The sequence below is a fragment of the Phyllostomus hastatus genome, unplaced genomic scaffold (genome assembly GCF_019186645.2).
Source record: "Phyllostomus hastatus isolate PE091 unplaced genomic scaffold, TTU_PhHast_1.1 phas_scaffold_501, whole genome shotgun sequence".
Taxonomy (NCBI): Eukaryota; Metazoa; Chordata; class Mammalia; order Chiroptera; family Phyllostomidae; genus Phyllostomus; species Phyllostomus hastatus.
Window position 1 is genome coordinate 46,388,236 of NW_025334033.1, and position 71,403 is coordinate 46,459,638.

Consider the following 71,403-nt stretch of genomic DNA (forward strand, 5'->3'; position numbering starts at 1 on the left):
CTCGTGCATGAGCCGCTGAGCAGTCAGTTAAAAACACACAAGCGAAGCTTCACGCCTGAGCCCCAGGTCCTAAATGTCTTTTGATCATCTTCCTCCCTGAAGGCTAGGTCGATTTGTAGGGAAAGGGCTTTGATAATTAATTTCGGAGACCATTGGAAGGAGTAGGTTATAAAACCATGAGGACCAAAATCCAGAAGAAATTTCATGGAAGGAGGTCTGGACTTAGACATCACTCCCCAGTCCGCGTGTCTGCCAAGACGTGGCCGACTGAGGGCTGACAGAGGAGGAAAGGAGCGTGCCCTTGAGGGTTACCTGATAGGTTGTGTTTCACCCTCCCTATGTTTTGGGAAGTACCGGGGTATGCAGTGATCTGGGTTGTAGGCTTGGCTTCCCTCCAAAAAGACCACCACCCATCTCCCTTTACATGCAGAGACTCACTTCAAAAATTCAAGGATCTGAAAACAAGTCACTTCAGATCCTTCCATATGAGGACCCAGCTTATGGTCTTCTGTTTCAAGACCTTTGTGCAACTGCTTCCAAACCTCGAAACTCCCCCGGTGCCCCCAACCAGCCAACCCACAGAGATGCAGGCCCCGCCAGAGTGAGCTGAAGGAGGGACCTCTTCCCTTGGCCCTGGAGCTTCTCAGACAATGAACCAAGGCTGCTCAGAGATTTCTTTGATTCCTGCAGCTCAAGGACTCCAGCAGGACCCCTCGATCAGAGGCAGGACACCAGCCCGGGCTGCTCTCTGACTGCGCCCTGGGAGCCAGGCCAGGGCTCTGTGTTTGAGGGGAGCATTGCCAGATTGTGCAAATAAGCACAGAGAGCATCCATTACAATTTGAACTTCAGATAAGCAGTAGATAGTTTTGTTTAAGTATGTTCCATAAAATATTTGGGACATACTTATGCTGAAAAATTACTCCTCGCTTGTCTGAAATTCCAACTGTATCATGTGTTCCGTGTTTTATCGGGTAACCCTATTTGCACAGTTCAAACACACCAGCAACTCCCAAATCAGAGCAGCCTCTTGCCTTAGTCATCCCGAGGCCTCTCCCGACCCCACTATCCCAGGATAAAACAGGGCCTGGGCTCCAGCACCCTCTCATTAGCCCTTTAGATTTATCCCCTGCTCTCCTTCAGTCCCTGCAGGGTTCTGGACGGCGGTGGACATGGACACCTTCTGGACAGTTGTTGGCATGGTGGAAACCATATTCAGGAGGCCCTGCTGCTCTGCCCCATGTCCTCGCCTCCTGCTCACAGACCAGCCGGGTTTGGCCAGAATACAGTGATCAGCACATGTTGGTCTCCCAGGGTTCGAAGCCCACTGCAGCCTTGTACTAGCTGTGTGACCTTGACATCCTTAGCGCCCTACCCCTCAGTTTCCTGGGAGGCTCTAAGAACAGTGGCCAGCATGGGAAGACACTGTCATACGCACGTGTGGGTTGTCTCCCGCCCCGCTGCCCCGCTGAGTGGCTCCCTCAGTCCCCCCCACTGATTTTGTTCAGGGGTCTGGGCAAGAACACAGTGGTAGCCAACTTCTAGATGCATAAATATTTGAAAGTTATAAGTTAAGCTAACAAATTATTAAATATAACAAGTTCTCTCTTCTTACCTCAATGGATATACCTGCATGACATCCTGAAGGCCAAGTTTAAATTTTTGGCAGAGGCCTTGGCGTTCCACACTGGAACATGGCCGGCTACAGAGCCAGGTCTGGCCTGGCTTCATACCCAGCTCCATCCTGTGCTAGGCAGGGCCTTGCGCACACACGTGTGGACACTCAGCCCACATGTTCAAGCTGCACATCCACACCACCCCCCAAATGTCACCTCTTGCTCACCCTTAAGGCCCACAAATATGCACATTGTAACACAGTTCACCCTTGTTGGCAGGATAGACTTGAGCGAGAGACCTGCTCCAGTCTTTGGGTTAAGCTCAGGAAACTGGGCAGGGAACTCCAGTACCCAGAGCAAGGTCTAGCAGTGTGGTACCTGTGGGCTCTTGGTGGACATGGCCTTTTAACCCACAGATGCCTGGCCCATGGCTTCTGGGCTGTGGCTGAAGGAGAGCCAGAGCAGACCCCTAATGTAGGGGCCAGTGCCCGGTGGGAGTGAGGGTAGCTGATGAAAATGGGAAGGAGGAGCTTTGGAGGTTTCCTAGAAGAGTCTTCAGGATGCCCAAGCTCCTCCCTGTCCCGGCTGGGTGTCTGCCCAACGCCTCGTGCCTCAGGGTCATTCAGGTGCCACAGTCTCACGCTCCTGACACAGGAGGGAGCTTGTTTCCCTCCTCTCACACTCCCTGACTCTGCTCCCCACCAGCCTGTGCCACTTGGCTGGCCTCCTTGGCAGAAAGGTGACAAAGGACCTGTCTCTGGAGAGTTAAATCCCTCGGCCAGAACCCAAAGCTCCTCCGGACCACATGAGGCAACGGCAGAGGTCCTGGCTTCCAGTCACTGACCTGGTTTCCTCTCACTTCTCACTGCTGGGGTGTTGGTGGAAGTCATTCAAAGCAGGTCCATTGCTCCTCAGAGAAGCAGGTGCTATTACACTGCTTGGAGCATGCCTCTCCTCTCCTCTTCTCTCCTCACGCTCCGCCCCCCCGCCCCCCCGAGTGCACCAGCCTTCTCAACTGGAATGTACCTTCCAGTGTCCCGACGTCTGTCTCAGCTCCAGCCAGCTCACCTCCTCCCCGGGCTTCTCCCTGCTCCTAACATCTGCTCACCTGCTCATCTACTCCTGACTCAACTTTCTCTGTATTTCTGTCCAAATCCCTTTCATCTTTCAAGGCTCATTTTAAGCTTCACCTCCATGATACTCCTAGTACTCCCATTAACCCTTCCCCTGGTTTATCACCTGTATTGTTTCCCACCTGGACCCCACATTTGGCCTGTGAGTTATATCCATGGTGGCACTTTTACCATGTGGCATTATTATTCTCTCCTTGTTACATAAAAATCAAAGGACTGAAAGAGATCTTAAAGACCACCTAGTCCAATCCTCATTTTTTGAAGATGAAACTGAGGAAGAGAAAGGTTTCATACCTTAGCCAGACTGAACCTGCTGGAATTACACTTAAATCACATTCAACCCTCTTGAGCCAATCCAGGAATTCCCTGTATCACCCTGAGATCTGTGTCACCCACGGGATGGGGTGGTCGTGAAGGGCAATCATGTGCTCTAGTCATTGACTGGCCAAGGGTGCCTGCTTGTTAACTGGCAGGAAAGAGCCCACAGTGGCAGCCCATGTCTGTATACCCCATTTTTCCAGGTGTTTTGCTATCCATTTGAATAGCCACCTGGCCAAAAAAAAAAAAAAAAGTGATTACCAAAGGTCACCCAGAGTCTATCAGACCAGCCCAGTTCGCTGCCGTCTGCCAGTTTCTTCAGAAAGGATAACCCAATTCCTGCCCCACCGTGGCAGGCGCCAACCCCTCCTGCTGCAGGTCACCATCAGCCTTTGCATGTTCATTTTGGAAGCCTAGAAGGCATCTTAGCAATTGTCCCCTCCAAGTTTCCCAGGGGCTGATGCGAAGCCCCAGGCAGAAGGTTGGTGGCCACTGTGGGAAGGGGGCCATGTGAGCAGCCGAGGAGTCAGGAGCGGAGGGTCCAGGTTGGACCCCCGCTCTGTCAGCGGGTGGGAGCAAGGAAAACAGAGTGGGAGTGGAAGAGCCGGGAGCGCAGGGGACAGGGCGACCTGCCCAAAGTAAGTAAGACCCCTGGACCACAAGGAAACTCCCCACTTCAAAATCAGCCAGAATAGGGCAACACAAACATTTTTCTTTTCTCCCTCCCTCTCCGGTCACCCTGCTCACTCCAAGGAAGAAAAATAGAATAATGAGCCACGTCGGAGAGTGTCGCCCGAGCAGCTCCGGAAGGACGTGGGCAGACGCCTGGCTGGGCGGCTGACTTTCTCTGTTTCTGGTGGAGATTTTATAAATACTCAGGGAGTTTGATCTGAGGCTGGTGGCGGGGAGGCCAGGGGAGCCGCAGAGGGGGGAGATAACTCAGCCCATGGGGGTTCTTGGACCTCTCCCAGGCCTGCTTTTCATTAGTGTCGCCAAGGCAACTGCTCATCTGCTGCAGATCCCATCACGCCCTGCAAAGCATCCACAGCACGTTGCTCTTTTCCTTTAATAGTAAATCTGCTGCCATCAGCTTTCCTCTGAACTCCCTCCCCTCGCCCGGCACCTTGTAGCCTGGGGAAGAGAAGATAATTAAGAAGAGAAGAGCTACAGTCCAGCTCTCTACGGCTGGTCTGCCGAGGCAGAGCTGCCATCGTCCCTGTCCAAGGCAGCAATTGGCCGGGGACCGCCGGAGGCTGGAGGCTAAGGAGCCTTGCGGAACCAGCCTGCATCAGCACTCCAGTTCCAGTCCCCCCTCTGTTCTGCACACACAGCCTTGACTCTTATCTGCTCCCTGTCTGACCTGACCTTTCCCCTCTGCACGCACCTTTATTCTTAACCCAGGCAAACATTTGCAGAGTTTCCAAGGGACGATCTTGCCAATCCTCGTTCTGATAAGTTCCAGATGCCCACTGAAGTGCACCCCGTGCCTGTCTCTGGTTTTCACCTAGGTGTCCAGTAGGTTCTACAAGGGTAGTGTCAGGGGAGGTAGAGCGTGGTCAGGGCAGAAAGGAAGACCCACATTTGCCAGGCAGTGTGAAAGGGGGTGCATGGAGCCAAAGAGGGGATGGTTGCACTTTGGAGAAGAGACAGCCAGGCTGCATGATCGACACAGCTGGGCAGGGAATGTGCACCCAGAGCCTGTACCCCCCGTATCGCCGCCACTCGCCTTCTCAGCACTAACCCACGGAACTCCTCTGGTCTGTTTCAAGTCAGCTCCCTCTAGCTGGGAGCTCCATGGAGCCTCGGCCAGGGAGTCCTGGTCTCCGATACACGCCAACGTCCGCACAGCCCTGTGCGTGGGAGGCTGTCAGCAATGTCTCTTGAAAAGAGAGACAAAGGAGGGCCATTGTCTGCGGGATGCAGGGCCTGGGTTTTCAGGGTTGTCTCTGGGCTCCTGAGCAAACCTAAGCCCCAGCCTCTTCCAGCCCCTCCTTGCTGTGGATCGTAGGTCTCCTGAAAGATCTGCGCTCAGAGCCCCTGAGCCAGCCCAGGGAGGTGCAGATGAAAAACCAGAGAAGACCCTCTCAGCTACACACGGAGCAGAACCAGGACCCTGAGTCGCCTTCTTGCCTTTTGCTCCTTTTCCCACTGAGACGGGCCCTGGAGGAGCGAACCCAGAGACCCTCCGCTGGTCTGAGCAGGAAATTCCAGAGAGGCCAACAGTGCAGTGGGGAGCTGGGAGGTGCGGAGCAAGGGAGCAATTTCATCTCATCCATTCACCCCCCAGAGGCACAGAATATATCAAAGCCTTACCCTGGGCCTGGAGGAGCAGGACCTCTGCCACCATCCACACCATACCACCACCGCAGGCCGCCGCCAGCCTTTCTCACCCAAAGCCGATGCTGAGTTTTTTAGCACTCAGTCAAGGAACAGGGAGGAGTGAGACAATTAGCGATAATTAGGTGCATCGTGTAGCCAAACAGGCTGCACAGATGGTTTTTGGTCCCTTGAAGAGGCAGAGAAGTGCCAGCCCCCATAGCACAGGCGAGCACGGGTAACGCAGCCTTGCTGCTCCCTGCGTGGTCCTGGGGCCTGCAGCATGACCATCATCTGGAAGCTGGTTACAGATGCAGGGTCCCAGGCCCCTTCTGAATCAGGGGATGCATTTTAATAAGATGGCCAGCTGATCGGAAGCACATTGGCGGGTGAGAACTGGAGCCCAGGGAGGAACACACACGGGTGCTTCCATCTCCGACCTCGTAGATTCCAATTCCAACTCTGTCGCTCAGTAACTGTGACGTTAGGTCAGGGAAGCACCCTCTACGAGCCTCAGCTTCCTCACCTTTAGAGCAGAGGTGATGTCACCTACCATACAGGGTTGAGGCAAGGCAGGGGCCCGGCACCGGTAGACTCCAGCTCTAGTCATTGTTAGCAGCACAGAGCTGGTGGCTAGGGGAACAGTCAGATCATTTGCTTCCCCCAAGTCAGCCACCCAGGAGTTGGGTTTTGGCCAGCCCTCTTGCTATGCCACTTTTATATTTTCTGGGGCCATTTATAGACTCCTGACCATGAACCCTGAAGCCTTTCATCTCCAGTCACACCGCCCCCCCACGTGAAATAAGAGCCTGAGTGCCCTTGTGGGGAGGATGGATAGCTATGGGTGAAGGAACTTCGTGAATGTGGGTAGGCCAGGTCATGAGGAAGAGGAGACACAGCGTCTGACTTTGGTAATGGAGCCTTATAAACGGCATGGTAGCTGTTTCCTACAAGTGAGCAGTATAGAGTCTGGATTTCATTTCTTTTACCATCCCTGCATTTTCTTGAGAGACGATAGGGTTCCGTCCTCATGGGGCTGAGGTACTAAGCCACTTCCCTTTGTTTTGTGTTGGTGCGTTCTGTAGCTATAGTTCCCTGCACTTTCCCGGCTAATGTAACAGGAGCGCTGGAGAGACAAGCCACAGGGGCCTGCTGGGACCTCGAGGTCTCCGTGAATCCTGGGCTCATTTTGCAGAGCTGCTTTCCCAACAGAGCTTGGCTGAAGCTGCTTTTCAAATTAGTTTGTGGGGAGGGGGGTCAGGGGAGAAGAGAGAGGGACAGCCCCTGGGTGTTCTGTGGAATGTGCTGGCTGGTGACCTGGCCAGCTGGGTGGGTCATTTAAATTCGCTAAGCCTCAGTTTCCTCCTAGGATAACAATGCTAATAGGAGAACCTCCCTGAAGTTGCCATGCAAGTCCTAACCTATTCCGGGGAAAACGGGATTTCTGGAGGATTAAATGGGGCGATACTTACAAAGAAGCTGGAACAGAGAGAGGCATACAATCAATCCGTGTTAGCTGCTGTTTCTGTTCGAAGAGGTGGGCCTTGGACAGCTGGCCTAGGTAGAAAATCACAAGTAAGAGAGTGATTTCCATTTGCAAACAGAAAGCCCAGCTCCTCACTCTGTACAAGTCAGCAACTGACCATCCCTTCCCCCACCTTCATTTTTTCTTTCCTTGGCTGCCAGAGTTGAGACATGTGGCTCACCAGGCTGCCCCGGTGAGTTTAAAGCTTTAAATAAATACATGCTCAAGATTGCTGTCACATCCCTGCCCCCACAACTGCTGCAGGCCCCTCCTGACCTGGGGATGGCTCTCCCTCCCTTCCCTCTCGCTTCCTCTCCTGCTGGAAGCCAGGCCCAGGCGGAGCCCTGAAGAAGGTATCTCCTCCACACACGTAAGCTGGTCCCAGGGGCCCTGCACAGGGTGGGCCAGGCTCGTCCTGATCCAGCACAGACTCTCCTCTTCCTGGGTTTGTTAGAAGCCTGAACAGGCCCCTAGTCTTATGACTTCAACAGATGTTTCTGCTTAAGCAGCCCTGGCATCTTTACGGCCTGTTTTTTCCATTCTTGCTTCTCTTCCTCTGTCCCAGCAGCCCTGAACGCAATTTGGACTTCATTTTCTTTCTAATGATTACAGGGATAGAGAGAACGTTTTTTTTTTCTCCACCCCCCCCCTTTTTCCTTAGTTCTTCAAGTCTCACACACACACACACACACACACACACTCCACATACATGCAGATCTATGCTCATGGCGTGTGTTTGCTAGTGTTCACTGACATTCAGTTTCACTTTAGACTCAGCCCTGTCTCACAGCCTGCCTCCCCGCCTCCACCCACACGTCACATTCAGCCCCCACATGCCCCCACACGTGTCACCCCAGGGCAACCGATTGGTGTGTCCTCCCAGTTGCTGATTCTGAAACCTCGGACTGGCCTCGGAGCTCCTGCCTGTCCCTCCAGTGAGGCAGGAAGAGCCTTGCTGTCCATCAGGCTCCGTGGGTTGGGGAAGGTTTCGGTTGATTGATGGAGTGAGAGCTGAGACGCAATCTCCACGCATCTCATCAAACTGCCCGGCCAGCCAGGCTACCCAGACTCAGGTGGGGCCAAGTTGACAGCCGTGGAAAAATGGAACCAGTTTTGCACGTCCAGGTGACAAGCTTAAAACCAGTCTGGCCACTCTTCACATCAACACCCACATTCACCCAGCTTGCTGGCATGGGGAGGTGTTCCCCTTTGCCTGCCCTGCAGGGTTTGGGGTCACCTGTCTCAGAGTTTGGTTCCCACAGCAAAGAAAGCCTGAAAACCTCAGGCGTTCACCTGAAGGTCTGTCCATGATGTAGGCACCTGGAGCTCAGAACCCCTTACTGCCTCCAAGACTGAGGAGTGGACCTGGATTTATCCTCTGGGCTCCCACCGGGGCTGTGAGTGCATCTACCTGGACTGCTAAATGTCGACACCATCTGCTGCCTTACCTGGGGTTAGCCCATTGCCTTGAGGAACATCGGTCTTAATTTCTCCACGTCTCTGCAATATTTCTGCCTGAGCGTCTAATGACACAGGCTCACCTCGCGGGGTATGTTCAGGATTGAGCTAACAACTATCAATGACTACAGACTATCCCGTTGCTGACCGTGGAGGAGGGTGGAGCCTTCAGAATGTCCCATCTTCAACACTCTCACCATGAGGGCCCTTTCCAGGCGAGCAGTGGAGGGGTGGCTGAGCTGAGCCCATGGAGCCCACACAGGGTGACTGCCCCACCCGAGAAGGGCCCGGCAGCCTCTGCCAGCCCTCTCCGCTTTGTGGTAGCGATGCATGAGCATCTCACCATAACGTTTTTCCTTCCTCCTTCCTACTGAAACAAGTTAAAACCCCGGTTCTAGTCCGTTAGTGTTTTGGGCACTGAGTTGTGACACCTTCCCCGCGGTGGATTGAGGGAGGCTGCTCGGAGCAGTCAGCAACAGTGAAATGACCCTGGGTTCCAGGAGTGTGGGGACACACTCAAGGATGGGGGAAGTGGAGGCTGAAAGAAGACCCAGAAGTAGGAGCCAGGAGAGTGACAGTCCGCCACACCGGGATCCACGGGGGAAGGGGGACGTGCCGAAGAGCAGCCACACTCCTGGAGCGGAGTCTTGAGGACACCCCCTTCTGTTTGCTCCCCTTGCCACACATTCGCCCACAAAAGGAAGAGGGGAGCTCTCTCCTGGTCTTCTCCCTCCGTGAGTCCCTCCAGAATTCCCCTCTGGCATGTATGCTTCCCCAGCAACAACCAGAGATCCCTCTGAAGGTTGAAATCACCTCAACACCAATAGCCCCACTGCTCAGGCACTCACCTTTCCCCAGCGTTCTGCCTCGGCTGTGCCAAGCCCTCCTCGTGTAAATGCTGGTGGGGGAGCTGTGGGAGAGATGGGGACTGCTTGTTGCATTTTTGCTGCTCCGCGGGGTTCCCCACACAAGTATTTGCCACAGCGCCTTCCCACTTGTCAGAAGGCGTGCTGCTTGTAAGCCTGAGCCCTGGAGATGTGGGACTGACTGTCCAGCCACCCAGATGCCCAACAGTCCTCCTCTCACTCCCCTTGTTTCCTGTCACTGCTGGATCCTGCTGGAGGAGTGGAGCCCTGAGAAACTGCCTGCCACCCTAGCACTGTGTGGAACCAGGCAGACACGGGTGGCAAGTAGCTTTCGTACGATCAAAGGGATGCTCACTCTCTCTGTTCACCGAAGGCCCTGTGCCCTGAGGGACCTGGCCAAGGCCTTCCCTCCAGATGGCTGTGATGCTGTGTCCCTCTGCACCAGGAGTGAGGAAATGGATGCTCTCGGGACTCCCAGAGCCAAATCCCCTCCCTGTATCAGAAGGACCTGCTTCCGTGGGCCGAGAGGGGGCCTTCCAAATCCCAGCGATCTTAAGTTCACTGTAAATGTGAGGGTGGAGGTACACTGGGCGGGGGGGGCGTGTTCAGTGGGGAGAGTGGGAGGGTGTGCTGCATGGTTGTGAGGGTGTGAGGGGTTGTGTGTGTGTGTGTGTGTGTGTGTGTGTGTGTGCGTGTGTGTGCGTGCGCATTCAAGGGAAAGGAGAGAGGAACGGAGCAGGTGGTTGCTGACTCTCGAAGGCGGGAATCTGTCCCAAGACAACAACTGAGTGGCCTAAAATGCTTTAAACATATGCGTCCCAGTTTTTACATAATCACAAGAGTAATAGTAATAATTTTTGGCTATTATTTAATGAAATCTTTCTCTGTGTCAAGCACTTAGTGCACACACGAGATACAAGTATTATTATGTAATTTTTCACGTGGGAAAATAAGCATTGCAAAGTTGGGTCAGTTGCATATAATCATAGATGTGAGAAGTGGCAGAGCCAGGGTTAGAACCCTGGTTTCTGACCCAGAACCCAAAGTCTTCCACGTATCTATAGTGATGACAATGATAACTACAGGAGGTGGCAATAATAACCGTCCACACCAGAGTACACCTGTCATGCGCCAGACACTGTTGTGAGTGCCTTACACAGATTTACTTAACTTATTTTTGCGAAACTCTACTTACCATGATCTCCTTGTACAGATGAGGAAACTGAAGCACAAAGTATTTTGGCCTTGATTTCCTTCCATGTAACACCTTTCAACACCTCTTGTGTGTTAGAGGCTTTGTGTGGGGCCCAGAGTTAAGTAAGACATCGATCTTATTTTCTGGGACCTATCAGCAAGCCCAATGCTGCGACCATCCATCAGAATGGGCTCAGGGTGGGATCTCAGGACTTGAAATGGGGCATATAAGAATGGGCATCCTGCCCTGGCTGACATAGCTCAATGGATTGAGCGCAGGCTGCAAACCAAAGTGTCGCAGGTTTGATTCCCAGTCAGGGCACATGCCTGGGTTGCAGGCCATGACCCCCAGCAACCACACATTGATATTTCTCTCTCTCTCTCTCTGTCTCCCTCCCTTCCCTCTCTAAAAATAAATAAAATCTTAAAAAAAAAAAAAAAGAAAAAAGAATGGGCATCCTAGCATATCCTGGACAGATGAGCAGGCCAGAAGGCCTCCGGAGCAGGAGCCCAAGCAGAGGAGCAAGACAGCATGCCGTCCTCAGACCGAGGCCCGAGCAGCGGGACAGGCAGAACCGAAGCCCTTTTATTCCGCCTGCACTGTGGCTGTAAGGGCAGGACTCCGGAGCCGAGCTGCTGGGTTCACATGCTCACTCTGCCCATCCTTAGCAGTGTGCCTGGGGCAAGTTAAGGAACTCCTTTGGGCCTCAGTATCCTCATCTGGAAAATGGGAATAATAACAGCACCCACCTCACAGAGTTGTGTGGGAACTAAATGAGTGAATACAAGATGACCTTAGAACAGGGCCCAGACCATGGGTGGCTATCTGGGTCACCTTCCACGCTCTCATCAGCCTGGGGTCACATTGGCTTTCTGAGGCTGAGGCAGGCAGAGGCTGCAGGTAGAGGCCAAGCTGAACCGGTGGTAGAGAGATGAAAACTATGGAGGGCACCAGTGAGGACCTGTCCCTGTCAGCTTCAAGGGGAGGGAGAGAGGAGATCTTGTGGGATGGAAAAGGAATTCACACCCTTGGTATAGCAGGTGGGCAAACGGGCATGGGATTCTTCCTTCTTAATTGCCAGAAGCCAAGAGGCAGGTGCCTGGTCCCTGGGCTGGTTGGAAATGAAGAATTTCTCTGGGCTGGCATTTTCTGTGGTGCCACTGTTGTCCAATTATGGGCATGAAGAGAGGTTCCCGCTGCATTTACGCAGCTTCTCAATCACACAGGACAGGAATATTGGTCTCTCTCCGGCATCCCCTCTATAAAATTCCCCAACCTCTGTCTCCAGCTTGGAAGAAAGACAGAGGTGGCTGGGGGAAGTGGCGGAAGGCAGCTGTGTTCTGTGACAGTAAATCTTTCCCAGAAGCCCTGCTTGCTTTACTAGGAAAGGAGACAGCTGAGCTCATCCGCCAGGGCTGGATCAGCCTGGAAAGAATCCTTCCTAACCCCCAGAAGACCCCTCAGAAGCTTGAGAAAGGAATGGCTCGCTGGGGCGCTTTATTTGGGGACACGGGACTGTCAGGCTGGGCAAGGGTGTCTGATGACATATGAGAGCAACTGAGAGTGGAGGTCGGCCTTTTGAAAGCAGGACAAACATGTTCGCCTGAGAGGAATCTCGTGATTGCTCCGGCTCCTCACCCCGACACTGTTCAGAGAGCGTCCCCTAGGACTCTCCTCCGTGTGCCTCGGGAACCACAATTTCCTCTCCCAGAAATCCCATTAAACCGTGAGAGTGTGCGCGCCCCTATTCCTTCCCCACCTATTTTTAATTTCTCACACTTCTTTGCACATTTCAACCCTAGTATGCATCCCCACAACATTCTCCTTGAACTCATTCTCTCTCCACGAGGTCTTTCTCTACCAGCCACTCTCTGAAGCCACCAGGTCTCTGAGGATAACAAGGGGGTCTGGACTTTGGAAAGAGAACTCCTTCCTTCGAGATCTCAGCATCCCACAACGGCTGAAGATGGAGGCATGGTCACTGGGATGAGACGCTGGCCATGGCTTGGGAGGCGGCCTGCGCGTCTGGCCCACCCACACCCAGCCTCACAGGGGTACAGCACCTGCCCCTCACCTCACAGCGTGTTTCCTCCGTGGCCTCCTGCTGGGCTTAAGTGCCAATAATATGGAAACAGGGGGTGTCTAAGGTACACCCCATGTGGCAGCTTGAGTTTCTTGGAACTGAGCTGAACTAGGAACTGATGGCCTGGATTTTCCCTCAGACTCTAAACTGAGAATTTTCTCAGTGCCCATCTTCCCCCTCTGCCCGGGCCTACCACAGTCTTTCGGGAAACTCCTGGGCACGCATGGAGCCCCAGACCTTTTTTCCGTTCCACTCGTGGTTGTCCACGCTGATGGAGCAGAACGCTGACACCGAAATACTGCACGTGGAAGGCGATTCAAAATGACGCATGATTCATCCAGAATGCATGCTTCCAGTTACCTCTACTGACTTACCTTGCTAATTATAAGCTTCCTCTACTATGACAATGAGCTTGCTCCCATTGTCAAAAAATGACCCAGGCCCTGGCTAGTGTGGCTCAGTTGGCTGGACTGTTGTCCCGTAATCAAAAGGTTGTGGGTTTGATTCTCAGTCAGGGCACATACATAGGTTGCAGGTTCAATCCTTGGTCACGGAGGATACAATCCCAGGCCCGGCACATACAAGAGGCAACTGATCGATGCTTCTTTCTCACATTGATGTTTCTTTCTCACATTGATATTTCTCTTTCCCTTCCTCTCTCCCTTCCTCTCTCTCTAAAAGCAATGAAAAAATGTCCTTGGGTAAGAATTTTTTTAAATGACCTAGGGTCAAAGGGGAACCAGTCAAGGCACCCTGTTTTGTCTGAAGTAATGCATCTATGAATAAGTGTGTTGAGTACAACTGCCTTTTCCCATGGGTGGCTATGTCTGTGGTATTAAAGAGATCTTTCAGGGCTACCACCAGCTTGGGTAGATTAAGTTTGTGCTTATGTCCTGAGCAAGGGCTGTGAAGTCAGCTGTGATGTAGTTTCTCTGGCCCGCAAAATGACAAATGGCTTTTGAGGAATTACTAAGTGACTTATGACCAGAACAATGGAGCAGCCTGAGTCAGTCTCCCCAGTGCGTACATTATGTTATTTACAATAGCGAGAAATAGGCACAACCTTGCTGTTCACCCACAGGGTATTATTAGCTGAATGAACATCCGTATGATGGAATCCTAGGCAGTCATTAGAATTATGTGCTAGAAGAAGGCTTAATTTCATGGGAAACTGTTCACAACCTACCTTTAAAGGGGAAAAGACAGACTATAGAGCAGTATGCACAGACTATAGGGGTCTTGTGAGAAAAAAAAACATTGTGTACGGTTTTTAACTAAAAGAATATGTATAAGAACATTAACCGTGCTATCTCTAGGTAATAAAATTTGGCTTGACTTTTATTTTCGTTTTTGGGGGTTTGTCTACATTTCTCAAATTGTCTCCCATGAATGTTTATTATTACAAAATCAAGGAAAAGTTGGGTTATAAAAAGACGATCCGAGGGATCAGCAGATGTGCTTCCCGCTCCTTACCCCGAGTCTGCTCTCCACGGTGTGCTGCAGGCTCAAATTGCTCGGCCCTCCCCACCACAGACGCTAGTGGAGCATGAGGCCTGGAGCGGCCGGGGTCCTGGGCAGCGTCGCCAGGGAGAATTCCTGCCTGATAGTAACAGCTTTGGAAAGGTTTTGTTCTCACCTAGCACTGGGAATTAATCATACCAAAACTGTTATTTCTTTCCTAATTGGGAATGAGCTTCTCCAAGAGATCGTAAATAAGTGGATAGGGGCTCACGGAGGGCAATTATAAACGTCGACAGCTGCTCCATGGGTTTTCAAACACGAGTGTGATTCAGCCCTGCTCCTTGGCCTTTCTACGGCGTTCTGTCCCTTGGGCGTTTGAAAATTTGCTGTCACAGTGAGAGGGGAAGGGGTTGGGAGAACCATGGTCCTTCTCCTTGCACAGAAGGACGATGAAGGACACTGGAGAGAACTAAACGCAGGGACTAAGACAATTCGGCTTTGTTTGTCCGGGTCATGGATGGTGGTCTCCATCAAGCAGCGCCAGAGTGTGGACAAAAGGAGCAGTGAATGAGCTCTGAGGAGGGAACAGGCGGGCTGCTGCCGCCGCAGAACAGAGGCTGGCCTCGGTGCACACCATTTCCGGCAAAGATCTAAAGAACCTATGTAGCTTTTAGCTGCTCTCATCACCACCTTCTTCCAAAGCAGAAGGGTCAAGGTCATCTTACTTCTCACCATAGGAAATGACACGGCAAGTGTTCTGCCTATCCTGAAGTCACCATTCCCACCTTGGCGATGCACCTAGAATGTATTGGGGAACCCTGCTGTCCCCCCAGTCCACTGTTCTGGCCCATCAACTCTGCCACTCCAGGGGTGCTGCATTACCTAGCTCTGGTGCTTGGTCAGATGATGGCTTTTGTCAGTCACCCTGTCCTTGGAAAATTCATTTCCCTCTTGTATTGGAGAATTCCCCTTGTGCTTGTCATTGAGCCAATCAGGAGACCAAGGTTTCCATTTTCTCAGAAGTAATTAACCAGCTGTTGCCACTGAGAAGCCTGTTCCTGGAATATTTCACTCATCCTTTTACAGCTGTACTGCAACCCCAGGAGACGAAGGCTGAGGCAGGGGCCCAAGTTCTCCCCAAGCAGAGAAGAAATGAGCTGCGGCTAGGCCGGGCTGTGCACCGAGTACAGGGCCCATGCCCACTCCACCTGCCACTGAAAGCATTTTGTGTCATCCACTCTTGATTGCCTGGGGACACCTGAGGGTGGCCGAGTGCAGAGTGGGAAGGAGGGGCCAGCTAAAGAGCATGTCCTCTGTAGAATAATAGAATAAGGCTCCTACCACCTAGCCCTTGATAAGACTCCTCAAAAAAAAAAGAGAGAGAGAGAGAGACAGCAGACAGACATAGATAGACAGAAGGAAGTCTACCCTACTACATCCATCCAGACCAGCTTTGCCCAGTGGCAGTATTGTAGCCAGTGAGGTTTATCCAAGGTATGATCATTGCTAATTGAAAACTATGTCCTTTCAGCTCAAAAGAGGGAAAGATGCCACTTTTCAGGCAGTTGACCCAGAAATGTAAAGAACTGTATTTCAGGGGGTGCAAACTACACAGATTTAATGGAGGACCCTAGTAGAGTGTCACTTTGGGCTCAATCTGATTTTAAATCTAAATTCTCTAGGGCGAGTAGTTTCTAGGGAAGAGATAACTGCTTATGCACTAAGTGGTGCTCCCAGAAGGAAATCCTTCGGCCCTACCATCTTCTTACAGAAGATGATGAAGGTGAAGCTTTCAGCTGATATTCTTGTTAGACTATGGAAAGCACATTAACTCCAACCTCATTCATTCACTCACATGTCTGTTTAACAAATGTCTAGAATACCTTATATGTGCATGAACCAAATGCTGTGCATGGCCTGCCACCCCCTCCAGGAGTTCGCAGCCTGGGAGGAGGGCACTCAGGGAAACTGAAATTATAACGGATTGTGTGAGAGCCCAAAGCCAAGTGAGAAGGGGCCACAGAGCACAAAGGCAAGTGAGTGACAGCTTAGGCTGCCCACAGCTTCTGGGGGCGGCTCACAGGCAAGGAGACTTGAAAGTGGGAGCTGACGATGAGAAGGAGTTTTCCAGGCAACTGAACTGTTCTGTAGATATGGGTGTGTTACACTCCACGTCTGAGTTCCAGGGAGTGACAGGGACACCACCGCCATGTCAGGAGCATGGCTGTGTTCCTCAGCAGTGATCCCCGGCGCTCAGTGGCCCAAAGCAAGCCTTGATGTGTGGTGCAGCCAGGAGGCATCTCAGACCAGAGTCCTGAGGCCAGTGGCATAGTCATCCAGGGGTGGCGCCTTCTCAGAAAAATGAGGCTCCAGCTCTATTTAAGCATGTAGGCAAAAGTGCCTAGACAGAGATGCGATAGGGCCTGCACAAGGGTGGGTCGGGACTGGCCATAGGCCCCAGTCCTTTGATTATGCCCCTCACTCCCTCCGCCTGCCCTATCTACTCCGCTCTCACCCAAGCATCTACTGAATAGCTACTCATGGTTCAAGACTCAGCTCAGAAGCTGCCCCCTCCAACAAGATTTTCCCAACATTCCAGGTTCAGACAGCCATCCCCTTTCCTACCCCATTCCCACCTTTGGCACCTGTCCCCTCCTACCTGTCTCAGAAATCACTGCATGAATTTATTTACGCACCTGTCTCCCTGAGGGCAGGAGGTGGGTATTTTTCTTCTCTGTGAGCCAGGTGCCTACCTACCTGTCTGGCAAACTCGACTCCATTGGATGCAGGCTGCACGTGAGCTCTTAGCACACCTTGGAGTCTTCTAACACAGCAGAAGTTATTTTATTGCAAAGTCCTTCCCGATAAAATCGAAGAGTGTCTAATACCCCTGTTTCACATATAAAGAAACTCAAGTGTGAAGGGAGGCAACTCCAGAATTGAGTGTGTGGCGGCGGATCCAGGAGTGTCAATCCCAACCAGGGCTGCGCTGAGACCAAAATTCCTCAGAGCCCAGGCCACCCCAAATCAGGTGAGATGCCAAACAGACCAGAATCTTGCCGAGTGGTTTCACAGTGCTGGTCTCCAGCGTGTTCTGGAAGGTTCTCCTGGGCGGCGCCTCCAGAAGGTGGGGGCCGGGAGAAGACCCCCAGGCCCAGGGCAGCATCAGGTTCCCCCTTTTCTGTCAGCAGGCATGGAAGGTCCTTTAAGAAAATGGAGTATTATTATTTGTTTGTTTTCACAGTGACTCATCTGTGGTAACTGGGTTAAAGTCCACTTAGAGAAAAGGAGAACAAAAGACCTCCTGTTAGTGCTGGAAGTTTGCCTCTTAAGATATCACTGAGAGGAACTGGGAAGAAAAAAAAAAAAAAACGCAGCAGGGCAGAGGAAGCTGCAGGCCGTCGGGAACACAGCGGCCCTTTGGAAAGGCAAACACGGCGGCTTTCATCTCCCGCGCCCTATCTGGCTGGCCTCTCCCTCCGCCGCTGCTTTATGACCCTCGGCAGTGCTGGCCGCCACACACGGGCCAGCGCCCTGTTCCCACACTCCGTGGGCACGGGGAGGCTGCCGCTGCCGGGGCAGCGTCGACGCATCTCCGTGTCCAACCAACTCGGCATGATGATGGTGACGGACCGACACACAGGACTCACCGTGGGCCGGAGGCTGTTTTGACACAGCGTCATCACTGGTTTCATAAACCCCCAGGAGGCTCACAGGCTACCCACCTATCCAGCGGCGGCAGAAGGGAGGGGCCGGGAGGCAGGAATCTGCCCCACCCTCTCTGGGAAACCCGGGGCCTCGGTGCAGGTAGAGGAACCGAGGGGCTCGCAGGCCCCACACCAAGTGGGACCACATTTCCGAGGGGCATGTCCCAGGGAGCAGACTCGGGCCATCTGACTCTAAAACCCGAGCACTCTCTTCAGATGAAGGAAGACGGAGAAAGCCCAGATTTCCCAGCTTTCTTCTCACAGCCTGCCTGCCATCCCATCAGCCCACCTGTGTTACACTGGTGCCCGTGGCCTTTCTCAGCCAGCTCTGTGGAGACGGCATTCTCAGCCTTGGCCACCAGACATGAGGCGGGCTGCACGGGGATTGCCCACCCCCCACCCCCCACCTGCGCTGTAGGAAGCTGGGAATTCTTTGCTGCCAGGCTGTGGAGGAAGGGGCACAAGGGGAAGACAAGTCCCTGAAAGTCCCAGACCCTCCCTCCTTTCAGAGACACTTCCCACCCCTCCTCTTCCTTCCCAGGGGTCTGCGGGACCCCAGAGATTAGGCCTGGCTTGTGGGTCCCAGGCCTCTGCCCTGCTGGATGGCTGGGCCTTCTGGGCCTCCCGATTCAAATAGTCAGCCCCAGTAATTCCATTTCCTGGACAAGACCTATTTTTGGTAATTTCCCACCAAGCACCAGGTATCCTTAAACAGAAACCTTAAGATGAAAGTGTTACTGTGCTAATCTAGCCCCTCTTCCTTCATGGATCTCCAGGTTCCACAGCTCGCAGGTGTGGGGAACGGCCTCCACCTGCTGTGATAGGCGCAATAGGTGAGCGGCTCCGGTGCGGGGTGGGTCCTCTGCTTTTCTGCAGGCTGCCCTGTGACGGTGAGGAGATTGCTCGCACTAATGAGCAAGGAAGGCCTCTGCCAACAATGGGTTGAGGGGAAGACTCAAAAGCCCATCCCGGGCTTCTCCCTTTGGCTGGCCTCGCGGGGATCAGGCCCCCGGTGGAATCACGGGAGATTTAGGGCTTAATTAAACCCTGGCTTTGGGCCAACATGCCGGTGGCCCCTTGAATTTCCCAGGTCCACCCAATTGGCGTAAACACTGGACTGGGAACGAGAGCCGTTTAGCTGATCCCACGAGAGCCGGTCCTCATTAGCGAAGAGCCTGCTCTCAGGGCTCGGCAGGTGCGGGCAGCCCCCACCCTGGACGCACAGAGTGACTCTAAGTTAGTGGTCCCCACCTCTGCACTCTCCGGAGCCACAGCGGGGGGCTGTGTGGACCATCTCCACATTGGGACCCTATGTAAAAGGGATCCCTTACATTTCTTGGCCTGATAACGCCCAAGCTCACCACCCAATGTGAGCAAGTCCTCTTCCTAGTGAGTTGTCCTTGATTATTCTTTGCATTTAGAGATGATTTTGCTTCTGAGTGAATGCCTGGACCTTGCACAGCCTGAAGCATAAGGGTTGGGGCTACCCCCCTACTTGAGGTCACACTAGTGAATCGCTTGTGCGAGGCCACCCATGAAGCAGATGGAACAACTGCCAGCTTTCCTGAGTTTGGCGATTTGGTTGTTGCTTACGTTCAGCGTTTGTCTGCAACCCTTGAGGACTCAGCAGAGCACGCTGCTTAGGTTTCCTTGTGGCCCGGGACTGACCATCCAAAAGATTTATTCCCTGACCCCTCACAGTTTGCTCTCCAGGGATCCCTCTGGAATTATCCTGCAGCCGCCACCTGAAGCATTGGACCCTGGAGTCGGTCTCATGGCCAAGGCTTGCCAGTAACGTGGGGGTCCTGGCAAGATGTAAGGGACAGAGGAACGATCTAGCAGCAGGAGGAGGAGAGCCAGGAACACCTCCCACCCCGACTGGCTCTGTGACCTTGGTTGTTGGCATCACTCTCATCTGGGCCACGGTTTCCGTGCTTACAAACATAACGATGATACCTGCCACCGACTTCTCCCCGAAGGAGAACGGGAGAGTGAAATAATTACTGTTTATTGAGCACTTGGAGTTCTTTGGAGAAAGGCCTTCATAAATATCAGGCGTGATTAAAGGATAACAGTTTGCTAACTCTTAGAGGAAGTACTTAATGGGATCAGGGCTGAATATCTTGATGACTGAGTTTCATTCTTTACTGGGATGTGCATGGAGCTCCCGTCACTCAGCTCTGCTGTCCACTCGTGTTATTATCCGGGTGTCGCTGTCGTGTTCATTTTAATGTAATAGCAGGTCCAACAGATGGTACCCTCCTACCACGCTTGCCCATTGCCTCTGCCCTCACAGCAGCTCCCATCCCCTCCACTCAGGTCACCAAGGCCCCCTCATTGTCAAGCCCAGTGGCTTTTTCTTATTCCTCACTCTCCCTGTCTTTTCTGGAGCATGACACTGGTCAGTACCCCCTCCTCATCTTTGGAAGTTTTATTCTGTGGTTTCCTCAACCCCAACAGGTCGAAGCTGAAATCGTCATCATCCCTACCCTGACCACCCTGTTTCTCTTCACAGCCTCGGGGGGCCCAACCTCCAGATTTCCCTCTCCATCGCCACCCCTCCATGCAGGCCCTTACTCTCCCAGCCTGCTTGGTCCTTGCCAAATCCTTCCGCTGGCTCGAGAAACCCCCAGACTCGAGGCAGGTGTGACATGGGTGTGGCCCTGAGTGCCACACAGCCCTCTCTGCACCACTTTGACCTCTGGCCATCCTGTTCCCCAAGCCCACCCAGGTGTCTCCCGCCCCCTCCCTGTTGGCCACTCCTGCTCCATACACCTCAGGACCTCCTTTCCTGCCTGTCCACCTCCTGGTCTGGTTCCCAAACCCAGTTCCCGCACTTGCTCCCAGCAAGCTCATGGAACTGACTGAAAATCTAGCAAGAGAGGTCATTTCCTAGGGCACCATGACCAACTCATCCCCTGCCTACGTCCTCCCCAACAGACAGACAGACAGACACACATATCCACTTGTGCAGCTACAGACACACACAGAAGCATAAAAACACACAGAAAGACAGATTGACACACAGATATACAGACTCATACACAGATGTGCACATACAAACTTGTACACATGTATGCACATGCAAGCTCATATGTACTACATGTGTATAGGTGTACACAAACACACAGACACTCCTATACATAGACACAGGCATACACACTTATGTAGACACATAACACATACCTCCACACACACATTCTTCTGCCCTTCCAGTGTCCTGACTGGCTGAAACCAGTTTCCCTCTGCTCCTCCGAGTAGCCTCTTCTCCGTGCTCCTGCCTTTCTCCTTTCCCATCCGTATTAGTCAGGAAAACCCAACCAGGGAAGCAGAACCAGGAGCAGACACGCAGAGTGAGGCAAAAGTAGGTTTTCAGTTGTTCATATGGAAAACAATACACTCGTACATAATAATACAAGAATACACCATGTTTCATGTACTCACAACTGCAAACCTACTTTGGCCCCACCTTGTATGTACACGTACACACATGCACACACACAAACATATACATACATATTTACATACACCGAGAGAGAGAGATTTTAAGGAATCACTCACACAGTTGTGGGGCGGGCAAGTCTGAACTTCACAAGGCGGGCTGGCAAGCTGGAGACCTGGGGAAGAGCTGGTGTTGGAACTCCAGCCCAAAGGCAGTGTGGAGACGGAGTTTCTTTCTCTCGGGGGACTCCAGTCTTTTCTCTGAGGGACTTCAACTGATTGCTCGAGGCCCACCCACACTACGGAGGGTCATCCGATCTACTCAAAGTCTACTGATTTAAATGTTAATCACATCTGAAAAGTACCTTCACAGCAACGTCCAGATGGGAATTTTATCAGATATAAGGGTGCCATGACCTAGCCAAACTGACACACATAATTAACCATGACACCATCATCTGGTAAGCTAGAGTTCATATAAATCCCCCGTGTCCTCACTCTCATCGTGATGGTTCCCTGCTCTAAAACCTAAAGTGCCTTCACCCCAGGCTCCTGACAGGCATGCGGTAAGTAACTGTTGAGTGAGTGTGCAATGCAGACAGAGCCTTTGTGATGGGCACCAGTCAGCTCAACACAGCAAATCATTTTGAGGGCCCAATGGTGAGCTGAGTTAGAAGATGAGGATACAAATATCAGCGTGTGCTTTCTGTCTTTTCCCAGCCCCCTTCCTGAGGCAGGGCCATGCTGCAAACGTCTCTAATCCCCCACAGTACCCGAGGGAATGCTGTTTACAAAGCAGGCCCTCAATTACCTGTGGATCACCCTATTTTTCGGACTATAAGACGCACCCCCCCCAACGAAATTTGGGAGGAATAATGGTTGTTAATGCTGCTGTTGAGTTCTGTTTACATTTATATTGGTGAAATATTATGTTATTTATGTCATTAACTATTTTACCACATTTTTTGCTTCAAAATTTTTTTCCTATTTTCCTCTAAAACCTAGATGCATCATATGGTCCAGAAATACAGTAATTAATTTGAGTCTTTTTGCTGGTCCCTTTATCAAATTTACCTGAAGTGTAAGATTTGGGGGCCTTATTTATGAAATTATGAATTGTAGCGCCACAATCTGTTCCCACTTTGATGTTAAGAGACGTGTTCACACTCAGAAAGAGTACATGTCCCCAGGACAGTCACAGCTGTCTCTAGGGGCAGAGTTGCTGGTGTCTTCTACCTGATTTTTTAGTCTTTTCTGTGTCTTCCAAATTGTCCTCTATGGCCATGGGTTAACTTTTGTAAAGTTAAAAAAAAGGTCATATTTTTTCTTTTCTTATCATTTACGAGTATGAGGAGATTCGAGATTCCATGCTCCGTTCTTCCCAGGGCCCCCAGTGCACCTCTTGACTTCTCTATGAAAAGATGGTGACCTGGGACATCCTTGAAAAACCTGTGAGGTCATAAAAGGTAAAGGTGACTACAAATGGCTGTTCTGTTTTAATTATGTTCTGCTAGGAACAGGCAGCCGGGTCACCTGCATCTCTGCTTGCGCCTCTCCTCCAGTCTGCAGGCTCCTCGCGCTCCCGGGCTCCCGGGCTCCCGGGCCCCATCTGCATGCGCGGGCTGCGTCTCTGCTGGAGGAACAACACCCCGCCACGGTGGAAGAGACTGTTCCTTGAACTTCACTTCAGACCCAGCCTGCCGGGGTCTCCGGAGGGAAGTGTTCACCTCTGGCCCAAAGGAAACGGAGCTTCAGAAAAACCACAGCAGAGGCCGCAGCGGCCTCAGGCCCTGAACTTCGTATTTCTTCTACTGCCAGAACCACTGCCTGCCAAGCGCCACGGAATTCCCAAAAATGTGCAGGGGAAACCGAAGAGCCGGAGGAATGCACATATCTGTGGCTGGGGAGTCTGTCTCAAGGGTCACTGGGACGGGGCAGCCAGGTGTGCTGGGAGTGGCTGCGGCCGTGGGAGAGGGTAGCTGAATCGGACCAAGGGAGCCAGGTCTACTCTGAAGCTGAATTCCAAGAAACTTACCCTGCACAAGGCCAAGTCTGTGAAATCCCCCTCGTCCTGGAAACGAGGTCCTAGCAAATTGCTGGGCTTTCCAGTGTGATATTTGATAAGTGCAAATGGGCTGAAAATATTCTTGAGATTTTTTGGTCTTGTACAATTTGTGGCGGCCGCCACGGCCTGTCTCACCGCCTACAGCGTCCCACCAGTGGCTGCACTGGCCAGGCGGGGCCCAAGTTTGCCTTCGACTGCCTTGGCCCTCCAGTGAAGCCTGCTTTGTCACCTCTGCCCACAGAGGGAAGCAGGGGTCCCACTCTGCACCATCATGGGCACGGGTCTCCTGCAGCCCTCGCTTGGCCCTGTTCAGGGACAAACAGCAGCAGCCCCCAAAAATGCCCGGTAGCAGTGTGCTGGCCCCCAGCCAGGCCAGACTTCTTGCTCCTGTCCAGTCACAGGATGTCTGACCTGGTAGAAATCTTTAGTGCTCATTGGCCCATCCTCCTCTCTCAAGAGCCGATCTCTGCCTCCATCATCCCATGGTGTTCCTCCTGTGTATCTCGTCTCTTATGAAGACGACAGTCATATTGGATTAGGGGCCAACCTATTGTCTTAACCAATTACATCTGCAATGACCCCATTTCCAAATAGGGTCATCTTCTGAGATGCCAAGAAAGACATGAGGGTGGGGGGCACTGTCCAACCCGGTAGTCTTCCTGCCCCGCCCAGCAAAGGTGTCTTATTCTTCACCTCCCCCGACCTCCCAGCCCTTTCCTCCAGTTGGGGGTGAGGGTTCTGCCCACCGGCCTAAGCAGTAGTTGGGAGGCAGAGGGTAAGAAGTTGTCTGTCGGCCACTGTTTCCCCTCCTGGACATGGGCACTGTGGGGCTCCCTGCACTCCAGGACTGAATGGTAAGTCAGTATACGCAGCCCACACTGCATATCAGAATCACCCAGGGAGCTTCGGAACACATGGAGCCCTAACCACACTCCCAGGAATTCTGCTTCTCTTGGCCAGGGTGGAAACTGGCATGGGCATGTCTTAAAAGCTTCTCAGGTGATTCTAACATAAAGCCTGGAATGAGAAAAACTGTGCCAGATGCTGTGAAAACACGTCTCTCTTCAGGAAAGGGAATGCAGCCCTCTCACTACCCGGCCCTTCACCAGGAATATGGGTTTCTGCACCCCGAATGCCCATTGGAAACATGCCTACCTCATCCTAGGCTGCAGGAAGGAGTGTGTGCATACTCGGGGGGACCTGACACAGCAGCAGGCACGAACTGTCCTTGAAGTATTTTCTGTTCGACTTCAAAACATGAATTTTGCATCTTCTTCTGTAGCACAGCCATCTTGTTCTATAATTTTTTTTTAAAAAAAGCTGGCTCTGTTCCCTTCAGAAATATCCCAGTACAGACATGAGGCCCAGAAAGATGTGCCACGTTTAAACTGCGGCTCTGTATGCTCCTTGACATACCATTAGGTCCCCCTGAGTTTTCTGACTTTCAGAAGCCAAGCCACAGACAGTTAGAGGGGGCGGCAGCCGATCTGTTTAAACTCTGGAGGGAACTGCGCCTTACAGAGGACAGCTTGTGCTCACCGAGAGGTAAAATAAGTCACCCAAGATCACACAGTGTGCCGTTAACTGAGCCGGCGCTGGGCCTCAGGCCCCACCTTTCCCACAGTGCTCATTGACCTAGGCCAGCTGCTGATCTGCTGTGTGACGTTGGCTAGGACCCTTCACCTCTCTGTGTCACTTCTCCTGCCCATCAAATGCTGAGGGTATCTATTCCACCTCAGAGGAGCTGTGTGGAAGCACTTTAAAATCATATGTAAAGGCCATGCACTCTAATTGTGGTCATCACAGCATGATACTTCCAGGTGAGGCACGGCAAATCCAGCAAGAGTGCCCCCTCCAGGGGTCCAGCTGGACCACCCCCACCCCCGCGAAGTCCTAGGGAAGGCGAAAGTCTTGGGAGTTCACACCCAGCACCCTGCCCTTCACTACTCCCAGCTTTTATCTGCCCAGCCCAAGCCCCAGGAACAGGCAGAGAAAGCACTTCCACCCGAAAAACCTTCCAGTCCCAATCCTGACAGTGTCTTTTCAAAAGAGTAAGGCCTGGAAAAGTGAATGACAAACAACAGCAGTGCCAGCATCTTCTTGCTCCTTTCACAAGGCCGCAGAGACCTTCCCTGCAACCCATCCCGTCCAGAGGAAGTGGGCGGCCAGCCTGCCCCAGACCCCTCCCTCCCTGGCCGGCCCAGGCCCAGGCCCAGGCCCAGGCCCAGGCCCAGGCCGAGTGAGGCTCCTCCGCCCACGTCCATCCGCCCTGCTCTGTTTACACTGGGAGATGAGCTTCTGCTGAGCTTAAGTGCAGTTCTGGCCCTTTTGTTTGTTTTTAAGTCAAGTTACAACTCTGCTCCTGGATTTATTGCAAATTCCATTTATCTTCTTCTGCCCAGGGTCTCCACATAAATCCTTCAGAGCTTTCCTTCCCCTCTGTGGACAAACAACCAGGGGCACAGGGAAGGGGTGAGGAGCACAGGGACAGACAGACGACAGGACAGACGTGGGGGAGGCACACATTGGGAAGGGCCAGAGGCTGTCTGAGGTGGTGCTGGAAACAAAGAGAGGGGATGGCTCCACAGGACCAGCTGTAGAGACGGTCCCAGAGAATTGTCCAGGGACAACGAGGCCGGGGAAGGCCAGCCACCCTGCCTGCTGCCTCTTTCTTGCAAAGACCTCCCTCCATAGGCAGGAAGAGCAGGGCTGAAAGTCACAGAAATCTCCAGCCTTAGCACAGAGAATAAAGAAAGGAGGGTTGTGATTTGAAGGGAAGCGGCCGATGGTGGTTTCTGCGAGGGGATGGTATGAGGTCAGCGGTCCCCAGAGACCTGGAAAGGACACTGCAAGGGGCGGTCTGACAAGGGCTGCAGGTCTGAGGGCTGGGCGTGGGCATCGTCCATGGAGGCCACCCCGAGCATGGCTGGGCACCAGCACAGCATCTGAGAGTTCCCTCTCTTCTTTCCTCCCCAGACACCAGCATTTCCATAAACTGCTGATGAAGAGCAAACAACTCCAAACTGGGGCTCACCAGGGAGAGAAAGAGAATCAAACTGAGCTGAACAAACTGAGAGCGGGATGTCCAGCCGTGCTCTTGGCTTATCCTCTGGAGGCAGGAAGTGCCCATGGCCAGTTCTCCTTCCCTAGCAGAGCTCCCTGGCTCAGGGGTGTGCAGGGCACACTCCCCTGCTTCAAAACGGGCCTTGCACTTGGGGGCTAGGGATGAGGGGCGGGGGTCCCAGGAGCTGGGAAAGTGGGAACTGCTGGAATCTCAGCGCCTAAGCGCTTGATCTCAGAATGGAGTTTTAACCTTCCCTGACCCGGGAGAGCAGCTGCAGGTAGCTGGCTGGGGTGACCACAGAGTGATCCTGAGCAGGCTGCGGGGTGGTGGGTCTGCAGCTAACGGAGTCACCTGTCATCACGCCCTCCTCTCCATGTCGTAGTCCAAAGGCATGAAACAGCCACAGCGTCGCAGCCCAAGACCTCCCTCAAGGAGCCTCAAGAAGTGGGGGTTGAGTGAAGGAGAACAGGGCCGGCCCCCTCTGCCTCTGGGAGTCATCCTGGCTTCCAACAGGTGTTGTGGCTAATGAGTAGAAGCACATTCCACAACAATTTTCCCAGCCAGGCCTTGGGCTCCACCTCTTCTGGTGCTGCTGGGCCCCGGTCCCTCCCCGGTCACTCATCACCTTGCCGGGAGACCAGCCCTCCCTTTCATGCTGGGACCCCTCCTCGACCCTCCACTCTGCTCTGTCTCCTCAGACACCTCCAGTGGCCCTCCTCCCCTCACTTCCTTTCTGCGGCCCTCCCGCCTCCCGTGCCCAAACCCCGCCCACACCCCGCCCCACCTCCCTTCAGGAGCTTCCCTATCAACCAAGCTCACATGGGCACCCTCTGGCCCCTCAGCCCCTGATGGACCCTACTGCCCACTGGCTCTGCAGCACCCAGGCCCTGCAGGGGCACAGCCACCACACTGGCTACACAACTCACCTGGGTTCCTCTCTCCCCTTGGGCCAGCAAGTCAGCTGGACCATTGTCCCTGTGGCTTCCACTCTCCCCCAAACCCCCAGCTTCCCGCTTCCCTTCTGTCTGCAGGTCCCTCACCACTCACCTGACTGAGAGGGTCCAGACCTTCCCATAGGACTCCTTTATGTCTCCTTCCCCCACCAAGTGGATCCTTCACATCACCCCTTTATTTCCTTTCTCTCGGTCTGAGAGCTGCTGACATCTCCCGCCCCCCACCCCTTTGCAAACCTCCCTGACTTACCTGGGTCCAACATGGCATCATCGGTGCCTGTCTCTCCCACACCATCTCGTCCCCACCCTCACTGCTGGACGAGAGCTGCTGTTAACAGGGTTCAGGGCAATCTGAATGTGCATCACATTGCAGAAGTGAGGCCCCAGCGTGTGGCCACGTCACGCTTATCCTAAAATGGCTTCTGATGGCCCTGCCTTCTCTCAGGTCCCCATCTTTCTCTTCTCATTGTCTTTATTGCAAACTCCTTTATAAGGTCCCTTACACCTGCGTCTTTTATTCCCGCTCCTCAGACCCTTGCCTCTGGCTGCTGCTTTAGGGCATTTTCTCAGGCCTCCCTCGGGAGCCAACCCCACACGGCCTCCTCACGTGGCTCGGCCCGTACCCACCGCTCAGACTCCTTCCTTGGGCTCCCCTAGGTACTTCCTGCCAGGCTTAAGTTTTCCTCTCCAAGTGGTCTTCACCTGCTCCTCTGCCGGGCCAGCCTCTCCTCTCACCTCATCCCCTCCCCCTCATCCACGTTCGCGTCCTCAACCATGAACCCCAAATCTCCAGCTACAGAAATTGCCACAGTTCCACCCGCCTGCTAGCCGTCTCTGCACAGACACCCTGCAGATGTCCCCAAGTCTTCCTGCACAAAATTAAATTGATCATATCCTCTCCAAACCCATCTCTCTTTCTGAGCTTGCCTGTCTCTGTTCATGAATTTCCACCCGCCCCATTGCCCAGGTCCCCAAAGCCCTGCAAACTGCGGTTATCTCCATCTTCTCCCACTCCAGCCACATCTGATTGGCCTCTGGAAGCCTGCAGAATTTTCTTTAGCACTATGTTCTAAATTCCTCCTCATTTCAATGTTGCTATCTAAGTTCAAGCTCTGGTCATCCCTCCCCTAGATGCATTCTCTCGGCTGTGGGCCACACGTCCCTGGACACAGATGCGATCGTAGTGGTCTGTCTCCCATCTGGACTCGGCACAGCTGTGGCTTCCAGTCAGGGAGAAGCCCTGCCTGTCCTTCCAGCCCAGTCCTCGCTGCAGCCATCACCGCTCAGCAGATGTTGACTGTGGACCTACTGTGTGACGTGTACGTGTGCCCGGATTGTCATCTCCTACTTTCTACTCCCAGAACTTGCCACCCTGCATTCACCCAGGGTGCCAGTTCTTCATTTTGGTCAGCTGTTTTATCTGCCAGAGGCGCCTCTTCTTCTTTGCTCCCATATCCCTCTCAGCACCTGATCCAACCTCACAGCCTAGTTCCTGGCCCGCCTCCTCCAAGAAACCTACAGGACTGCAAAGGCAGCATTGACCTCTCCCCTTCCCCATTCTCCCTGACAGCAGTGTTTTTTTTTCCTATTACAACTGCATCCAAATGTACATTGGGGTGTGTGTGTGTGTGTGTGTGTGTGTGTGTGTGTGAGATCTCCCTGGTTGTGTGATCCTACCAAGCCAAAGAATAGTTTTTAGCCAAATTTTTAGCCTACACATTGTTGAAAGAGTTTGTTACATTTGAATCAGGTCCCATTCCCTCATTTTACAGATGAGCAAACTGTGGCCAGAGTGGTCCAATGTCTTATAATGCCAGTCAGCGGCAGAATTGCATCCCAGCCCTTGTCTCCTGGTTTCCTGGTACAGTACTCAGAAAATAAGGAATTTCAGGCTCAGTTGCCAAGGTCTGATTACACGTGTCCTCCACGACGTACCCAAGGTCCTCAACCGGGCAGGCTAGAATCAGAGCAGAAAGACCTCAGATGAGCAGCCGGGAGACACTGGCCTTTATTTCTAATACTACCCCCACCTCCCAACCTGCCAACCGCCCCCCCCGTCCCCCCCCCCCGCCCCGCCAGTCTATCCACACTGAATATCCAACAGTCTAATTCTGTTTTTTGAACCTCCAGGGAAATTGCTTCCTCACCTTTTTCAGCAAAGGATGTTACCGCATTACAATGTCTCCAGTGAAAACCCTCTCTTTCCTCTTCCCTATTTGGCCTCCCAGCTCCCCACTTGTCAGCCCTGCGATACATCTCCCTTCCCCCAGCTGGCCCCTCCGCAGAGGTGCGAAGGGCTTCTCCTGCCCTCCTTGCAGCGTTGCTCTATTATAGGAGGACTTCTGAAGTGTGGTAAAGCTTATAGCTCCTAGGGGAAAATGTACCGTATAAAAGCAAACTAGTGTGTTTTTTTGTAAAAATCCAATAGGACACCGCCTGTCTCTCTTACTGTCCGCACTGGATAATCAGTAATCACACACGAGGTTCTGTAGGGCAACTGGAGAAAACATCTTTTTCACTTGGCGAAGGTTTTCACAGTCCTTGTGCCTGGGCGCCCACACACAGAACGCACTCAACCCTCCCCCACCGTCCTGGCCTGGACCTCACAGAGCCCGTTAGATCCACCTTCACTTTCGGGTCTCCTTGCTCCATTCCAGTCTAGCTGGGGCCTTCCCTCCAATACAGGGAAGGATTCTCCCTTTCATCACTTTCAGTAATAAGGAATGGTTCATTCCACCTCACAAAAACCGGTGGAAGGGTCCTGCAGGAGACTCAGATCCTTGCCATGAAATTCAAGTAACTGAGTAAACACAGTTGTTCGGGCCAGACCGAGGTGGCATACATTGCCTCCACTGCTGCTCGCAGCAGCAATGAGCATTTTGAAAATGCTCCACACCACATTCTGTGGAACCTGGGAGAGAGGAACAGGCGTGACTCTGAAGGAGCCTGTGCTCTCCCTCACGGGTAAGCCGGCACAGGCTGACCTGGGAAAGGGCGCTTGCAATTGAATGCTTCGGCTTGCGTGGGAAGTCCAGCTGTCTCGCTGGGGCCCAGGAGACAGACAGACGAGGGGAGAATTCCTGTGTTTGGGATTGGACTTGAAAAGTCGCCTGTTTGTAACATCAGACTTAGAGAAGAGCAGAAAGAATTTCCAGCTGTCGCCAGGGTAAGGAAGCCCCCCTGATTCTGACCAGGGCTGTTTTGTGCTCTGGGCTCCCCTGTCACTCCTCCTGGGCTGCTTACCCCCTCAGACACCTGGTCCCAGGGGCCAGCTCTGGGACCAGGTGACTCTGTGCTGTCAAGAAATACAAGTGGTAAAAAGACCAACATGGTATGATTCTGCTTCTATGAGGCACTTAGAGTAGTCGGGTTCACAGACAGGAAGTGAAATGGGGACTGCCGGGTGCTGGTGGGGGGAAGAGCAGAGTGGGTGTTTGGTGGATATGGAGTTTGGGTTTGGGCTGATGAGAAAGGTCTGGAGATGACTAGTAGACAATGGGGATATACTGAACCTCACAAAATTATATACTTAAAACTGGTTAAAAGGGTACATTTTATGTTATATGTATAAATGTTTTACCACAATAAAAAAGGTGGGGGGAAACACAAGTGTGAACTCGGCCCCGGTCATAGCACTGCGGAGGCAGAGCAGACAAGTGTGTGTGCGCGCACACAAGCACGTTGTGGGTGTACGTGGTCTCACAGGAGTGAGAACGGATCCACAAACAGCATGGCCAAGGAGGTGAGCGTACCAGGCCACGATCCTTAACCCCTGAGCAGTCCCCATGACTCACGTGGGGTCATTGCCGATAAGGCAGACCAGCGGGATCTTCTCTGTGCAAATTGCTGTTCAAGTGCCGAAGAACCTGTGTGATGATATCCTTGGAGAGGGCTGTGTGGGAGGCCTTCCTCCATGACCTGCTCCAAAGTACATTTTGGCTGTTCAAAGAAAAGCTAGATTTTTGGAGTCAGAGAAATTGGGGCTAGAATTCAGGGCCTGCCCCTGGGTGGCCAGTCGTCATGCCCAATGTAAATGTAGAAGGCCTGAGATCAAAAGAGGGGTGAAAATGAAAATGCTTCTCCATAAAGCGCCTCACCATGTCTTCCATCCTTTCAGCGGAGCCTGCCCACGGGAGCAAGTTAGCGACAATTTAGAAGAATCCGTACTGCAGGAAAGCGAGCCGAGATCTTAAAAACACACATTGAACCCACACTGCCTGTTATAAGACAGGCTTTGGAGAAGGCCCAGTAGCAACCACGGGTGAGAATAAAATAAAAAGTCCCAGGAACTAGGCTTTTTGAGAAAATAAATTATGCAGCCTTTGGCAGAGGGCCCACGTTGAAGCAGACATTCATGAGAGGTGCGGCCCACCAACCCTTTATCAGTGATCAGTGCTGGGGCACAAAGTCATCCCTTTAGGGTCCTTGTATTTTTAGTTTGCATACCATTAATTTTGCTGTTTTAAAGTTTGTGATTCAGTAGTTTTTAGTATAGTCACAAGATTATGTGTAGCATCACTACTTTCTAATTTGGAATATTTTTATCACCCCAGAAAGAAACCCCATACCCACCAGCAGTCACTCCCCACTCCTCCCTCCTCCCAGCCCCTGGTGACCACCAACTTCCTGTGCGTCTCTACGGATTCGCCTGTTCCGGACATTTCCTGTCAGTGGAATCACACAACACTAGACCTTCTGTCTGGCTTCTTTCACTTAGAATAATGTTCTCAAGGTTCGTCCATGTTGTAGCATGTACCAGAACTTCATTTTCTTATCACTTTTATTAAATGTGTTGGGATGACATCGGTTCATTCCTTTTTATGGCAGAATAATATTCCAGCATATGGGTATATTATGTTTTGTGTATCCACTTATCAGTTGATGCACATTTGGGCCATTTCCACTTTTTAGCTAATATGTACAAGTGCATGTGTAGATGTATTTTCAGTTCTCACAGGTACATATCTAGGAGGAGAATTACTGGGTCATATGGTAACTTGTGTTTAATTTTTTAAAACATATTTTATTTATTTATTTTTAGAGAGGGAAGGGAGGGAGAAAGAGAGAGAGAGAGAAACATCAATGTGTGGTTGCTGGGGGCCGTGGCCTGCAACCCAGGCATGTGCCCTGACTGGGAATCGAACCTGCGATGCTTTGGTTTGCAGCCCGAGCTTAATCCACTGAGCTATGCCAGCCAGGGCTAATTTTTGAGGAACCGTCAAATTGTTTTCCAAAGCAGCTGTACCATTTCACATTCCCATCAGTGATATACGAGGGTTCCAATCTCTTCCCATTCTCTCAACACGTGTTATTGTCTGTCTTTTCTATCACAACCATACTAGTAGGAGTGAAGAGGCTTCTCACTTGATTTTCATTTGCATTCTTCTAGTGACTAAAAACGTTGTGGGTCTTTTTATGTACTGATTGGTCATTTGTGTATCTTCTTGGAGAAATGTCCACTCAAATCCTTTGCATATTTTAAATATTTGGGATGTTTATATTTTTATTGTTTCACTATAAGAGTTCTTTGTATATTTTGGGTACAAATCCCTTATCATATATGTGATTTGCAAATATTTTTACCATTCCATGGTTGTTTTTTGCACTTTCTTGATAGTATACTTTGATGCACAAATGTTTTCTATTTTAATGATGTTTAACCTGTTTTTCATTGTGTTGCTTATGTTTTGGTGTTATAGCTAAAAATCCATTGCTTAATCCATGCTCACAAAGATTTACATTTAAGTTTTAATCTAAGAGGTTTATATTTTTAACTCTTAACATTTATGTCTTTGATCCATTTTGAGCTAATTTTGGTATATAGCGTGAGGTAGAGGTTCAACATCATTCTTTTGCACATGAATATCTATTTGTCTCAATACCACCAGTTGAAAAGACTATTTTATCCCTATTAAATTATCTTGGTAAACATGTCAAAAATAGACCTTTATTCTTCTCTAATTTAAACATTTAAAACTTTAAATTACCATCTGAATTCTAAGAAGCAAGACACAAAACGCCACATAGTGTAAGATTCTGTTTACAGGAAATGTCCAGCATAGGCAAATTCAAAGAAACAGAATGTGGATTAATGATTTCCAGGGGATAATAGGTGTGCGGTTTCTCCTGGGGGTGATGGGAATGTTCTGAAATTCTACAGTGATTCCCAACCTAGTAAATACAGTATAAAACACTGGACTGGATTCTTTAAAAGGGTGCTTTTTATGCTATCTGAATCATATCTCAATTTTTAAATGTTGAGCTGGTTGCATGGGTAAGAAGTTGACAATTGTAACTTTATTGCAGTTGTGATATAACAGTAGTTTCTGAGGGACCCTAGGAAAATAATCCAGATCATGGTGATGATTGCATGATTCTATACATTTACTTACAATCATTGAATCATACCCTTAAAATAGGTGAATTTTAGCCTTAACTGGTGTGGCTCGATTGGTTAGAGCATCATCCCATATACCAAAAGGTTGCAGGATCAATTCCTGGTCAGGCCACATGCCTGGGTTGTGGGTTCAGTCCCTGGTCGGGGCATGTGTGACAGACAACCAAACAGTGTATCTCTCTCGCATCGATGTTTCTCTCCCTCTTTTTTTCCCTCCCTCCCCTATCACTAAAATCAATAAGCATGTCTTTAGGTGAGGATAAAAAAAACAATGAATTTTATATTATGTAAATTAAACCTCAATAAATAGCTTTTTAACAAGAGTCTTAAAAATTCTACTTAAATTGCTTTAGTGGCATCTCATAAACTTTGATGCCTTCATTTTCACTCACTAAAAAATAATTTTAAATGATCTTTGCACTGTCTTCTTTGACCCATGGGTTATTTAAAATGTAATGTTTAACTTCCAAATATGTATTTTGCAAACATTTTTGGCTTTTGTGTCTAATTTAATTGTTTTGTGATGAGATTTCACGCTTTAAAATTTTGTTTAGCCTTTCATTATGACCCAAATTGTAGTGTATCTTGATGAATGTTCCATGGGAACTGGAAAAGAAATATGTATTCTGCTATTCTCGAGTGGGGTGTTCTATACATGTCTCACGTCCTTTATGCTATTGTTGTTATGTGTTTTCCTTCTACCTGTGTTGTAAACTCCACAGTACTTTGTCCTTATTCTTTCTTTAATATTCTAAAGGGAATTTTCCATTTAAAAAACTCTTTCACATTTAGACTTACCCACATGTTTACCATCTCTGATATTCTTCATGCTTATGTGTCAATCCAAGTATTTTCCTTCTGCCCAAAGGATTTCCTTTAACATTTCTTACAATGCAGATTTTCTTGTGGTGAATCCTCTAAGGTCTTATTTGTCTCATAAAGTCTCTATTCTTGCCTTCATTTTTAAAGGGTATTTACTAAATACAGAATTCTAAGTTGATCTTTTTTTTTCCTTCAGCACATTTAAAGATGTCCTTCTATTTTCTTCCAGCTGGCATAGTTTGATTATAAGTCTGCAGTATTTCTTATATTTTGTCCTCTACAAAATATCTTAGGCTGCTTTTTAAAATTTGTTCTTTATCACTAACTTTTAGCAATTTGACTATGATGTACCTTGGTATGCTTTTCTTACATTCTGTTTGGGCTTCATCGTGATTCTTGAATCTATGGTATTTTTAGTGTTTATCAAATTTGAAAATACTTTGGCCATCAGTTCATAAAAAACTTGTTATCTCTTTTTTCTCCTCTCCTGATATAGATGTAGGTATAGGTATAGGTATAGATATAGATATAGATACAGATATTAGTCCACTTGATTTTGCTCCACAGGTTACTGAGATTCTCTTCTTTTTTTCTGTTTATTTCTATTTTGTCTTGTCTTTTTCCTCTCTGTGCTTCATTGGGATAGTTTTTTTTGCTACATTTTCAATTTCACTTGTTTTTTTTCTCTGTATTGTCCAGTTTGCTTTAAATTTCACTTATATTTCATTTCAGATATTATATTTTTTCATTACTAGAAGTTCCATTTGATTATTTTAAAATATATCTTCCATTGTTTCCTCATTAAGTTCATGTTTTTCTTTAAATTCTTGAGCACATATTTTGTAATGGCTGTGTTGATTCTGCTTATTTGCTCAACTCCATCGATTTCAAGTCTGTTTCTATTGACTGAGTTTTCTCTGGGTTATGAGTCACATTTTCCTGCTACCTGGAGAGTCTAGCGATTTTTTATTGGACGTTGGATATTTTCAAAGTTACATTGTTGATTGTTAGTGTCTTGTTATTTTCCTTTGGAGAGTGTTGGGCTTTTATCTGGTTGTCAGGTTACTTATGGGTAAGATTGATCCTTTAGGGGCTTGTTTTAAGCTTTGTTAGAGTGAGTCTAAAGTTTCTTTTTCTCTAGGGATAATTTACTCCTACTAGATAGAGATGACCATTATGGGGTCTCTACTAAATGCCCTGACTATCAAGCTGGTTGATATTTGAACATTTCTCAGTTCTATGTAACCTTATGAACTATTCATCTCATAGTTTCTAGTCATTCTTTGCCCAGCCTTATGGAGCTTTACTCTGTGTGTACATTTTAGTACTAAGAAATATTGTGCAGATTTCTGGGGCTTTTTCTACATAGCTCTCTTTTCTAGAACTCTTCCATATGACTTCCATCCAGAGTCTCTTTGACCTTTACTTTCTGTCTTTCAACCTTACTCTGCGTGGATGCCTCTCTCTGCTAGACAGTCTTGAATTTATCTCCAATCAGAAATGGGGGTGATCATAGGGCTTACCTAATTCGCTTCCTTTATCTCAGCAATCACAGTCTTATGCTGCCTGTTGTGCAGTATCTGAAGCCATCGGTACTTTTGTGTCATTTTCTAGTTGTTTGTGGTAGGAGGGTAAATCTGGTTCCTGTTGCTCTGTCATGACCAGAAGCAAAAATCTTAAGAACTAATTATGATAAAGAAATAGTAGTGAAAGAGGGCAAACCCAAAAACTAGACACTGCTGACTTGGCCAGGGGCTCCAGGATATAAGGAGACATCAGAAAAATCCTAGCATCTGAAAGCCATGTGGGAACAGGTATGCCAATGTAGAAAAAAGAAGAAGAAATGTGGAGGCTACTAAAAAAGATACCACCTATTTTCTCAGGTAGCTGGATCACTTCCATTTGATCCTCCAGATCTACACTCCCCCTTCACCCTGCCCTGTATCCCGGGGACTGACCTGTCTATACCGCATCAACAGGGCTTCTTTTGACTCTGGTTTCCAGTTGTGCTCAGGCAAAGGAGGTAACAGCAGGGAACTGGGAGGCAGGAGGGTCATTTATTCCCCTTTTGCCTACCCTTACAAATTACTGTGGATTGGTTGTCTCTCCACCAAATGGCACAAGTCCTGTCAGGCAGCTTTCTCCTTACAGGAACTCTCTCTGGGTTCTAGCAACTATTCTTTCCCCTTCAGACTTTGGGGTGGTAATACCACCTCTGTTTTATCAAAACTACAGTCTCACACCACCCTTTGTTAGTTCCCCTAAACCTTGCCCAAATCCTACCAAATAATCTCCTCACTAAATTCTCTTTTTCCCACCTGACTGATACTACAGAGTTACTGATACTGCCCCTAAATGTGAACAATCTGCTCCCCACTAGTTGTATGACCATAGGAGATCACTTTACTGTCTCCATCCTCAGTTTACTCTTGGCCTAGCCTCTCCTATTTGGGGCCCAACAAATCAGAAGCTCAAATTCAGTAAGCTGCACAGCAGTATTCTGGGGCAAATAATGCTCCCTCCCCATCCTTTACCTTTTTTTCTATCTTCTAGTCCCACACTACAATTCCTGGCTTAGCTGTTATGCCTCCTCAAGTAATCCAAGTCCCTCCCCGCCAGATCTTAGTAATAGATACCCTCTGGTGAGGGCTAGGATTGCCACAGGTAATCTTCAACTGATAGAGATGACCATCAGTTGGGGATCATAGTCAAGGTCAAGTTCATACAAGTTACTCAACTTTTTCCCCAGACCAGTAGGGTTTAACATTCAAAGAGCTTTTTCCCCTCCTACAATATGCTCCCTGGGGAAGACTTATTTTTATTTTTATTTTTAAACTAGAAAAACAGATAAATAGCATATATACAGAAAAATGTTAAAATTTTTAAATAATAAATGGGCAAAAATCATGATTTTTTAAAAATTATAGAGTTATTTAACAGTAGTCCTGAGGTCAAGAAAGCAAGTTATGAAGAGCTAGACACTGCTCCCTCCCCTGGCAGAAACAGATTTAGACATGGAAACAGAAGGTATGGTGGAAGGGATCCTCGAGCAAGAACAGGAGTCAGTGGCAGTCTGCACTGAAAGACATTAGGCCACAGTGAAGATCATTAAAATGAACATGTAACTCCTCAGCCTGGCACCCCCAGCTCTGTCCTGAGAGAGGGAAGATGAATGCCTTCCACCCTTCTGTGAAACTCATTCAACTTACTTGCCTTCCTGGGTCATTTCTGCACCTTTGTGTCTTCTCCTTGGTCAAATGAACACATAAGGCCCCTTTGAGGAGTCTAGTATGATAAGCCTTTTCACTCTCCAGCACTGATGTCTTTTCCTAGAATTTCACTTCACCCTTGACCCATGTATAATGCTCACAGTGGGACTCAGTGCCAAAGCCTCCAAGACCACTACTCCTGGATTAGCCCCTCTCCCCCAAGGCTCCTTCCAAGATCTCAGATGAGGTTTAGACTTCCTTGGGAATCAGATCTCCTCTTATTCTTACATAGGCTTGAACGTAACATTGCATCTTTTTTAGAGAAAAGGCCAGTGTTTCCCTGTTACTTGACATGAAAGACAGCCATGATTTATCAGAGAACACACCCAGGCTGGTTGTAGGACTGGATCTGCCCAGGAGGCCCTGGGATTCCTGAGTGAGTCAGTAGGCCCCAGGGGTAGTGGAGGCCTAAGAATGGCTCCCCTTCCCTGCAGTTCCTACTGACACCTCCTCTGACGTGCCCCCACCAAGGGTAGCTGTTGAAATCTGACTCAGAGTGTCCCTCTCTGCAGCTCTGGTTTCTGATAAAGACTTTCCGTGAAAGAAGCATTGCTCACTCCTGTGCCAGCCACCCCTACTATTGGTTCAAGGCTTAGAGGGTGTTGCCCTTTGGCCCTTAACCCTTGACTCTGACCCTAAGGAACCATTCCCACTTAGCCTTCCTGGGAATAAGCCTATACTCAACATTTTTTACTGAAGGGAGAGAAGAGACAATCCACTCAATGATTTGCTATTGTTAGAGTAATTAATACTCCAAATCCCTGAGTAGGAGGGACTGGAAGGCTTAAAGCTCTTTAACTCTTCCTATTCTCAAACTAATCTGAAGCTTATTTTCCCCGCCTCCTCTAATCCTGTTTCAGGCCCTCACCTGTCTGTCCACAGGCTAATTCACTTGGTCTGGGGAGTGATTAGGTGAAACCAGACACAATGCCTTGCAGCTGACCAGCAGCAGCTCTGGAGATTCCCTGCAGGAGGACTTAGGGAGGTAAAGCTGGGGGAGGCAGAGGCTGGGGAATTTTCATCCAGGATGTTTGTATAGTAAACACTATTTTTCACTCAGATTGCATGTTTATTTAAAACAGAGATTGGAAGGGGAAGGGAGAAGGCTCTCCCAAGCCACCCCTTGGCACCAACATTATAACTGAGAGTTCTTCACCCCGACACTGAGTTCTCTCACTTCTCACTCGATTTCTTCCTCCTTTTCATTCCTTGAATCCCTCGCAAACCCTTCCCACTGATCTTTGTCCTATTCATCCATGCATGCATGCATCCATCCATCCATCCATTCACCCATCCACAATGGCAGCTGTTTCCCAATGGGAAGCAAAAGCCCTTTGCCAGAGAGAAGCCCTATTGTTTTCATCCCTGCCTGTGGGGTCACCCTACTTAGGGTTCGTTCCACAGATGATGCCCAACGTGGCTGATGGCATCACTGCACTTCTCCAAGAACACCTTTCTCCTCTTCCCATTTCCTCCGCATTCTTTTCTCTTCTAATCTTACATTCCTTTTCTGTTTTCTTTCCTTTTTTCCTCTTCCTTTTTCCATTTTGTATGCTTTAGGGCAACTGCCATGAATTTTTTGTAGCCATTCAAAACTAAAAGGGGCAGCTGAGCCCAGTCCTAGAAGAGCTGATAGCTCCCCTCTCCCAGGGCCCCTTTCACCCCAGCCACCCTCAGGTTGCCTGGGGCAAAACCAAGCTCACCTTTTCCACACTGACCACCAGGATCTGGGCTTTAAGGCCTCACTGGGGCACCCAGGGCATCAAACCTCCACGCTGGGGCCCTGGGCTGGTTATAGCCCATCCTATAGGAGAAAACATAAGCTCCCAACACAGAAAAAAATCTGTCTTTCCTCCTGTTGCTCTTGACAACAGAACAACAGAGCCAGGATTTGGTGGCCCAGCATAAATAAAACAGCGCTGTCAGCAACCAGGTCCCAGCTAATCTCCTTCCAGCAGTGACCTGGGTTCTGTGCACAGTGACAGTGAGTGTAGCCAGACCCAAGGCTCTGACGTGCAGGAAGCAGGCTGGGCAACTGTGGCACTGCATCCCTCTCCCCTCTCTCCTCCTGCCTCTGGAAGACCTGTGGGGGTCTGTTTCTCGGGTCTGGAGCACAAAGGCTGAGGGTTAAGGACAGGCCAGTCTTAGGCCCAGAGAGATCCTGCTCAGAGCTGTGTTCTCAGTTCATATCTTTCTTTCCTGAAGAGGGAACTGAGAGCCTGGTCGTCTGGAATGGTTCTGCAAGCATGACCCCGGCCTGGCCTGTACCCCATGCTCTGGTTATCCCTTCACTGTCCAGTCCTCCAGAGCCCCATCTGCCCTAGAATTGCTGGCTTTAGGCTAGAGGGATCTTGGCAATCATCTGGTCCCAACCCTCTCAGAAGCAGATGGATGCCTGCCTAGAATTAGACCCTCCACAGGACCTGGATCTCCTAAGCACAGGAGCATCCCCAGAGAGGGAGCCATTCTGACTTGCAGCGAACTAGGCGGGAGCCAAATGGATTCAGGAACTCATATTACTTGGGGCTACACTGGGCCAACATTGGTGCAGGTGCATTTTGATGAATGTAGACATGGTTCCTACCCTCCTGAAGCTGTCTAGAGGGAAAGACAGAAATGGGTCAAGTAATTAAAGTGTGATGCTATTTACTAAAAGGGAGTATGTACAGAGGGTCCGAGTCTAGGGGAGAGGCAATCAAGGAAATCCTTCCTTAGGAGGCGGCATTTAAACAGAAGGCAGGAGTGTGCTTTTCTCAGTAGCCTCTTCACCTAGAGCCTAGCACAGGGCTGGCCCATGGGAAAGAGCGGTGAATGTTCGTTAAACGAATGGGTAAGGAAACAAACAAATATCTCTAGTTTTCCCAAGACCCCTTGGTTACTTACAGGATTTGGTGCCGTGTCTGTTTAGGTACTCCTTTACCAAAAACACAAAACAAAACTTGAACTCATGAGTCCTCATGAGGTCTACTCATGTTATGGACGTGCTACGTGCTGTTCATTCTGTTTTGGAGGTGAGTGTGCTGGGTCACAGCTGGGGAAGATGATACCCCTGAGATCCCACAGGGAGTCTTCCGGACTCACCCTCTCCCCCGCAATCACACCATGGAGAACTCTGTAAATGGACTCATCAAAGCAGGGAAGGCCAGCCCCTTGACAGGTGATTGGATTTAGATCTGAAAGCAGAGATGGGTTAAAACTCCCTGCACCCAGATGTCCTCACCACAGACCAAAGCGCAAGAAGAGGCGAGGGGAGCGTAGCACCACGGGCCTACCCGCTCTCTCAGACGAGGGGAAAGGGTTCCTGGAAATTCCCGTACAGCATCCAAGTGAGCAAATCCGGAGCTATTTGCCATGAGGTTTCCCAGCAGGATTATGGGCAGACTGACCAGCTGTTCCATCCCCCGGGACTGTCTTAATTTCAAAGACTGCGTTCTCTGTCCCAATAAAAGTGGGCCCTCGTGTGCAATGTACCCGACTCTCCCGGAACTCAAAACACACCCACATTAAGGTGTTGCTCTTGGGACTCCAGGGACCTACATGCAGGAAGGAGCATCCTCTTCCCCCTCCCTCTCCAAAAAGAGAACGGGGGCTAGTGACATTGGCTGGAGGCAGGGCCACCCTACACAGGCTGTGAACGGCACAAGAGGGTGGGTGAGGACTGACATCCAGTCCTCACTCTGCTTGCCAGGCCGTGCCCCTTGGCATGGCCGCGTCCACACAAAGGAGGGGGTGCCTTTTCTCATTTGCACATAGGTGCCAAATGGGCTGGCAGTGACCCTGGGTGGAGAGCCCAAAGAATTACACCTGGGGAGGAAAATAAGCCAATCCTTTTCTTGCCACCACCTACACATCTAACCAGGTGTTCCTCAAGTGGCAGTTATGCTAACGAGGCAGATTTCTTAGAAGGTAACAGAATATGATGGATAAACCAGTAGGCCCGGTAAGTCTTCATGTTTTATTTTTCTAAAGTCTTGAGTTCAGATGACAGTGAAAATTGAACTATCGAGATGTACTAAGGAAGGATCAAATGTCTGCTTTCTGTGTAACTACTTTAAGGAGAGTAAAGATTTACAATTCATATAACCCCTCTGTGTTGGAAACACCAGGGGTCTGGAATCTTTCCCAGACTCTGGGCTCTAGCTTCACTTACCTTGAGCCTGTGGGTCAGGAAGTGAGCCCCTGGAAAGTGAGGTAAAATGGGCACTTTCTCAGGAAAATGACCCTTCCCAGGAAGCGCCAGGCTTCTCACCAGCAAACACACTCCATACTCGGGATGATCAGCTAACAGCGCCGACTGAATGGTGGTGGCATGACACAGATGCGCTACTTGGAAGGACTCAGGTTCTGGCGCGTGCTTGATGGATGCAGAAGAAAGGGCTGTGGTCTCCTTGCTGGTGGCTCTACATTGCAGGGACATTCAATAAAGGTAACTCATACCCATGTATGTGCAGGGGCGGCTGCCCCCTCTCAGAAATGCTTCCCCAGCGTGATCTTGGGTATCCGTCCATCTGCCTGGTCTTCCTGGAGGCCAAAAAATGAGGTACAGCCTGGGGAAGCGGTGACAAAAGATGAGCAAGGAGCAGGCCCTGCAGGCCCCAGCTTTCCTAGTGCTTCTGTGCGTGTTTCCACAGGCTGGAGTTAGGAGTGGGGTCAAGGGGGGGATCTGAAATGCTTTCTGAGGCTCTGCGGAGCCCCTAACCTCAGCTCCCTGCCCTCAAGTCCTCAAGTGCTCAGTGGCTCCTGGATTGTCTCGCCTGAGGAAGGCCCAGGCTCCCAGGGTCTTGTGAATTCAGAGTACACAGGGACCGTTCTTGGTGGCAGGACACATGTCAGCATCTTCGCCAGGAAAATCAGATCAATGTCACACAGGTCTGGTGTAACCCTCGCAGGAAGCGGAGGACTAGGGCAGCCAGGACCTTGGGCAAGTTTATTCCCAAGTGAGACTCCCTTCTCTTTCCTGATCATCCCTTTTGGGTTTTTTGGTTTTCTGTTTTTTTTTTGTTTTTTGTTTTTCCTACACAAAAACTACTTGTACCACCTGTCAGGACCTGGCAGATAGTTTCACATCCAGAGCCTTCCTGTGCCTTATGGGAAGTACACACCATAGGAACCAACAATTCCTGAGCACCTACAGGTGCCAGGCTAGGAGCTAAATGTTCACTTCACCAGCAGGATCTTGTCAAATCCCCATACAAGCCAGAGATGAAGCCCTGTTACTCTTTTTATTTTTATTGATGAGGAGTTAGAGGTTCAGACATCTTGCTCAAGATCACACAGCCAATAAGTGGTGAGGTCAGGACTTGAACCTAGATCCTGTGGCTTTAGGGCCCATGCCTATTACCATACCAAAGCATAGGGAGTTCCAGGTTTTTCATGGTGCCAGAAGACTAGGATGTAATGATGAGGGAAGACCTTAGCTCCCCTGACTCTGCCCAACATAGGTGACAGATGTGGCTAAGATAACAACTCCTGCAAATGGTGTTTAACCTGAGAGCAAGGACTTTGCCTGACTTGGATTTTTTATAGAATGCTGGCTAGTTTCTAGAGCAAGTGTCCCAGGAGTGAAGGGTCCAAGAGACCCAGGTAGGTATCACAAGGTTTCTTATAACCAAGCCTTGAAGTTCTAGAATGTCACTTCTACCATATCCTGTTGGTCAAGCAAGTCACTATAGCTAGCCCAAATTCAAGAGGTGAGAAACCACACACAAAAACCTAGCATACACGTCAGGAAAGATTGAGGGCTGCCATCCTGCAGACTGTCTACCCCAACTCTCTTCACAAAAAGGTAGCATTCCCTTATTGGGCTGGGAGAAAAAGAAGAAATGAAGTACAAGCTGGGGATGCCAAGAGGAAAGAGACCTTGTCCTTCTGTCTAGAGGAAGATACTTCTCCAAGTCCTCCTAAACTGTTCTCGTATTTCACATCTCAAAGTACATCCTTAGATCATGCTTTAGGCCCAGAATTCTGGGCCAGCATGTGGAAGAGAGTGGAAAAAACCCACTTATGTCATCCTAACTCATCAGCCCTCATTTGAGAATGAGTTTGCTATGTGACTGGCCGCAAAATTGTTTATCTGCCCTTGCTGCAGTGTGGCCTTTAAGGGACACAATCTGGTACCAGTGACGTCCTAGCAGTGGTTGCCCTGGAGACCTGGAGGTCAAGGATAGTAAGTGAGCCTCCTGCCATGATGTCGTCATGTAGAAATCGCTTTGGTTCTTGTGAACGCCTGGTGACTGAGCTATGGAAGAAAGAGCCATAAATTCCTTAGATGTGTGTGCACAGGCAGAGCAGAGTGGGCTGGTGCAGAGTCCAGGCATACACGTCATAAGATGTCCCTTTGATTTCCTCAGCCACCCCTGCCTTGCTTTGATGGGACTGTCCATCTAACCTTGCTGGACTTGGGCCCAGGAGCCTTGTTTGGAAAGCTGTGGAATCACCTGGTGGTTTGAGACTACCCCCCGCCCCCCATCCATCTGGAGAATTCAAACACAATAAATCACTTCCAAGTCTGCAGCTAGCTTTCTCCAGCCTCTGCCTATCACTCCTCCATTACGTATTTGGGGGTGGAGGGGCACAATTATTGTTAGATTATTGTCAGAATAAAGCAGGATGGGGTACTTTGCACATCCCATCCCAATAAACTGCTCCTGGTCTATCCTACCTGAGAGACCTCTTCAGTCTGTTCCCCCAGCAACAACGAAGTGTGCTTACTAACCACCATCTTCTTTCGTTCCTCTCTCCCTCTTTCTATAAGAAACTCATGAGTAGTTTAGATTAATTATATACTTGTATTCCTTGGTTCATGACCCAATCCCATCTCTGTACCATGCACACTCCACTTCTATTTAGTTATTTTAAAAAAATAAACAAACACCGGCCAGCCCACAGTTCCAAACAAAAGCCAGGACCTTGACAATAACCAACATATCTTCCAAATCCCAAGTGACAGTAAACAGGAAAATGAAACAGCCGGTCACCCAGCACACACGAGACAGAAGCCAGTCCTTTAGAAAGGTTTCCCTAGTGTCCAAAGAAGGCGTCTTTCAGAAATGCCTCGTTTTTCACAGGGCCCATTAAATCCCAGTCATTTAAACTCTGGGCTCCCAATTGGTGTATCATTTTATTTTAATGATCCGTGCTTCCTGTAGAAACATGAAAAATGACCATTTCTTTTTTCAATTAAACATGTAACAACCAGCAGATGAAAGTAAGCTTCTTTCCGCCGTGCCCCGGGAGCAGGCCGGGAAGGGGTTAACGAAGGCCCGGCGGCCGGGGGTGGAAAACTCTCGGTCACCCGAGCGCAGTCCGGCCCGCCGCGCGCATGCGCTCGGGCAGCCCTCGGCGCGGCCGCCGACTCCCCGCTCGCGGCTTCCTCGGTGCACAAAGGCCTGCTTTGTTCCCTTGGCTCTGTTTTAAATATCTGACGACTATTCCCCCCGTCCTTGCGCCAAATCCCCGGGCTTGACTGCAGGCTCGGCACAAGGGCGCATTGTGGGGCCGAGCGAGGGGCGAAGGGGGCTGGGGGTGCCTGCCCGTTGGGGACGCTCCTGTTTCGCCCGGTTGACTCAGCCATTTGGGTCACCAGGGCTGAGTCGTTGGGGGTGTCTCATCGTCTTTTTTTTTCCCCCAGTCCCAGAAGTAAAAATTGTAAAATGGGGACCCTGGGAATGAACAGAACCGTTTCCAAAGCAGGCCTGGGAAGAGGGGCTGGGGTTACAGCACAGCACGAGCAGAACACAGTGCAGCCCAAGCGCCTGGGCCGCCCCCCGGAGCGCGAACCCGCGAGGCCAGACGCTGGATTTCTTATCTGTCCATCGCTGTACATATTTAGAAAGTACCAGTCACTCACACACTTCGCAACGCGTGGCATTCCAGCGCAAACCAACCCGAATGGGGTGAAGCAGGAGATCCTTCCTTCCCCCCAAGTTCCGGGCCCAAGAGACGCTGCGGAAAGGACACCACCACGGGCTTTCTGCACCTACAGCTTTCAGGTCCCACCTCGTTTTAGGAATGGCCCCTTGGGGAAGTCACACCTCCCCTGATATGGCCCCTCCCTCCCAAGGGTTGGTAGGTGAGGATTGGGATGGGGTTCAAACAAAAGTAGGCTTTCAGCTGGGAGGAAAGCTGGCCCTGCTTCCAACCCCTCCCTTGCCTTGTCTTGCAGGCATTCCCTGCAGACTATCAGGTAGTTTTCCTTCCCAGCTCAGGTGTTTGTTTACCTGCAAAGGAGGAGGTACTGTGGGGGGGGGGGGCAGTGTTGCAAAATAAGAATGGCAAGACCCACCTCTCTTTCCCATTTTCTGGCTAGATCTTGGAAATTTAAAGCAAAATACAAAATGTGGGCTGTAGCAACTCTGAAAAGTGTGTTTGGTCTGAAGTTTAAGCAGAAAGAGGTTTTCCTGTTCCAACTTGCGAGGCAAGCTTCCATACCCCTCAGAATCTTGAAGGAAAAGTGTGACCCTCCCACCCAGGGCAAGTGAAGGAGGAGAGAGGATTTGGTTTGGGGTGATTTGATTCAGAAGCAAAGGGCTTCGTAGTTTTCTGGTGGTGGCTCTAGACTTGACTGGGAACCCCAAAATCCTCCCTCATGGTTTGCTACAAATCTTGGGGTTGGACTTACATTCATTGCCTTGACACATTTCTCAACTGTGAGGACCATAAATATTTTCTGAGACATATTTTTTAAAATCATACTTTATAATGTTCACATTTCACATGTTGAACACCAGCACTCTGGTGGGTTAGAGCTGAGAGATGGTAGAGATCAACCCTCTTATTTTGCAAAGGAGGGGACTCGCCCAGAAACTCGGAAAGACAAGACAAGGCCACTGAGGAGAGCAAGCCAAGTCTCCTGTGCCTGAGACTGAATTCCTCCTGCTCCCCTGTGCTAGTTAGCCACAGACTAAGAGACCAGGTTTGCACTGACCGCTTCCTCACAGAACTCTCTCCCCATATAAGACTCGGTTCGAGAGTAAGAAGCTCTAGGAAAAGCTGCTGGTATGCAGGCAGCTCTGAGGAGACTAGGAATCTCTTCTCAGCATATCCCCTAGAACTGCTGAGTTTGCAAGGGCCACACGAACTATAAACTTAGAGACGTGAGTCACGTTCCCTTGCCAGGCTTGTTAAGTGGCAGAGCCCTCCTGGGTGTCTGTTTCCAGACACTCTTCGGTGTCCTGGGGAATTTCTTCAAGCGACACTAAGTGTCCTTTCACCACTCTGTTGGCCGGTAAGCCCCCTATCTCTGGAGATGATAGCAGTCTGCAGCCCCCCTGCAGCAGCAGTCAGCCTGCAGCTGAGTTGTATGGGAAAGTGTTACCTAGAACTTGACTTCCCTCTGCAGGGGTGCACAGTCTCCCCAGGTCCAAACTAGGGCAGCAGGCCCTAAGACCCCTCTTCCCACTCCCTTCCCTGTGCACCTGCAAACTCAGAGATGCTGGAAAATGTACAGGAGCATGTCTGTGACTCAGTGCAAACTGCTTGGAGAAAGGCCATCATCGACAGCCTCGGTGTGTGGTGGTGTCTGCCCATTCGGCCAGGAGGCGACAGAATATACACCCCACTTAACTTCACAGAGTGGGATCGTTCTACATGACCTTCGGCTAGTATCTGACTGGGCATGCCCTTTTTAAACAATGCAGTCTACACGGACCCATACCACCACCAGCACCACCACCCTGAGCCCCCCCCACCCTCCAGCGCTGGTTTCAAGCTCTCCCAGGCTGCCTGATAAGTAACATCTAGGCCATCACATGGGAAAGCGGCCTGGCCGCCAACAGCTCAGTTTCAGCAGTGTGTGTGCAAGTCTTTGAATATTTTTTTGCATTTCAACCTTATTATTTTATAGGAAGGAGAGGAAAATAGAACAATGAAGTGCTGATGCTAGTGATAAGAAGGGCGGTTCCCCTACACCTAAGGAACTGAGACAGAGATGGAAGTCATTAGGCGTACACAAAGCAGGGGGATTTCAGCTTCAATCAAACGCTCATTGGATTTAAGCCAGTTGACTGTGTCCTCAATTGTGAAGGAAGAGAATAAAACTAGAGAGTATCTATGAAATTCTGGATGTACCTGATTAAAGATCTTATCTAAAGGTAGGGTGTGATTCGGGGTTTCCCATATTACTTCAGTCCTAAAGCTGCACTGATTTAATGACAGATTTTTGGAGCTGGGGTGAGGGGGAGGTGAGACTGAAAATCAAGAAAATACAGCAATAATGTTGTTTAGCTTCCTGGGAACAGAACCTTTGCTTCTAACTTGCAAGTCTGCTGCTTGCCTCTTGAATGTCAGACGAGCCAATTTTGAGGAAAGCATTAGGTAGGAAGGGAGAGGATGTCCCCTAGATACATTCTCTGTGGGAGTGACCGCAGCACCAAAGCCTTGGACAAGGCCTTCAATTAATGTGCTGGAAGGGATGAGACTTAACAGAGGCCCTTGTGCCAGGAGAATTTCTCAGCCCACATATGCCCAGTGAACAGAAAATCCTGAGAGTCAAAAGCAAAGAACATTGGGCCAGCCTTTTCCTCTTCGGGCTCCAGCTCCTAGCATAGCCATTGTCCCTGCTGTCCCTGGGGTTGGGGCGGGGGCATGCTTTCTCTCAGTCTCCGCACAGTCTGTGCCTTCTGCCTGGATTAGCCGTCCTTCCTCTTGAGCTGCCTGGCTGACTCCCAGCTCATCCTTGAAGACTCAGGTCAGGCTGCGGCTCCCCACCGACCCCGCTCCAGTTTCTGTGCTCCCACTGCATGCTCTGCACCCACCCTCTGTCCTTGCTCTCTCCACACTGCGGCACCATCACCGGCTGCCTGTGAGAGCTCTGAGGGCAAGGAGGTTTCTTACTCACTGCACACCCTCGGCATCCAGGCCTGGCGGCCCTCAGCTCGTGTCCACTGAGGGACAGAAGGGCAGACGGAGTGCAGACCCGCAGGGAGACCTCTTCAGCACAGCCCTGCTGATGGGTGTTTGCAGCAGTGACCTTGCATAGCCATTTTGACCTTCTTGAACCCTAAAAACTCCTTTTGTTCTTCTCTGGAAGCCAAACCATTTGACTCTAAGTTCCTCTCTCTTTGTCCCTAAGGCCCCCTCATCCGAGGGCCTCGTTGCCCACTCAAGTGTCTTCAGTCCCCGCCTGTAACACTTCCCTTCACACCCCCTGGACGATTCTTTACAAATACTTTTCATAAGTAAACCCACTGACTTTTCTTCAATTAAGGGATTCTTGCTGATTCCTACCACTTTCCTCAGGCAAAAACAACCCAGAAGTGCTGTCCGATCCAAAGCATTTCCCAGGGAGGGCGGCCAAGGGAGTGCAAGAACCTCTCGGCCGTCTGGGCCTGTGATGTGATGTCTGAACAGCTGCTTTAGAAGCGCTCCAGCCTTTTCCAGGGAGGCCATCCAGATGGGGACGCTCTGCGTCAGCCCCTCACAGTCAGTGCTCCGGGGGTCCGGGAGACAGGTGTGGGGAGCACGGAATTTCGCCTGCCTGGGTCTCGGTGGGCATCACAAGGTCAGTTGTGAATGAGAAGGGGGAGGGGTCTGAGCCCTGGTTTGCACCCCTGCACCCCCGACTCTTGTCCCAACACACCCTGCCCTGCTGCCCTGGGCTGTGACAAAGGGAGGCACTATCTGAAAAGCCTTGGGTGGAGGAAGGGGAGCAGCTCAGAGAAGCCCACCACGGGCCCACCCAGCGTGACGCCCGGCGGGCCTCTTTCTGAGCGTACCGTGACCATCTCTGGCTGTCCACACTGATCTCAGCACCAGGGAGTCCCACTTACTCTCCAGATCCTTTGGATCGTGAGCTCTCGGGGCGGTGCCGAGAGTCCGCTCCGTGGAAAGCTGATTCTTTTCCTGTGAGACACACAGCCCCGATCGAGACGCGTCGGTCAGGGCGCGACTTGGCAGAGCTACAATGCCAAGGCTCAGACGCATCTTTTCTGTGTGATTTCCCAAAATTCAGGCAGGAAAGCCTGCCTTCCCCCGGAGTGCCCGGCTCCCCCACTGGCATTTGCATCCCCCCAACCCTATATAAAAGGAGCCAGTAGCCGGCCCCCAGTGAGGACAAGGCTGCCATTCAGCCAGGCTCCAGTGACATCCCAACCTGGGAGTGCAGCTGGGGCAGTTTATGAACAGTGCCGAGTCCCGGGGGAAGTCAGCCCTGTCCTCTAGCCCACAAGCCTCTATTGTTCGCTTTCTTGTTTTTCTCCAAATGTTTAGATGTGCTCAGAGCACAGAAAATTCCCAAATGGAGGCCATCAGCCAGGGCCAGCCTGAGGCGGGGAAGCTGGGTCTCTCTGGGACCCCTGCCACCTGCCTCCCCTCCATCCCAGGTGTTCCCATCTCTCCCTAAGATGTGAGTGTGGTGGGGGGTGGGAGGTAAGGGGGCGGCCTCTTCTCCGTCAGGGCTATTTGGACAACCATGGGCTTGGGATGTCCCACCAAACAAGTGTGAGGCCACAGCTGGGTCTCCCTTGGTTGGCAGCCATGTTACCTTAGGGTGGTCTGGAAAATGGGTGGGAGTCTCTTCTAAGTGCTTGTCACTGACCAAGGCTGCTGAAATTTGACAGGAATAATCATGTCCTAGGCCCCTGCCTACATCAAGAACTTGGGCCCCAAAGTTCAGCTTCTTGGGTCTGATTCCTGATTCCAGCTCTTACTGCTCATACTAGCTGTGCAACCTTGGGCAAGTGACTTAGCCTCTCTGAGCCTCAGCTTTCCCCTTGGTAAAATAACAACTACCTCATAGAGCTGTTCTGGAGTTAATGAGACAATCAAGGTAACACTGGCACAAAATGAGCCTGCCACAAATACTGGTTATTCTTTGTATTATTCTTATGCTCATCAGTGACCGCAGTCACACCATTGTGAATCCACCATCTCTGCTTTTAGCACCCACTTTTGTTTTCAAACCGAATGCCTTCGACAATCTCCAGTTGTGGGCCAGAGAACAGCTGTGCGAGACCAGCAGTGCCAGAGGAATGAAGGATGAAGTGCCTTGTGACAGAGGGGAGGAGAGAACGTGCTCAGAAGCGCATTGCCTCTGTCTCCTCCTCCTCCCCTCGGCTCCAGATCCCTTTCTCAGGGCTCAGATTACTCACCCTTCCGCATGGCAGTCAATTCGCAGCTCTGCCATATGGCCCGGCAGGACCACCGAAACCCCGCCCCCGCCAGGAAAGCCCCTCTCCCCTGCATACCCACCCTGGCAGCCACCTATGGCCAGTGAGGGAAACAGGGGAGGCAGAAGTGGAATCTCTGGAGAATTTGTTACATCAAAGGGAGGAGAGGGGAGCATCCGGATCCCAAACTCCAAACCCTGGGGGCCTGGGATGCTGAGTGCGGTTTAGAGATTGGGGTTCCGTTTCCTCCAGCCTGAAGGCCTTGCTGTGAAGAGGGATGGACACAGTGGGGGGAGGGGGGCAACTCCAGGAAAGGGAAGAGAGGGTTTTGAGTTCCAGTCCTTCCTGCCTGGCACAGTTCACATTCTTATTTGGGGCTTTGGGCTTTTGCCTCCTCAAAACAGAACCGAGAGGACACCCCTCTCCACCCCTCTCCTCCCTCAGACTCATTAATCCTTTCGAGAATAGGGCCTTCGGAAGGGCCATATGGCTTCCTTATCGCCCTTATCTCCCAGCACTCACCTTCCATTTGGAATGTTTATCCCAAGATAACGATCAGATTCCACTTAGGATGATTGAATGGGGAGCCTCCTTCCAGTATTTTCCCCACAATTTCAAATGAATGGAAGATCCAATCCAATAATAAATGAGCCAGACCAGGCCCTGACAATGGGCAGGGCTCCTCCCACCCTCCCAGCCCCCACCAGGCACCCCCACCTCCTCTCCCTACAAATGTCCCCCTCTTCCACCTGGGCAGCTCAACTTTTACTGGCTTTCTTCAGTGGAGTTCTTCATCAGATTTCCATTAAAAGTTGTGTGACTGCCTTAAACAATGTTTTAAAAAGCAGACGTCTGAGGCTAGACCAGCGCTCGTCCACAGAAATGTTAACACAAGCTAGGAAAGCAAGCCCACGTGCGATTTTACATTCTGTGACAGCCCCGTGACCAAGGCAACAATGAACAGGTGAAATTAATTTTAAGACTCCATTTCACTTCCAATTTTAAATACCTATAGGATATTTATTATCACTAATATAATAATACATTTTATGTAGCCCCCAAATATCACTTCAACATGAACTCGATATAAAAGTTATTTGTGAGGTACTTCGCATTCGCTTGTCTGCACCGAGTCTTCACAAAACACAGTGTGTTTTACACCTACAGCACACATCCTTGCGGACTGGCGCGCTCCAGGTGTCCTGCGTCCCACTGTGGGTGGTGGCTGTCGTAGGGCAGGGAAGATCTAAAGAGATCAGGAAGAGAAACCTGGGCCCCTGGGCCAGGACCACTTGCCTGGGCGGCGCGGCTGCCCCCTGGAGCTGGCCGCCAGGAGACAGGCTCTACGAAAAGATGAGCCATCCGCAACTTCGTCCCCAGCCTAAGCTGAGACCCCCCAGCCTAAGCTGAGACCCAGCCTTCATCCTCCTACCTCCCCCGGCCTTTCCCTGAAGGAAAAGAAAACACACACATACACAATGGCTTTTTTTTAAGTGGCAGCAATTTTTATTGCTGCTAATGTAATGTTTGTCATTTCGCTTGCTAATAAAATTGTTTATGGAAGCCTCTATCACTGGTGCTTTTCCTGTGGGCTGTTTAAGAGCGAAGAGGGTGCTGATTGACATCCAGCGTCTATGCAGTGAGCTCCGCTGAGCTTCGAAGGGATTGGGGGTGGGGTGGGGAGGGGTAAGGGCTGGAAGAGACGGACCCAGACTTGGGGCACCAGTGCCAGTTGGTGCTCCCTGGTTCCAGGAAAGAGAAACACAATTCGAACATTGACAGGACACTCGGGAAGAGCTCCCACTCAGCATTCAGACACTATACTTAAAAGGCCATTTGCATTCTGGACGGGGGGACAGAAGAGGACTGGATCTATGTTTAGCAACGTGTGTGTGCTCGGTTCCTTCTCCCCATGGTGGTCGTCTAATGAGTTAATACTGCGGCGGGACTCCTGTTGCAGCAGAGGTACGCCCAGAGCTTCCCCTGCTCTGGAGATCAAGATAAACATGATACGAACAAAGAGAAGGATGGGATGGGAGGCCTCTGGCAAAGCAGGAGGACATTAGAGATGCCAGCCCTGAATCCCGAGTGGAGGGAGGTAGGGAGCAGATTCTAGGCCTCTTGGGGAGGCCTCCGTGACCACCCCGTGTAAGAGCAGCTCTCTCTGCCTCACTCGTCTTCGTAGCGCTTACAATTCAGACGTGCTACTATATTTTGCCTTGTTGACTGCTGTCCTCAGTTTTGTTCTTGCTGCGTCCCAGTGCCTAGAATAGGGCCTGCCACCCTTAACAAACATTTGCTGATGAGACAAATCATACTAGGAGGTCGTGCCAGAAATACTGGGCAGGCCCCAAAAAGCTGTGGTTTTAGAACTAGCAAGAAGATGAGAATGAGCCGGTAGGGAAGGCAGGGAGAGGTGGGCTGGGACGGTGAGGGGGATGTGAAGAAGCAGGGAGGGATGGTGGTCTGCGTGTGTGATCCCCTCGTAATGGGAGACAGAGGAGAATTTTGAAAAGTCGGAGGAATGTGATCACAGCACAATGAGACAGTGAGATTATTTTGTCAGCAGCATTTGGATCCCATTGGTGATGAGAGACATGTGGGCCCGGCAAGGAGACAATTGTGGTAGTCAGGACAGGATGTGAATAAGACATAAAGGAACATTTCATCAGCAGGGATGGAAAAGAACTAGGGCTGCAGTGGCCAAGTCAAGGAGTAGGAAGGGTCAGCCCCAGCATTCCCATGTGCTGCTTCTCATAAATCCTCAGTGTGCTACACACGTGCGCACACATGCAAGCACGCACGTACTCACGCACACTCGCACGCCCAGGCTGCCCGCAAGGAGCATTCATTCAAAGACCCCCATCTCACTTTCTAGTGCAACTGCGAACCCTGTTTTCTGCTTCAGTCTTTGGTCTTTGTCTTTTGTTTGCTTCTTCCCTGGCCATGAAGGAAAGGACTTGCAGGGAGGGACTCAGAAACTCCAGATGGGGTGGCAATACATTCTCCATCAACAAGGTTTGCTTCTGGCTAGTGTGAGAGGGACAGAGCCTCAGTGAAGGTGGCAAGGTCTTCTGGGACGGACGGAGAAAAAAGCCCCGGGAAGGAAGGCCTGGAAGAGAAGAGAAATCCTCCTTTAAATGAGGGTGGACTGGGCAATTGTCTGTGGCCATCCTAACACAGGTTCACACAGGTGTGGGCCACATGAAAAAGAAAGTCTATAATTGAGACTGGGGACCCAGAGGAGGCGACTGAGCTTCTTTTTATAGAAGTAGGCGGGGACATGCTTGGGGATCCAGCTGAAACAGGACTTTATTTTTAAAGAGGCTTAGATTGATGTCTCTGCTAGCCTAAATAGAACGGAGCAGCCAACTTCTTCCCGGCCTGGCCAGGCCTCAGAGCAAGCTTCAAGACCTTGCACTCAAAAAGAAAAAAACGAGAGAGAGAGGAATCCACAGATGCACAAGGTCACAGAGTTAGTCCTCTCAGTGTGTTGGGAGGAGGAAGATGGATGAGCTGGTTGTGTACACTCTGCAATCCCCTGGCCTCACCCTCAGGGAAGAAAGGCGGAGGATTGCTGGGTGAGGGGTGGGGAGCTGGGCCCACCTTGGGCTGTGCCTGGCCTGGTAAGGACAATGGAGACCCAGGCCTGTGCTCAAGGAGCTGGCGGTCCAGTGAGAGGGCAGGGGGCTGAGCAAGCTCACATCCTTATAGTGCAAGGTGACGACTGATGGACCCCACGTGGGAGATAAGCAGAAGGTTAGGAGCCTTCCCAGAGGAGCCCTTCTGTGTGGTAGGAGAACCCGAACAGTTCATCTTGGAAAAGAAAGGATTTAAGTGGGGGGATTTTGACGAAGAATGGGTGGGGTAGATGTGAGCACCTCTGAGCATTCAGATTTGACGGGAGTGCGAGAATGTGAAAGAGAGTAAGCCAGGAGGAGGAGGAGGCTTGGAGCCCGGGTTTCCATGCCTCTCCCAGAAGCTGTCCTGGAGTCTGTAGACAAAGGGGAGCCATCGAAGGGGTAGGAGGAAGGCAGCAATGCAATGCAACCCAGATAGATTGAAGAAGGTTGACTGGGCAATGGGGAGCCTCTTGGGGTTGGGAGAGCCCAGGACCATGAAGATCAGTGAGGGTCTGTGTTAGTTAAGGCCATTTAGCTGCTGCAACAGACTCGCAAACTGCTGCTACACAATAGAAGTTTACTTCTTGCTCACACAAAGCTAACCTGGCACACGGCTGTGAGGAGCGCTCTGCTATCTTCCACATGTGGCCCCGGGGTCACCCTGCAATCAGCGTCCACCTGGCACAGGACAACATGGAGGATCTTGAAGCAGGTTTTTTTTCGAGCCAGATGTTCCATTGACCAGAGCTCAGTCACGTGGCCCCACCCACATGCAGGGGGCCTGGATGAATGAACCCTGGCTGGCCAGCTTCTCTGGGAGCAGGACCAACTGGTGGTCATCTTTGCCACAAGGGCACAGACAGGGACTGAGGGCTGAAGGACTATTTCAGCAACAGAGATGAAAAGGGGGAAAGCCGGTAGAGTGTCTACAGATAGGAGTTCAAAGGAGAATCCAGAGAAGGAAAGCAAAAGGAGGCAGGCTGGGTAGCAAGAGGAGGCAGGTTGGGTGTCCTCCTTCTCTCTTTCTAGGCCTTGCTGTGTGCTTGCCCAGGGCATCACTGGCATCCGAATTCATACAACAAGCATTTACCTGCTCATCATGATCCCTGCAGTGAGCACCTACTGAGAGCTCAGCACTCGCAGAGACACCAAAAAAGGGAGGACTGTCCTGACCAGTGTGGCTCAGTGCATTGGGCGTTGTTCCACAGAGTGAGGGGTTGCCAGTTCGATTTCCAGTCGGAGCACATGCCTGGGTTTCAAGTTCAGTCCCTGGTCGGGGTACATAAGGGATGCAACCAATCAATGTTTCTTTTCCTCTCTTTCTCCCTCCCTTTCCCTCTCTCTAAAAATAGATAAATAAAAAAGTGCAAATGCAGCAATGATATATGCAGTGATCAAGGTATTCCTAGAAAGGGAGACCCAGCCCTGGTTTGGAGGGGGAGGTGACCGGCTAGCTTTTGGTAGAAGAGAGCTCTCCAAGGGTGGGCTGGAGGCTCCCAGGTCTAAGGAAGCACTGAAACAGCGCCCTGTGTGGCGGAGCATGTGCTAGGATGCGGGTGAGGCAGGAATCTGAGAGTTTAGCATCTCTGACCATAAAATTGAAGCAGAAGGGATGGCAGATGAGGTGGGAAATGCATGCAGGATTCTGAACTTGGAGACTACCCACTGTATTAAGGGACTTGCTCAACAGGTACCCCCCAGGGGCTCTAAGCAGGAAACTGATAATGGTCCTGTGTGCTCAGTGAGCTTACCCAGGTTGCTATTTGGAGGGGAGATTTGAAGAGAGGAGCCTAGAAGCAAGGAAGCCCAAGACACAGTTCAGATACAAGCTGATGAAGGTCCGTGAGAGTGGTGGTAATGAGAATAATGGCTACTTGTTACCATGCCTACCAAGTATTGCATATGTACCACCTGCCAGCCCTGTGCTAAGATATTTACATGCATCACCTTTCCTTATTTTTTTATATCCATTTTACATAAGCAGAACTGACACTTAGAGAGGTCCATGTCCCACCAGAGTGCACATACCTAGTAAGGAGCAGAGAGCCGGGATTCTAACCCAAAGCCAGAAACCTTAACCACTGCAGGGTCACAACTGAGGAACATCAAGTTGATGACGTGGAAGGACGTGAGGTCACCTGTCGTGTGGGATGTGAGGAAAAGGAGGCTGCGAGGACGACTCCCACTCCCGCCCGCCCTTGGGGTGGCGGTGCCTCCACCTGCCACCGAGGCCAGACAAGCGCAGGCTTGGGGGGAGAGGAGGAGTTCGTTTTGAGCAACGGTGAAGGGGCAGACAAAGGAGTCCAGCAGAAGTCGCCACGGCTGCCATGACTATGAATGATGGCCATCTCCATCGTCGACACAGCTCTGGGGGCTGCAGAGAGAAGGGTGTCCAGAGGAGGGTGGGAGACGGCTCTCAAGTAAGGAAGTGCTTTTGTGGAGCCCTTCTATTCCCTCATTCCCACTAAAGGAGAAAAGAAATGGTCACAGGTGGATGGTAGAATCGCTCTCCTTTCCTGCCCTTGATGTCTTCCTTCGCCCTGCTCTCTGAGGAGTGGGCCAACAGGTTCAGAACATACAACTCATGTAAAATACTATTCGTGTTAACCATGTGCCAGAAAATCAGGCCAGCCCTGTGTCTTCCCTTTTCTGGAAGGTTTTCCATCCGGCCACCCGCCCCTCCCTGAAGGCCCTAGGGCAAACACTACGGCATCGGGTCCCAGCTTCGCCCTGGACAGAGCTGTGCTGGTTGCCAGGAGAGAGGAGCTGAGATGTAAAATGGCATGTGGGGGGCAGAAAGAGGGGAAGGCAGCCGGGGGACCCTCCCTGGGTGGGAGAAGGCCCTGACTCCAGTAGCCTCTCATCTCTCAGATTCCGCTTGCCTCCAGCCTTTCCCAGGGCTGCCTCCCCTTTGTTGAGGGGGTGCTCTGCCACCACCTGCCTCACACCCCCCATGCCGCCTCCATCTGTTCCCTCCTCCTCTGCCCAGGTTTCCCTGTCCTCCCTCTCTCTTTCCAGGCCTTGCTGTGTGCTTGCCCAGGGCATCACTGGCATCCGAATTCATACAACAAGCATTTACCTGCTCATCGTGATTCCTGCAGTGAGCACCTACTGAGAGCTTAGACTCGAAGGCTGCCCCTAAGGTCTCAGGGATGCTGGAGGGTTGTGCAGGAATGTGGTGTCTGTCTCTATTCTGGCACCCAGGCTGTGGCCCGGGACCTTGATGTAGTTCCTGTCCCAGGTCATGTGGCTGCAGGACCTACCTGTTTCTTCTGCTACTTCTCTGCCTTCCTGAAAATAAATCTAATGCATAAATCTTTGCTGGATTTTGGATTATTTCCATCAGCACAGATTGACTGATAAAATGCCCTCTAAAGCTTGAAGAAGAATTTTTAACCTAATGGAATAAAACTCAATAATGGCAAAAGTATACACACACACACACACATACACACACACACACACACACACACACACAATGAGGAAAAAGCAAGTTATTGCACTGGAATTTTCAATGAATTTTTTTTTAGTATAAATGGCCCAAAACATTGCTGAGGACAAATTTATTTTAAAAAAGTATTCATTGTATATCTGAAATTCAGACTTAACTGAGTATCTTATATGATTATTTGCTAAACTTAGCAACCATGCCATAGGTAGAATTCTCAGGAATGGAATTAATGGAGCAAAGTCATTGGACATTTTTAAGGTTCTCGATGCATATCGCCAAAGTTCTTTTCAGTAAAACGGTGTTGATTTTCTGCCCCCCAGCCGTAAATAAGAACGCCTCTTTCTCCAGAAATTGGCAGCTTTGAGTTATTTCATTTAAAAAGAAACTGAAGTTTGCTTCTTTGATAGGTAGAAAATGATCATTCCTAAGCTTTGATTATGAACAAAGCTGACCCTTTTTTCTAAAGGCTGGTCTTTTGCACTTCCTTTAAAGTAAACTTTGTGTTCCTGTCCTTAACTGATTTATCTTTTTGTTTTTCTTGCCAAACTATATGAACTCTTAAAGGATAACAATAACATTGTGCCTCTCACATTTTGTTGCAAATAGTTGTCCCAGCTTGTTTCTGCACTTTAATTAGGCTTCTATCCTTCTCCAAGGTAAAGGCATTTAACATTTTATATAGTCAAATCTCTGCTTCTTTCCTAACTCTTCTGTTGCTTTTAGCCTAGAGTCCTTCCTCATCTAGAGATTAGGTATATCTCGTTACCTATACGTTCTTTTAGAAATCTGTTTGATTTCCTTTTATTGTTTTTCACACTTAACTCTTTAAACCATACAGAGTTTATTTGGAAATGATGTGCAATGAGTTTATAAATTAATTTTTTGTTCAAATCTCTAATTTGTCGCAGTTCTATTTGCTGAACAAAATTCTTACCTTCTCAATGATTTGTGGTGCCTTGAGCCTCATACATAAAGAAAAAGCTATTTTTCTTAAAAGTGACCTTATTTATGACATTTAACTGTTCATCAAGTACATACTTAAGATTTCTTCCAACATTAAAATTATAACTATGAAGAAGCTTTTATTTATTCTTGGATCATTGGAGATAATTGACATAATTTGCTCCAGTATTGGTTTTTATTTATGTCTTATTTTAATCTGTTTTACTGAAACTTAAATTTATTCATCTCCATTCCAGGAGTTTTACTTCTCATTGCTATATCATGTCCTATTGCATGGGAAGAAACAGCCCAATGGTTGTTATATAACAAAACACATAGTAAAAGTAATAGCCAACATCCCTATTCTACCTCTATTTTTAATAAGAATGCCTTTAATTTTATGCCATTAAGAATAGCCGTGGTGCCCTGACAGTTGTAGCTCAGTGGGTTGGGTGTCATCCCACAAAGTGAGAAGTTGCAAGTTTGATTCCTAGTCAGGGCACATGCCTGAGTTGCTGGCCAGGCTCCTAATTGGAGTACATGCAAAAGGCGACTGATCGATGTTTCTCTCCCTCTCTTTCTTCCTTCCTTCTCCTTCTTCCTTCTCGGTCTAAGAATAAATAAATAAACAAATATATAAATAATTAAAAAAACAAAAGAACAGCCATGGCTTTTGATTTCAGAAAAAAAAGCATTTTCACGTCATAAAAGTAATCATCTCTTCTCATTTCTAAGAGGTATTAACAACAACAAAAAAAGAAAAATCAGGATTAATTAATTAATTTTATTAAATGTATCTCTATTCTTTATAAGTCTCCAATTTTGAAGTACAAGGAATCCTTGTTTAGTGGAATTGCAAGAGGCAGAATTAGGGTGAATACATGCACCCCACCACCACATTATATTATGTGGTGCTTGCAAAGCAGCAGTTCTGAAACTAAACTATGTGTTCATCCGGATTGCACACACCTATTAGTAAAAAAAATTTGAAGACATTGTAAAACAGGCCAAATTAAACTTTAAAAAATAGATATTCTGTTCTTTTTTCCTTACCACAACAAATCATCTTGCACATCCTCTGCTTTGGAGACCAGTCATCTAGAAGATGAGTATTTGTGGGTACATTGCGCCCTGGGCCTGTCCAGAGCTCTGCAGAACACCTCTACACTCATTTCCATCAGTCCTGGAGCAGCACAAACATCACGCTCGAATTCGACTATGCACAATTCAAAATGCCCTCTGAAGCTTGAAGAAGAATCTGTAACCCAGTGGGATAAAGCTCAATCCTGGCAAAAGCACACACACACAAGGGTGCATACACACGGTGAGAAAAACCCAAGTTACTCAACTTTGCCTGACCTTGGGCAAGTTATGTAGCCTCTTTGGGACGCAGTTACTTCATTACTAAAATGACAGGGTTGTGCTCGATGACCTCCAGCTCCTTCCTGCACTGACATTTTGTAACAGCGATGACCCTGGGGGGGTTTCGGGTTAGGTGAGAAGCATATTTGCATGTCAGTCGGCAGGACAGCTCTGTCATTAGGAAATCAAGCAGAGTGCAGTTCCCGGGTTGATGACCAGAAGCGCAGTGAGCACTACAATCAATCCTGGCCGTCCCCAGTGGCGACACTGGCACCAGTCAGAGCAACGGGACATGAAGGATTTGGAAATCTTTAGGCAGATCAGAGAAAGAACACATAAGGATTAAAGCCTTGGGAAAAATATGGGTCCTCTGAGAAAAAGTTAAAGATGTGGAATTCCTCGGGCTAGAGAAGGACATAGGAAGATGGATCTAGCCTCGAGCTCCTGGCATTCCAGCCACTGTGTTATAGAGATTGCGGCAGTCTTAGATGAAGGTCTCTTTGTTGCAAAGAATAAAGGCCCGCTCCAGGAACGTAAGTGTAACCAGGATTCATGGGAACGGACAAGCTGTGAGGAACTCAGACATCTGTCTCTTAGCCGCCTTATGCTCTGCATGTTCTCTCTCTGAGCCTCTGCTCTCCACGTCTCACTCCTGCTCTCCACTTCACTGGAAGGTCAGCGTGCGGACAGACCTTCGCCCCCACTCTACAGCTTCGTTTTCAGTGTTGCTGTCCAGTGCCAATCAGCCTCACCTGTCCAGTTTCAATGCGAGACTCCTCTGGTAGGGTTTATTTAGCCTAGCTCATCTTTTTGAGCCAGGCCACCCAATCATTGGTCATCACAGGTGGGTCACCCTGGGGTCTGGTTCCCACCCCTGGTCACGTGAGGAGAGGACGTGGGGCATGTGCTCTGGAACACGGCTACTTAGGGCAGATTTTCTTCAGATCAGCGTGTGTCAGACTGGCCACAATGATATGAGAACAAAATAAGCCTGACCCTGGGCTCTTTGACAGGACACCCTTTGAAATAATGATGAGCCTATTCCTGCTACAAGGCCTGGCCTACAGAGCCTCTGAGAGTCACCTCTTGGCCTGCTGGCCTAGGAGAACATAAAGTCCCTTGCCCTGGTGGAGCCTAATTTTATTGTCAGTAATGTCTGATCTTTGCTGATGCGAGACCAGCCATTTGAGGGCTTTACAAAGCACCAAACCTGATTAGCCACAGACAGAATTTCCCTGCTTCACCAAAAGATGCGAAAAACAACCCAAGGACCTTGGCCTTTACAGGTTGGCTTGGCCTGTTTTCATCCATTTTGATTATCCAGTTTCTACTGGCTTCCCCAAATCAACACACAACCCAATACCTTTGGGCCACTATTCTCCCAATCTTGGATGCTACGTGTGGCTGTTCTGCTCAGCATCCTGCCCAGAAATCCCTATCATCTTCTAGGATACAGAAAATGAGACATTAATGAACAAGAGGTTGGGAGCACTATTTACTGTCTTTTTCCTGTGCTCGGTTTAGTCATACTACCAGTCTCAAAGATAGGCAGGCAAAACAAACAAACAAAACAGTTAACTCAAATGCAAGGAAGGGGCTTGAGAACATAGATTTCAGAATATAGTAGGGCTTCATCTACCCAAAACACAACTTCCCAGACACCTCACTATCTAAAATCAGACCAGAACCTGGAGATGAGCCAAGGGACGTCTAAGCAGCCAAAATTATCTGTGCAGGCTCATATTGGTTTATTTAAAGTAGCATATAATTCAAAGCAACTGTCCCCAGAGGGCTGGATGAACTATTACCCTCTAAGAAAGACTGGATAAATCCTATAGGGATAGAAAAGGCTAAGTTCCTCACTCACAATCTATTTACTTTTTATTTACACAGAATTTTAATGAGTTTGCCTATCTGGTTTCTCAACTTAGAACAGACCTAAAAGTTGGGTCATGAGTTCACTGCAGGTAAAGTGACACACTCCCTGATAAAGAGTAGACCTAGAAACCCCAAATGCGTCGTGCTACGAAGTGACTTAGGATAGAGACAAATGACTACATATCTCAGAGGCTGGGGGACTACTGGAATAATAAGTAACACAGTATCTGAATTTATGAAGATGACCTTAAGCAGAACAAAAATGTTAAATTAAGATCCGTATATCCTATCTTAAAACCTGGGAAGTATGTGACATTTTTTTTTAGAAAGGCTTCCATCCAAAATAATTAAATTTTTAAATGTGATGTTTCAAAGGGCGAAGCTTTAGCTAGCTGGAAATTTCCAGTATCTAGAATGATAGCTTTCTCTCTGGATAACTGAGGTTTTACTGTAGCTGTATTTGAACTCTCCAGACTTTTCCCTGAAAGAAAATAGGGCACCTACTCAGCCAGGGAAATGCTGTTGCTTTGACGTATATGCTATTTGGAATAAACCAATAGGAGCTTAAGGAGGTTTTACTGTATTTGGTTTGCAGGCTTCACTTGGCACCATCTCTTTAAAAGGCTGCCTGCCTTTGAACTAATCCTCTATTTATAATCCAGCTGGAGAAAGGCCTCGGCAATGTATACAAATTCCTGGGATTTGCAGAGTGCTGCTCACGTAGCCCTGAGCCCCCACGCAGAGCCCCTGGCTTGGCCCTCATTTCCCCTGAGAACACCCTGCATCACTGCAGACACGTCTTGGTGCTGTGGCACACGGGCCGCCTGGCATGCCCAGGAATGCACCCACATTCTTGGTGGGGAGCACAGGGCCCGTCTGGGGCCGGGGGCATGAGCTGCATTAGGCTGAGTAAACACCATCACTCACTCCTGACGGCCGGCACTGTTCCGACATCCTTTCCTAAGGTCCAAAGACTGAGGCTTCGCACCGCTCTCCCCTATCAACCATTCTTTTCTTATAACACATTCCCTCCCCAAAACGATGCCAACTTCACATTTTCCTTTTTTCCCCCTCACACAAATTATTGCAAGTCATGGCAGTCTAAATATAGCCCCCAGTCTGTTTTCCAGATGCTGAGGCCCCGACATTTTCCTGATGTCTTTCCAGCTGCCTCTTTGCTCTTGCTTTCCCTTCTCCTTCTTTCTCACCTTTTTTTCCCTTGCCCGATATTCCTGCCCTCTGCCTCCCAGGCTCCTCCTGCCTTTCCTGCTTTCCCGGTTCATAAGAAAGTTCTAGAAGCAAGGCCTGGTACTTGGAGAGCCCTCTCCCCAGCTCTCTGACAATGCTAGTTATGAAGCAGGGGTATCGCCTAAGGAAGAGACAAGGGACACAGAGTCTTCTCAGACCCTCAGCAACCAGCCTCCATGAGGCCTTGCCATTCCTTCACTTACTTGCTCTGTCTAGAAAGCATTTAACCTCTATTCCCCTCATCGGCTTCTTCTTCACGGGTCCTGGGATCCAAAGAATGGCCGGTCACTCCATCCACGTAGCAACCTCCTGTGTTACTAGAGAAGAGCTACTAAGACACACCTCAGCCGTCACTTCCTTGAGATCAAATAATGTCAGTTCCTTTTGCCTTTCTTCATCGGGCCTGGTTGTCTGAAGCTTTGATCATTTTTACTGATTCTGTCTGTACCATCTCCAAGTTGGCCAGATCCTGGGTAGGCGGTGGAGCTGGGCCTTAAGTCTTCAGCCCTAATAAGGGTTTAACTCCTGCTGTGTGAGTTTATTGGAGGAATTCACCCAATACTTCTCAATCACGGGCCCCTGTCTAATTTAAAAAAAGAGGTGCCACAGTGATGTGTCTTCATGACTAACTTGAGATCCACTCCAATGAGTTAATATCAGTCCTTTTCTAAAGCTAACTTTCATTCACATATGCATTTTATTCCATTATTTTCAACAGACCTGTTCCCTATCAGTCAGCTTTCTTAAGTTCTGCCTCGGTGGTCTTGAAGTGACCCACATACTGCAGATAGAGAATATAAAAAACTACTTGTCTATTCATTTATTTATTTTTTAAAAAAACAGTTATTGCATAGCTCCTTGGGCCAAACATTAAGATACAGATGAGAATTCCCCTCAGAAGATAGACATCTTAGTGCAAAGTGTCTCAACCTTGGCTCTGTTAACACTTAGGCCTGGGTAATCCTTGGGGAGGGGGTGCTGTCCTGAACACTGTAGAATGTTTAGCATCATCCCTGGCCTCTACCCACTAGATGCAGTAGCACCCTTCCCCAAAGCTGTGACAACCAAGAATGTCTTCAGACATGGCCAAATGTCCCCTGGAGACAAAATCACCCCAGGGTTGAGAACCGTTTGTCTAATAAGCTGGACAATACTTGAATGATGGCTACAGTTCAAAGAAGCCCTCTCTCTAGTAGAGACATGAACACGGGACTGCGTGGAGTCAAGGGGCATGTGAGCTGTGTTCTGAAGGGGGGGTACACGTCTCCTGGGTAGAGACAATGTGAGAGGGAGGATATTCTAGGAAGAGGGAACAGCATGCACCAAGGCACGGGGGCAACAGAAAAATTCAATGTGCCTGGTATGGCAGGCGCCTGGGGAGAAACCACAGGCGATGAGGACAGACTGGGGCTGGCCCTAGTTTATAAAGGGCCTTGTGTGACTGAGACGCTTGCACTTGATCCTGGGGACAAGGGAACATGGAGATGTTTAAGCTGGGGAGCATCAAGAACAGGTCCACTGTTGGCACGACAGGATGGTGACCGGGAGAAGCCAGGGTGGTAGTTCAGGAAGAGATGGTGTGAGCTGGAATTAAGGCAGCGGTGCTGGGGCACGGGGGTGGAGGGAGGGGGAAGGATTTGAGAGTTCTTTCTGAGACACAACATGTGGTGGACAGGGGACAAAGAGAGAGCACAGAGCTGGAGATGACCCGGATGCTTCAGGGTGGGTATAACCCTTCTGCATCAGTCCTAAAGTTGAGGCCCTTCTGTAGCTGGCAAACACTCTGGAATTTGGGCTGTGCCCACCTCTCACAAGAAGATGAGGTTCAGGGCCTATATTTACATTGGGGAGTTTTTTTGTTAATCCTCCCTTGCCTGCCTTTAGACCAGATTCATGGGAAGTATCTCATGGGAAGTATCTCGTGGAAAGAATCCAACCATTAGGAGTCGGGTTAAGCCCCAAAACTGAGCTTCTAGCTTTGTCACAGCCAGTGACTGGCAGTCAGGTGGCTCTGAGCCTCAGTTTGTCCATTTGTGGTCAGAGGAGACTGCCCCCGCCCCGCCAGGATGTGGTGAGTGTGAATAGGGCAGCTTCTGTGGGTGGTTTGGACCCCTGTAGGTACTTGGCACTTAATGCCTGCAGTTGGCCAGGGCTGCGAGTGGTTGTAATCAGGCCTGATGGAAAGGCCCCCTGACTCCACCGCGGCCTTGAGCGGCTGCCAGCTCGTGACCAAGCCTGCCTTGAGACTTGCCTGCAAATTCTTTTTTTCAGGGTGTCTGGTGTCTGCAAATAGTCTTCCCAAAACCTTTTTAGGCTCCAAGACGCCCCTTTGGCTGTGCATCCCACAGTCCTTCACGGTCCCTAGCTCAGTGCAAAGCTTTAAGGAAAGCCCAGTGCTTTTAGTTTCATGCAAACCCTCCCTCCTGCCTCCCCTGCCTGCCTGCCTCCCAGTTAAGTTAGAGTGAAAGGAAAGAGTAGGAGGCAGGGAAAGAGTCTACTTAGAGAGAGGTTAGCCCAACTGGCCGGTCACGATGGCCTCCGGCCTGCAAGGGAACCTGTCTCCCCAGTGTTTCCTCTGAGGGGCAAGGTGGGTGGACAGTGCCAGGAGGCAAATGGTGGGTGAGTGCTTGGGTATGTGTGTGTGGATGAGTGTGTGTGTGCGAGTGTGTGTGAGCTCACTGCCCGCACTCCCAGGAGCCCCAGCGCTGATGGTGATCTCTCAATGAAGGAACAAGGGGCTGCTTTGTTAGCCTGCCTATCTCTTGGTTTCTGATTCACCCCAGGCCACTGCAGCCTGAGCAGGTTCGCAGCTGCTCAGGGATATACTTTCCAGCACATTTAGGACTTGGAACAGCCCCAGGTTTCAGGAACACATGGCGAGGGGGGAGAAAGGGGGCTCAAATAGACTGAGAAGGGGGAAAGCGAGCTACTTCTTTCTTACTTCAAGACGAATCTCCATTTTCATCATCTGATAGCAGGAACAGCATCTGAGGACGGCGGATGAATTGCAAACCTGTGCAGGTCGGGAGAGAGGGCAGGCAAGTGGGGGGAGATGGGCAGATTTATTTCATCCTGGCTGAGGTCTTCTTGTGCAGCCCGTCCCCTCTGACACGCAGCTCCCACTCCAGTTACACAGTCTCCGCCCAGCCCTGGGCCTGCCAGGGAGCCCTCACCGGAAGTCAGCCCCTGGAGGGAGCCTCTGGCTTCCAACAGCCAGGGCCGAGGGGCCAGAGAGGAGGTGGAGACGGTCCCTAAGATCTGGGAGCACCGAGCGTTTCAATAGGCCTGGTTTTACAAACTAGTCGCATCTCCTCTCTCTGTCCTGGTGCCTTGTAAAGGAAGGGACAAAAACGTCCCTTTCCCGGACTCTGACATTGGCTCCCCTTCTGGGAGGCAGGTAACGGCCTCACAGCAGACAGACGCCAGGTGACACTTCTGTCCCATGCATTTACCCACATTCAACCCCAGCTGTCCATCTAACGCTGCTGAGGGCCTTCTGAGTGCCAGGCACGGTCCAGGCACTGGCTTTGCTCAAGGAACGGAACAAGGTTCCTGCCTGCTGGGAGCCCCAGTTAACAGAGAGCCCACAGTTACAGCACAGCATGAAGGGAGTGTGCGCGGGACGGGCCAGACCTGAGTTCCTCAGTTCCTGGGAGGGAGCAGGCGACTGCTCGCCTGGCTTCAGGGGCCTCCTCCTCCATGACCTAGCTGGGTGTCCCGGGGCACATTTTCCCATGCACCTCAGTCACTCCAGTCCACCAGTGAGAATGACCACAGGGGCCCCAGCTACCTCTGAGGATGGCTGCGAGGCTCCAGTAACACTGTGCACAAAATCCCTTGGCAACATCTCCAACCTTTGTCTGATCCTAATATTCTTCTCCCCCCCGATGCCCCTTCCCAAGAGGATAACTGAGGATTACGGCCCATCACACACGAGAGCCAGCAGCAGAACAGGGAGGCGGATGTGTGATGCTGAGGCTTGCTGCCTCCGCCCGGCCCGACTCCCCAGGCGGTGCTGCACAGGCCTGCCCTCTGTGCGGGGCTCAGAGCAGCGCCTGGACACCCAGACAGAGCCCCTTTCTCCTGCGCTCTTGTACAAAGCTCGCTCACAGGGTCCTATTCAGAGATCGAGGTGATTGAAAGGGCCACCGCAGGCGGGCAGAGTGACCTTTGGGCCTGCCTCAGTGGGTGAGGGAATTAGGCCCCAAAGCCCTCCAGCCTTGGAGGGACCAGCTAGGCCCTAATTCTGCACAGACACAGCATAGGATATGCAGAGTGGCGGGAGGACAGGTGAACTCCTAGGTCCCAGCCCTCATGGAAAACTCATCCCTCTGCTCTGCCATACACCCCTTCATTCCCAAAGAGTGTGGACAATTCCCACCCTTTCCTTGGGGACAAACAGGATACGGTGAGAAGGTACAGGTGCTTGGAGGATAGATGGGTGTGTAACTGAGCAAAATGACTTAAATGTCATGGCAAGAAAGGATAGACAAGACAGTGTGATCACAGTGCTGTCTAACAAAACTTTCTGTGCAGCTGGAAAGTTCCACGTCTCCCCTATCCACCGGACAATCACTAGTCACCGGTGGCTGCAGAGCACGGAAATATAGCTCGTGTGACTGAGGCCCTGGACTGTTTGCTTAATTAATTAAGTCACGTGTGGATGTCACTTGTGGCTACAGACATCCTTACTGGGCAGTGCTACTGTAGTAAGGAGGAGACACTAAGGTTTTGAAGCCACTCAGGCCCAGGTTTATATCCTAACTATAACTTACACTTACCACTATGTGACTAGCCCGTGTTGCTTGAACTCCCAGAAGTCAGTGTACCCTTTATCAACAAGGATACTATGGGGGCCAAGCCCAGGAGCGGAGATGAGCTGGTAGCTGCCGTGGCCAGCGCGCACCCCTTCACCTCTCCCAGCAGGGGTTCCAATGCGAGCTTCAGGCTTCTGCGTTTAGGAGGAGGAGACAGATCTGACCTTTTCCCAAGCCTGTACTTCTCCGCTCAGGGAGGCCTGTGCACCTAGAAGATTTGACAGGGCAAGTCTGGGAGCCTCAGGACAGGTCACCAGGCTTGGCCTTCTGCTCTGTCCCCGCCAGCTTGACCCTCCACGAACCAACGTCCCTGGATTCTGGTGGTGAGACTGCGGGGCCCAGGGTGGATGACGCAGTGGCAAAGAGGACGTTTCCTGCCCTGGTCCTCAGCTGACGGCTGCTTTTCTCCTAAGCCATGCCCGTGTGCCAACTTTTCTTCTTCCTGTACCTGAGTTAAAAGGTATCTGTCCCATGTCCTATCCTGGTAAGAATCTGCTCACGATTTTCCGGAATGACAACTGCCTTGCCTTGGTCCTCTGAAGATCTGTCCCTGCCCTTTCCAAGAAGCCCACGGCCAGTGCGGGCCTCCAAGAGAAGGAATGCTGGGCAACGTGGAAAAGGCAGGTAGTTCTGGACCAGGTGCAGGTGAGTCATGCTCTCTCAGGGCAGCCTCAGCCTCTGCCTTTTTCTGTGGGAGCCTCTGAGCCGGCCTCCTGGAAAGTCTGGTGCCACCATGGCATGTCAACAGGGGCTGCCAAGGCCAAAAATCTGGGGACCCAGGACACTCAGCCCCAGCTGTCCTCATAGCGCATGACACGGGGGTTCATCTAGATGACAAGGGCCACTGACCTACCTCCTCTAGTGATGATGGCCAGGCAGAAGAGCTGGCAAGAGCCAGGGAGACAACAGACACAAAGTCAAAGACCCTGACTACACCAAGGATGGTGCAGCCTTGTCTCCCCGTCCCCCTTTGCCCCCACTGTGTCTGCGGGGCACTACTTCGCCATCCCCATCCCTCTACAAAGAGGAAGGCAGAAAGAATGCAGCTCAGCCCACAGACGATGGAGGTTTAGGAGGTCACTTAGATATCAGCATTAACTTTCTCGCTCCTTCCTACCCTACATCCCATCCAGCCTTCATCATCATCATTGTCATCGCCATGTATTAAGTATTTATTACATGCTAGGTTTTGTTATGTCATTCTATCATCACTACAACTCTGTGAACTGGATATCATTATCCCCATTTCGCAGGTGGAGGAACTGAGGGTACGAGAAGTTACTGACATCCAAAACCACACCGCTCCTTTGAGGTGGGAGAGAAGGTGTGAAACCCAGGCGGTCGCTCTCTGCAACGCTGCAGAGCCATCAGGAGAGAAGAGCAATTAGGGGAGAGCCAGAGAGCCAGTAGGGTGGTCTCTCCTCCAGAACTTGCCACAGAGCCCAGAACAAAGAGTCTGCCACGGGCGGAGGTGGCCGTGCTGCTCGGAGGAAAGGCAGAGTGGGGAGCCAGCCACAAAAACACTGTGCAGAACCAGCTGCAGAAGCACGCCTGATCTCCTTCCCCTCCACCCTCGGCGCAGCCTTTTCCTCCGGGCCAGCCTGTTCCACTGGAAAAACAATCTACCCTGCCTGGGGACTTGGGGCCGGCTGGGCCACCTTCTGGTCTGTCTTCATTCAGATCCCATTTCTCTCCTCTTGGGGAGGTGGGGGAGGGAGTCACACTGGGGGAGGCGAGGAGGAGGCTGAAGTCTTCATCTCCCCCCTTTTTAGCCAAGCAAAGAAAAATAGCTCTTTGCCAAGATCTTTCATCTCAGTCATTTACTCTCGCAGATGTTTTCTGCAATATAAACAAGAAGCAAAGAATGTTGGGGAGGAGAAGAGGGCGGGAAGCGGGCAGGAGGAGAAAGAAGAGTGAATGGACAGCTTTGAAATCTGGGCCTGCAGAGGGCAGGAAACAGGACCTCGGCAGGGTCCCTCCTGCCCCGAGAGCGTGGGCAACCTTAGGTCACTGCACCGGGCCAAGTGGAGGGTCACATCCCAGGGTGTCTTTGAAAGGAGGTTCTAGAGAAGTAGCCCAGCCTTTGAGTGGGTGGTCTCTCCAAACAGCCTCCCTCTGCCTGGGAACTGACACATGGGGAGCAGCTGCTGGGGCCCTCTGGACCCAACCTGGAGCCATGCCCTTCTGGGCCACACACCTGCCCACCTAGCGCTCCCTGCAAGCTGGGCAGGGTCCTGGGCCCGCAGAGCTGTCAGCGAGACTGATGGGGGTCGTGGGCACCCACAGTGGGGATTAGGATTTGTTGCAAAGAGAGAAAGAATCTTAGGCTGAATTGGGTATTGGAGGAACACATCCCATAGTGGGTCAGAGAATGATCCCAGGAAACTGGTTGTCTCTAAGCTCAAAGTTTCATAAGATACTTATTGATGCTGGAGGTTCTTAAACTAAAGTCAATGCCTACCGGGGCTGGTAGTGAAGCAAAGGACTGAAGCAAAGGAGCGAAGCAAGGTAGAGACGGTCATGACCTGAAAAGGCAGACCCACAGAAAGGGGGAAGCCACAACTCATTTCAACTGAATAATTAAGACAACCCAGAAATTCAGAGTCTTGTATAAAATCTCCAGGACTTTTTAAATTTTGCAACATTGTCAGACACATGCGGCCTGCCTATGGGCTGGTTTTAATGGGCTTGAGACATTTGCAAAATGTTGGATGAATGAATGCTAACTTGCTGTTTACTCCTGCTCTCAACAAAGGGATTTGTAAGAGGAAGGCTGAAAATGAGTCAAACATCAAGCTTTTACTGGGGACCCACTGTCTCCCCTAAATGAAGCTAAACAATATGATGGATTCAGAAAATCAGGAGACCTGGTCCCAGCCCTGGAGGGCTTGCGTTGCGGTTGGGGAGACAGAGTGACACAGGAAATGACACTAACCCTTGACGGTGCTTGGTTATGTGGCAACAAATGTTCAGGAGACAGAGGGAAATCAGGCAATGCTTCCCAGAGGAGACAGCGTTTGAGCTGAACCTGGAAAAATGAGTGGACTCCCCACTTGTTCAGGCCAATCATGAGTCCTGAAAGCAGAAGGTTTCCCACCCCACGCTGGACATTGAGAACTCTGTAGAATCAGGACCCAAGACCACAAAAACAGGGGGTCGGGGGCCTGCCTGCTAAGAAAGGGTGGCTACCCTACTACTACCACCAACCTTCCCACCCTACCTGCCCCCCCACACACACTGCCACCAAATCGTGGGTTATGTCTCCAAGGAAAAGTTAGTAGTGGGGGA

At 50.3% G+C, this 71,403-nt stretch overlaps 1 long non-coding RNA gene and 1 other non-coding gene across 2 annotated transcripts; one reads left to right on the top strand and one right to left on the bottom strand.

Annotated features, from left to right (window-relative positions):
* Nucleotides 1–15,419: 15,419 nt before the first annotated feature.
* On the top strand, nucleotides 15,420–15,565 carry LOC123809096. Its single transcript, XR_006783954.1, has one exon. It is a non-coding gene; the product is annotated as a U4 spliceosomal RNA (small nuclear RNA).
* A 1,233-nt stretch (nucleotides 15,566–16,798) lies between these two features.
* On the bottom strand, nucleotides 16,799–17,707 carry LOC123808613. The gene is made up of 2 exons (XR_006783809.1): nucleotides 17,621–17,707; nucleotides 16,799–17,173 (listed from the first exon to the last, which is right to left on the bottom strand). It is a non-coding gene; the product is annotated as an uncharacterized LOC123808613 (long non-coding RNA).
* Between the last annotated feature and the right edge of the window lie 53,696 nt (nucleotides 17,708–71,403).